At 41.2% G+C, this 72,089-nt stretch overlaps 2 protein-coding genes across 3 annotated transcripts; one reads left to right on the forward strand and one right to left on the reverse strand.

Moving 5' to 3' along the window:
* Positions 1–30,089: 30,089 nt before the first annotated feature.
* LOC104214381 (aspartate aminotransferase, cytoplasmic) lies at positions 30,090–34,903 on the forward strand. 2 transcript variants are annotated; one of them, XM_009764040.2, is made up of 12 exons: positions 30,090–30,236; positions 30,701–30,772; positions 31,517–31,578; positions 31,672–31,755; positions 32,240–32,339; positions 32,425–32,545; positions 32,788–32,951; positions 33,088–33,225; positions 33,604–33,725; positions 33,817–33,911; positions 34,094–34,214; positions 34,636–34,903. In XM_009764040.2, exons 1-12 carry the CDS (start codon positions 30,171–30,173, stop codon positions 34,718–34,720), a joined length of 1,230 nt encoding a protein of 409 aa, XP_009762342.1. In that variant the 5' UTR covers positions 30,090–30,170; the 3' UTR covers positions 34,721–34,903. The 2 variants fall into 2 exon arrangements, with proteins under 2 accessions (XP_009762342.1, XP_070016934.1); XM_070160833.1 differs by lacking the exon at positions 30,090–30,236 and adding an exon at positions 30,296–30,597.
* Positions 34,904–35,254: 351 nt separating this feature from the next.
* Positions 35,255–37,904, reverse strand: LOC104214382 (rho guanine nucleotide exchange factor 8-like). The gene is made up of 7 exons (XM_009764041.2): positions 37,178–37,904; positions 36,978–37,094; positions 36,747–36,901; positions 36,596–36,670; positions 36,256–36,522; positions 35,858–36,178; positions 35,255–35,785 (listed from the first exon to the last, which is right to left on the reverse strand). The coding sequence occupies exons 1-7, from the start codon at positions 37,449–37,451 to the stop codon at positions 35,462–35,464; spliced, it is 1,533 nt and encodes a 510-aa protein (XP_009762343.1). The 5' UTR covers positions 37,452–37,904; the 3' UTR covers positions 35,255–35,461.
* Between the last annotated feature and the right edge of the window lie 34,185 nt (positions 37,905–72,089).

The raw sequence follows: 72,089 nt of genomic DNA on the forward strand, positions 1-72,089 counted from the left end.
TATGTATTCGATAAGAGAGGAACATCTAGAGATGGTGAGGAGAGACTGCGGATGGGGCGAGGGGGTAGCGTCGCAGACGCTTTCCCCGGATGAGATTATTATGGACTCTACTGATGGATTCTTGAACGTATACTTATTCCCTTTCGCACTAGGCCCTCTTGATAGGGTCGTGCTTGATTTCTGCCTAATGTATCAGGTTACTTTGGCGTAGATACATCCGTCGTTTTGGCGAGTGGTGCTGATGATGAGATTCTTTACGGAGAAGGTCGGGCTTGAATTTCACGCTTAGTCACCTCGTCAGGCTGTACCGGCCCTTTCACCATCGAGGCTTGCTAACTCTGCGGTGTCGTTCGCCCACACCCTTTGTCATTGATGATGAGGATGATGGGGATCAAGAGTGGGTCAGTCGATTCATCTGGTTCGAACGGCTGCCATTATCCCCGTGGAGCTCATGCCATTTCCCGAGGGATGGAATTACGCACATGAGTGGATTGTCTCATGCTTTCTTAGACTCGCTTATAGCGAAAACCAGTTGAGTAACTGTGTTTCCTCCTTTTCTGCAGCAACTTCATGGACGTCGGGCGAAGTTCCCGATTTGCTCGGCTGGATTCGGAGGTTGGCGACCCATTCGACTTGCGATGAGCATAGGTGGCGAGCTGTGTCCCGGGGTAGATGGGAAGCGAAACACCAAGGTATGCGCGTACACTGCTTTTACCTTGGTCTTTGTAGGTTTGAGATGACATTTTCCTATTTCTTTTGTACTGGCTTTGCCGTCGTAGGTATTGGGAAGTTCCTTGGGGCTAGGCTGTGTTCCTTCGGAGAGGGGGAGTAGTCGTCGGCCTCCTAACCAAGGGACGATGGCAATAAATGGTATTTGCACTCGCAGTACGATGGAGCTTTTAGCGGGGCTAAACGGGTCCGTGTCTCCGAGGAGTAAAACATCGCCCAAGCCTGCTGTTCCTGAAGTCTCCAGTTCCAGAGTGGTAGTTCCTCTGAGTAATCATGCTTTGACCGGGGTCGGTTCTTCCAGGGCCGAGGAGGCTGAACCAACAGGAGTGCGCTCGGACTTTGAGGAAGTCCGCCGGTTTCACTTTGCGGTGAGTTTTGGCACAGTCTTTCCATGTCTCGTGTCTTCCCTTCCTTATCTAGTATTTCTTATGCAGGCCTCTGATAGGCTCATGTCTAAGCTGCTCCATCATAGGGCTAGGCTTTGGAAAGCCATGGATGAGGGTAAGTCCCTTAGGCTCCTCTACGAGGAGAAGGATGTTGAGTTGATGCACTAGCGATATAAGGCATTCCGGAGCTGGAATTATGAGAGCTATTTGATGGAGCAGGTAACCTCTTGTAGTATGTTTCGCCTTTTTAACCCTTAAGGTTAATCATTTTTGCCTATCTCAGTTGTAGAAAAAGACGGAGGCTCTGGAGTACCTTAGGGGTGAAGCCGTCCGAGTTAGGAATGATTGTGATGAACTAAGAGCTTAGGTGCAGGCTCAAGCTTCAGAGGAGGAGGGTGACTTGGCTAAAATTCCCACCTTCGAGGCCCAACTCCGCTTGGCTCGTGACAACGCTTCAGTTTAAGTTGATATGATCGCGAAGCTCGAGTCCGATCTCTCGAAGGTCAGGGCCAAAATAATCAATGCTCGGGCTGAAGCAGCATTGAGTCGGACCAAGGTTCATCAGGAGATGGCGATTCATTTGAAGGATTCTACTGATGCCCAAGCCGAGTTGAAGCGAGCCCTCGATCGTGAAAAGAGGATTGAGGAATATGTTCGTTGTAAATCCCGAAGAGAGGTGCTTGAAGGGATCGAAGCCAGGGGTTTCGTTCTCCTGTAAGAATTCGCTCGAGCGAGGGCGGACAAGCGTGATGCTCGTTCACTTCTTGCTGACACCACGGGGAGTGAAAATGGGGCTAGCAGGCCGTAGCCTTTTGGAGTGGAGCGTAGATTTTGCCATTTTGTATTAGATATTCGCAGAGCACATTTGTAGATGGAGAACGCATCTTTCGTGTATGTAAATAAAAATAAAACTTGAAGCTTTATCTCTTTTATATCCCTTTCTGCATTGATTTTGACCAGGTGGGCTAGTTTTGGAGTTTGGTGGGAACCCTTAGATTCATAATACGGCTTCCGGAACTCATCAAGAAGGCCCGGAGGCTCTTATACGCTTGGTAGATGCGGCCTTTAGTGCAAGCTGGAACTATAGCTCTTATGCTTTGCTCAACTATTTTGGGTTGAGTCTCCGAGTCAGGTTTTTGACTCGAGCTTACTTGACCTTTAATCTCCTGTGCCTGCACGGGTGGATGACAACAACTCTTACGTCTTGCCCTTGGGCATTTGCATTTCAACTACTTTGGGTTCAGTCTCCAAGTCAGGTTGCGACTCGAGTTTAACTGACCCTCAAAAAAAGATTTGTTCCTGCATGGGCGGACGACGATGGCTCTTATGCCTTGGGTCGAAGCGACCTTTTAAGTGTGTGGCCCTGAGGCTCTTTTGGCTGGAGACAATGGCTCTTACACTTTTGCCCTTAGGCATGTGCAGTTAACTATTTTGGATCCGGTCTCCGAATCGGGTTACGACTCGAGCTCACTTTAATCCTCAAGTTTTCAATTTTCAAGCTGGAGACAATGGCTCTTACGTTGTTGGTCGTTGCGACCTTTTAGTGTGTGTCCTTGAGGCTCGTTTGGCTGGCGACAATGGCTCTTATGCTTTTGCTCATGGGAATATGTAGGCTTTGTTTTCCTCTCGTTAAGGACTTTTTGAAATAATTTTGCCTGACCCATCGTCGGTTCGGGAAGAACCTCGATTTCAAGTCGTTAGCAGCAATGTTCGAGCACCTCAGAAGGTTTAGCTTGTAGGTTGAGTAGCTCGAAGCCTGGTGATTGGAGTTGACATGGTCGAAGCTCATTTTCCTGTTGAGGGTAGCCTATTTTAACCGGTTCTTTTCGAAGTAGATTCGAAGTAATGGCCTGTGATTTTGTTAGCGACGGTCGGGCGTCACCGAGTCGCGTTAATTTGGCTGGAGCAGCCGTTTTGACAGTAGTCATATGTGTTTGGCCGGAGCCATTTTTGATCCCGAGCGATAGTTTAAGCATCTACATCGAGAGTATGCCCTTTTAGGAGTCTTACAAATGTGACATATAGCCTAAACTTTGGGATTTGAGTTTTATGCCTGTTGTAAGGTCTTACAAAATTTCATGCCTGTTGAGGTCTTATAGTTTTTTCATGCTTGTTGAGGTCTTACAGTTTTTTTCATGTCATTGAGGTCTTACAGTTTTTTCATGCCAATGAGGTCTTATAGTTTTTATTGCTGCATAAAATAGATCTGGCTAGACCAAGTCTGCCCGCTCGGGGTCTTACGGCCTCGGGTTTTCCAGTGAATGGAAATTGACGGCAGTCTCCGAGTCATCGAGTTTGCTTAGGCCCGAAGACTGTTACTCGTGAGCTCGGAATTGCCTTGTTGGGGCCTTATGAGTCCGGAGTTCTGACCCTGAGGTCATGCGGGTGCCAAATTATTGACACGAAGTCTCCGAGTATTTCGGGACATACTTGGTGGAGGGATCCCTGCCGTGAGCATGCTGAACTTTCTTTTGGAGTACGGGAGATGCTTTTGGTGAAAGATACTCTTTGATTGCTCGACGTAAATACATATTGTTGTGTTGAATAGATCTTTGCTAAATCGAGTTTGCCCTCTTAGGGTCTTACGGCCTTGGGTTTTTAAGTGTGTGGCGACTGGCGACAGTCTCCGAGTACTCAAGGTACCTTCGATGTTGGTGACGCTTGGCGATTTCTCCGTTGCCTTATCCGAAAGTTTTATGATTTGGAGTTTCGACCCGGGGGTCATCTTAGCGTTGAATTGCTGGCGTTAGTACCTGAGTGTTTGGGATGTTTCCGGCGGAGGAATTGCTACCTTATTTTGCAAATGTGTTTTTGACAAAAGGTATTCTTTGATTGCTCGGTGCCCGATAGGATCCTGGCTATATGGACATGATTCATTGGACCGTTTGATCCGATATATCATTTCCTCGTACGGGGTTGATTGCGAAGAAAGTCCGGCAAGCTTGTTGAACCCTTCTCAGGGAGTGTGTGGACGTTGCCTCGTTAAAAACCTTATCGGTGAGACCCTCTTTAGGGCGGAAGTCTGGCCGAGGGGAAAGAGTGTGACGGGTATCGTTAAGGCCTTGGGATCTTCGGGTAGAGTTAATACTTCCGAAAGCCCTGGTCGGGTGTTTGCATACAGGTTAGTGTAAAATAACGAAGGAGGGAGGTAGTTTTACCTTACCGCAGTATGCGCAGGCGACGTTCCGAGGTCCGATATGTCCCTGCTGTTTTGGAGTGAGGACTATAGTACATCCCTCTGCTGTGTTTTAATTGGACTTGGCCAAAGACATGGTTCTCTTACCCTTGGACTCTTTCGGGAGGAGAGATACCGGTGTCGACGATAAGTTATATGATGCGAACGTTCTCCTTGCCGCGTGTTGCTTCCTGCCAACAGTCTTAATCACGTCCCTTGCGGGGGATTTCATCTTTTTGGCGAAGGGGGAACAACACTGCCTTCATGCAGTGCGTCCGCGGTCGTCTGAATAAGGCACTCATGCCTCACACCTCCTTTGATGATATAGAACTTGGCATTCCGATCTGGGCCAGCCATGCTGACTGAGAGAATGGTCTTTCTCCCTACCGTTGTGGTCACCATTTGGAATCCACCAAAGATTCGAGAGGTGGGCGTGATTTGACCAGGCGATCCGAGCCGCCCTATCGTTCTCGGCCCGATAGTGTTGATCGAGCCACCTGAATTCATGAGCACATGTTTTATTTGAAATGGATCGAATGAGGAAGAAGGTTACCAGTGCGTCAGTGTGAGGCTGGGACAAGGTCTCGGTGTCCTCTTTGCTGAATGTGAGGGCGCCCTCGGGAGTATATCCCTGGATCCGCTTTTCTTTGGTGATGAGCACTTTTACTCTCCTCTTCATGAATTCTTGGAGAGTGTCGTCGCTCCTTCACTATCATGGTAATATGTCGTGGCCCATTTGCTTCGTTCTTCCTAGCCGCCTTCCCTACTCGGGACTGAACTTAAATCGGAATAACGGAAATAGGTTCGTGTTCCGCTTCCAAAGTTAGTCGTCTTTGCCCAAGTGTGAACTGCAGACGACTCTCCAGTGGTTCCATTCCTTCTTACTGTACTTCTGGGTCAACCCAACCCGAATGGGAAGAAGAGGTTCAGTCAAACTGCGGTCCACTTTGTACGTTTGCTGAGCAGACCGCTCAGGCATTTTAGAAAAGGGAAGGGAACTTCTCACCTTGCTTGACAGTTCTCGGCGGTGATTTTTGTCGAATGTTTTGGATTTTTTCCTTCGGAGTTGGTGGCCATCTTTAGCCCCGCGGCCGTACTTGTTATATAGTTCCCACACTAGGTTGTGATTCCTCTAAGAGGGATTTGACTGAATTGGTCTGGGCCATATGACGTCCCTGGTTTTGCTGACGGTGAACACGATGTATGGTATATCGATATTGAAATTGTATTTCGATGGGCGAGGTGCCCCCGTTGACCCTGTGTCCCCATCAAAGCCACCTCTATTGAGGGGTCCCCGAGGGTTCTGTCCTCGATTTACCAATCAGTCGTTGCGAGACGGATTGCATTTCGGGGAATTCCTCCTATTATTGGGGTACGGGTGGTACCTCTCTTTATTCAATCTTGAATCCTTCGCTAAGAGTTTGCTCGGGTATACTGAGCTCGAAGGGGCTCCCAGCTTGTCGTCTCGACCCTGATCTTTGACAGGTATCGATTGTAGATGTCCGACCAGGTTACGGCGTGATACTCGATCAGATTCTCTTTCAGCTGCCTTGAGGCCACCGAGCTTCGTTCATTCAGGCCTTGAGTGAAGTCTTGCACTGTCCAGTCGTCGGAGACCGGGGGTAGTTCCATTTGTTATGTCTGGAAACGAGACACAAATTTTTGCAGCATTTCGTTCTCCCTCTGCTTATTCCTGAATACATCGGACTTCCTTGTTGCTAGCATGATGGCACTGGCGTGCGCCTTACGAAGGAGCCTGCTTGCATGGCGAACGAATCTATGGAGTTGGGAGCGAGGTTGTGGTACCATATCATGGCCCCCTTCGAGAGTGTTTCTCCAAACTTCTTCAATAAGTCGGACTCGATCTCATCGTCTTTTATGTCGTTTCCTTTCACCGTGCACATATAGGCAGTGACGTGTTCGTTGGGATCCGAGGTCCCATTGTATTTTTCGAGTTTTGGCATTCTAAACTTCTTTGGGATGGGTTTCGGAGCCACTTCCTTTGGGAACGGCCATTGCACGAGCTTCCTCGAATCTACACCCTTCAGGACCGGGGCGCACCTGAGATTCGGTCAACTTTGAAGTTATAAGTTTTGACCTTCTTATCATTGGCTACTATCATTTTCTCGCCCAACTCGATCCTTTTAGTGAGGTCCTTCCGCATTTTCACGATGGCAGGATCGGCTACTGATCCGTTGTTGATTGACCTCTCCGTTACCTGTTCGGCTAGGGGAGTAGTTTCCGGCGCTGCTGTGTTGTGAGTCTTCGGGTGGCTTTGCAACTGAGCGATAGCCAACTATTGTGCCTACAACATTTCAAAAATATCGTGAAGACTAACTTCCTGTACTTTCCGAGCCAGACATTTTGACCTGAAATCAAAAGATCTCGAACAAGAAAAATCGTGAAAAATAACTTTCGTTCGTGTAATGAAACCAGAAAGAAAATAATCACTATTATTTTTAGCCCTACGGTGGGCGCCAAACTATTTACCGTGAAAATGGTAACAACAATTAAATTTCTAAATGAGACTCTAAAAATACGTGATCTATTTTTATGCTAGTTATTAGAGTAGTTGATGCTAGGCAGATAAGATTTAACAATGAAGTATAAGCTAAAGCGGGGCAGTGATCAAACCGAGGGGCTTGCTACCCGGGCTTCAGACTTGTCGATGAAAGGCCTCGGGGTCTGTATCCGGCTCGAGCTCGAGCTATCGAGGGTAGCCGGAAAGGGGATAACAATTAAGAAATAATTAAACAAGGCTCTTAATGGCCAATATCGAACAATAAATGAAGAACAAGTATAAAAGCAAGAAATGGAAAGAGTAGCCTCGAGCAAGTAAGTTAGAGAGAAAAGAGAGAGAGATATTATTGATCTTGTGTAGAATGGTTGAAGCAACAGCAACCACTTACAAAGTGGTATGGATTCCCTTTATATAGGAGGAGAATCCGGTTATAGTACAACATATATTAATTATAGAATCATGGATATAGGACGGCTAGACATGACGCCTAGACACAGGCTTTGGGTAGGCCGGCTCTGTCAGGCTTAGCTGCGTGCCTTGGGAATTCCCCCTTTTACTCTAGCCTCGATCTTCGTCTTCTTTGAGTTGGGCCTCGACGAGCCCTGAGAGAGGGGACTCGGTCGTAACTCCACGTCCTCGGGGTCTCAGGATATCCTTCCGAAGTGACTTGATAGCAAGAAATTAGGCCCTCTGATTTCGCCGTATACAGTTAACTATAAGAAATTGAATGAGTTTTGTCCAGAGCTTGGGGGTTAAACCCGTGCCCAAGTATACCTTCTGATCGGGTAGATATTCTATCAATGTGACTTTCTCTAGCTCTTCGACTGTTGATTTTGTAGCATCGAAATCATCAGGGACTATAAAAGATATGGGAACCTCATAATCATTGTCTCCATCGGTCCCCTGTTTATCCGATTGGGTCGTGGCTGGTGTCAATAATTGCTATTAGTTTTATACTTTGTATTTGAATGTGGTTCTTTTGATGTCGCTAGTGTTGATACCGGAATCACTTCTTCGACTGCAAAGATTTCCTTAGCGGTCGGTTGCTCCCTTTATATCGTTTTAATCCCTCCTGTCATTGGGAATTTTAACACCTGGTGAAGAGTCGAGGATACTGCCCTCATATTGTGGATCCATGGCCTCCCGAATAGGGTGTTGTACCTTATATCCCACTCAATTACATAAAACTTGGTTTCATGGATGGTCCTGGCGGCGTTTACTAGTAATGTTATTTCTCCCTTAGTAGTTTCACAAGTCATGTTGAATCCGTTTAGCACTCGGGCTGCAGGCATGATTTGTCCTACTTTTGAGAAAAATACTTCTAAAAATAAGCTGATTTTAGAAGTTTGGCCAAAATAGCTATAATTATTCTTCTAGAATTCGAATCTAGGATTGTAATTATGTGTTCATATAACTCATACTAGCCACATGCAAATGAGAATATTATCACGGTATTTAGAGAGGTGATCGGCCCTATTTGATCCCTACTGTTACTATAGGTATTTGGCAGTAGCTTATTACTCAATACAAGATAGAGTATTGTTCCTCTGCTACTATATTTCATAATTTGTTATCTTAATTTGATCGATTTATTGTGGTTGATTGAAAATTCGAAGAATAAAAGTAAACTATTGAAGGTCGTTTAAAGCTTCGATTTTGAAAATTGAGTTTTTAAAGTTTGTTAATTATTTGGATTAGGTGTTGTTTCAATTGATTGGAAACATCACGAGGAGTCCAAAACTTAAATATGAAGTGATTGGCAGTAGATTTGAGCTAAATTTAAGAAGAGGCGCAAGGAAGAAGACAAAGTCAATTTTGCATAATAATGTATAATATTATATAATAATGTATATGAGCGTATAAACACCTCTTATACAATATTATACATTTTTATATACCTATACACATAATGTATATGTATATAATTCTTGTTCAAACCAATCCAAATCTCAATTAAATGACTTCAAACTTTGGTAAACAACCTCTTTGGATTATTTCTAATAAGTCCAAACAACACCGATTCGAAATTTCTCACAAAATCAAATTTAAAATCTAAACCCACTTATTGAAACTTTGTTTACCCTCAAATTCGGGTAACAATTAAACTTATATTGTGGTTTTAAGGATATATAATTTCGTCCAATACCAATTGATAAGCAAAAAAGTAAATGAATAAATTAGAGAATAAAATAAATCAAACGAGTATGCTAGCTAGGTCTCGACCTCGACTCGACATAGTCTAGAGGTGGAACAATAAGAACAATAAAAGATAAAGCAACTCAGATGAATAGTAAGTGTAATAGCAGGAAAGATATGAGTGGGTATATTGCTATCAGTGAACAATGATGATTACAAATGAATGGGATCCCTCTTTATATAATAGAGGAGTCCTAAATAAGGTACACTTCTAATTATAGTAGGAACCATATTAACATCTGATTAACTGCTGTGGATTGATTCATTCCGAGATTCACGCCACAATCCTCGACTAATTGTGAATATCTCGCCTTTTCTGTTATCAAGCTATACCGATGTCACTCGGAGTCTGTCTCTTTCCGCCCGCGATTGACGTCGACCTTGGTCTGAAAAGAGGCTTCGATTCCGGACTCGATGTCCTAGCACCTTGACGCGACATTCCCATCTCGAGCAAAGGATGAAATCAGGTAGGCCCGATTTCTACCGTATACAGATAGTCCCCTCATTTCTTAGAGTAAAATAATAAGAAACGACTTGAGCCTCAATTTTCTGGAGACCCTGATAATGATGTCATCCCCGTGACGTAAGCGATTGAGGTGACCGAAACGTCCCGTCGGTACAGTTCCCTAAACCATTAATGCTTGTCAGTGTACGGTCAACCACTAGCACCATCGAACCATCACCGTAAATCTATAAATATAGGCTCTTTGGTTGAATCAAAATTTTACTTTCACCTCCACCAAGTTTTCTAAGTTTCTTACTCTCTCCATCTCTTCTCTTTTACCACCCGTTGAGTCAAGTTTGTTAGTATCAAGAACACCACGTTTCACCTCTTTCTGCATTCTTCTACCTGAATCAATGGCGAAAACTTTCAAAACCGTCCCACAAAAGGATAAATCCTCTTCATCGTAGCTGGCCAGTGATAAAACGTTGGTGGAGCCACGCATTGAAGAGTGCATTCCTAGTTCATGCGACCTTTCCTATGATTTCAAAATTGAAAACCCTTCTTAGGTCCCTAGCCGATGTGAGCCCATGTCAAGGTATATATGCTCGATAACCGAAGGCGACCTCGAGCAGGTGAAAAAAGACTGCCACTCGGAAAGCACAGAGGTGGTGATTCCTACCCCCAAGGAGGATATTACTACTTACGTGGAAGGGTTGCTAAGTGTTTACACTTACCCTTTCACAATGGGTCCCGTTATTATAGACTTCAGCCGCCAATACCGAAAAACTCTTGGCCAGATACACCCCTCATTTTGGCGCATTGTTATCTTGCTCCGATTCTTCGTGAGTAAGGTCGAAAGGATGCCATTTACCCTCAAACATCTCATGAGACTGTATAGCCCCCATCTCTATCGGGGAAGATTAATAAGGCTCCATCCCCGAGCCACAAAGGTGTTGTTCTCGAGTACAGACGAGGACAAGGATCGGGAATGGATGGGTCGATTTGTCCAAATGAGGACCTCCGATATAATCCTGGTCGAGAAAATGCCATTCCCCGAGAAATGGAACATGAAGCGTAAGTAAACCTAATCAATATCTTATGTTGATTGCTTTGTTTCTTTTATCTTCCTTCACCCACATCTTTTCTCAACCCATATCTTTTCTTATGATGTAGCGGTCCCCTGGGTGCCTAGAGCAATCCCGAACCTCGAAAGTTGAGTTCGGAAGCTGGCTTCGACTTCCACATATGCTGAGCACTCATGGCACAATTTAGCGAGGGGTCGATGGGAGGCCAAGAATTATGGTAAGTTTATCATATACGCTTTTGATGCTTTTTGCTGAAACATTTCTTTTTATTTATACTTGACTCCCTTTTATGCAAGCCTCGGGGATGTTACTGAAATGAGGTCGGCCTCGCCTGGGGAAGAGGTGTCCCCGAAGAGGAGGGAGAAGATACTAGTTGTGAGTTGGTGGCTTGAAAAAGGGGAAGCGTCGAAGCTTCAAAAGTAGTTGAGCTGATGATGGTCGAGTAGGCTCATTCTCGAACCCAGGAGATCTCGGAAGATGGTCCAAGCAAAGTCCCCGAGTCATTGGGGGCCGAAGATGTATCCTACCGTGGCGAACAATAGGCGAGTGTGCCCGAAGGGTCCAGTTCCGAGGCCCTTCGAAAAGGAGAGAAGGTGACTTTCTTGGACAATCTATATTGACGATTCGCCACCTGGCCCTATATTTTCTGAAGGGCAATTTCGGGAGACACAGTCTATGGAGACCCTTGATGTGGGATCGACCCACGAAGGGCAAGACATATTCTGTGGTTGCCTCGCGGGGGTCGATGACGTTTCCAACCTAGATGCAACGATCATTTTTTATGAGGCTTAGCGACTCCTGAACCAGGTAAATTTCATCCCCCGTTGTTACGTTTGCTTTTATTTCCTTCTGTCTAATTTCCTTCCTTTCTCCATAGGCTGTGACACTTCATTGGGAAGTGTTCACCAAATCCCGAGCTGAGCTAAACCGGTGTGAGGCCGATCTCAAGAGTCTCATGGAGGAGAGAGACGCCCTTAAATGCCTCTATGTGCAAAAAGAAGAGGAGATTAGGGACCTTCGAGCTGAATTGGCAAGATCTCATACAGAGCATACCGATCTCATCGAGTAGGCAACGTAAATATTTTGGGTAGCTTGACATAGCAATTTTATATTGGCGACTAACACTTAGATCCTGCAGGTTCAGCAGAAGGCCGAAAAGATTGAGCAGCTTCGCTAGGAGGCTAGGGTGAAAGAGGCAGAGACTTTAGGATGGAAGTAGAACATGGACCGTCTTTCCTTGGAGAAAGACACCGCTCGGGCCCAGCTATCTTTGGTTGAGCGTCAACTCCAAAGCACAAGGGAAGAGAGCTTGTCTCGAGCCAAGAAAATTGAAGAGCTCGAGACTCGGCTAGCTGCTGAGCTTGCAAAGGCCACATCTGTAGTGGAAAAAGCAAAGGCCGGCACGGATGTGGTCGTGGATGTCTACCGAGCCGACGCTAAAGCCACTAATGCTCGAGCGAAGGAAATTTCAGATGCTGCTCAGGTTCGATTATCCCGCGTTGCCGAGCATGCTAAATGCTAGTCTCGGAGAGAAACTCTGGAGGAGGTTCATGCTCGTGGCTTTGACCTCAAGGCCGATATTGAGAATGCAAAAGTGCTAGAGGCCGAGGCCGAAGCTTTGCTCTCTGATGATGATGACTCCGGGAGTGTGAGCGGATCCGAGAGCGGAGAAGCTGAAGATGAAGCTCCCAGGAAGATTAGGCACTTAGAATTTTTTCCTTCTTTTTGGGATTTTTGTGTAAGGCCCTTATCGGTCCCTTGTACATATGTTTGTCCATATATATAAAGTATTTTCTCTTTAGAATGCCTTCTCAAATTTTGTCTTCAATCAGGTTTCGTGCCTTGTAAAATTTTAGCACATTCTTATGCTTAAAATAATATGTTCGAGACTTTGGTTTTAAATGACTTGATCGAAGCCGTTATAATACTGCTTTTATAGTCGGGTTCGAGTGAAACCTAAATTTAGAGCAAAAGGATCCTTAGGTTTGTTTTGAATGATAACGAACCTCGATCTATAGTTGAGTAGGTTCTTATTCGAATTCGAGATAGCAGAACCCTTAGGTTCGAATCAAGTGAGAATGTGTTCTCGAACTCAAAGTGTGTTGTCCCTTAGGCTCTTTGAATTGGGCCGATATGGCCTCTAAATGATGAGTATTTTTTCCCTCTTTAGGCTCAAAGATTTAGTAAAATTTTCTTATGCCTTAGCATGTATTTTTTGTATCCATTGGTTTTTTTAGGGTTTAGTGTTGATCGAAACCCCTTTGTTTTTTGTGCTTTAGCACAAGTTTGTATTTGAATAATTCGATACCTCTTAAGATTTTTCGAGGGCTGATTTTATCGAAGCCCTTTGATTATTTTTTTGCCGAGGGTAGCCTTTTTTAACCGATTTTTAAAAAATTTAAAGGCCTGTTTTTATTGCGGGGTTCGGACGTCTCCGAGCTGCGTTAGTTTGGTCGTAGACTTTGGGTGTGACTCTTGGTCTTATTTTCCTAACAACACTTCGAACTTGTTCGAAGTGTTATACCCCGAGACTGATGGCCTTGGCCTATAAATCGAGGGGTGCCTCTTTGAGGTCTTTAGATAATTCGTACATGTTGATTTTTGATGGCAGTCCCCGAGTAGGGGGTTGACTGTTCGAGTGTATTTATACTTGGACCTTGAGCCATTTACTGTTGGAGGTGTAATTGTACTTGGCCCTTGAGCCATTTTCCACAAAAATCATAAGCATGGGGCTTGTATAGTAGAAAATATTCTTTGAGGCACAAGATATTTGATAAGGAAAAATGCTTCTTTGAATAATTTATACATGCATACATGTTTTTCCATTGGGGCTCGATTAATCTACATGGACACGGTTCATTCGACCGTTTGGCTCATTACAAAGTTTCCCTATGGAGACCCTACTGACACGATGCATTTTCTCTGAAAACATAATATTCGAGGGTGATGCCCCCCCCCCCAAGTATTCAAGGTTGAATGCAAAAAAGCCTCGGATACTGTTGAATTGTCCCAAGTAGCACATATAATTGTTGCCTCGTTAAAAACCTCGCCGGAAAAACCCATTTGGGATAAAAACCGATCTAAGGGAAAAAGAGTGCAACACATGCTTTAAATCCTAAGGTCTTTGTGTTGAAGAGATTCTCGACGTTTTCGATCGAACACCTGTAATAAGTTAGTATCAAATACAAATGGAAAGGGAGAAAGTCATACCTTGGCAATAATATCTTTTGAGGAGTGATATGTTCCAATTATTTGGCAATTGTTCGCCTTCCATTATGCCAAGTTTGTAAGATCCCTTTCCGATAGCACCGAGGACCTGATATGGCCCTTACCAATTTGGGCTGAGCTTCCCTTTGTTTGGGTCTTGAGTATTGAGGGTGAATTTCCTCAGAACTAAGTCCCTATTTTGAAGTGTCGAAGATTGGCTCTTTGATTATAATATCTTTTGATTCGCTGTTTCTGGGTGGCCATTCGAACGAGGGCGGCGTCCCATTTTTCGTCAAACAATTCGAGGCTTATGCTTATAGCCTCATGATTTGATTCGTCCGTTGTGTATGGAAACCTGATGCTTGGTTCCTCGACTTTGACCGGTATCAAAGCTTCGGCGCCATATACTAAGGAGAACGACGTTTCCCCCGTACTTGATTTTGTCGTTGTCCGATATGCCCAAAAGACCTCCAGTAGAATTTCTCTCCATTTTCCCTTGGTGTCTTTCAATCTTTTCTTTAGATTCTAAATGATAGTTTTGTTCGTTGACTCGGCCTGTCCGTTTCCAATAGGATGATACGGCATCGATAAGATCCTATTTATTTTATGTTCTTCGAGAAACTTCGTTACCTTGCTGCCGGCGAACTGCTTTTTGTTGTCACATACGATTTCGGCAGGTTTCCCGAATCGACATATGATGTGATCCTAGATGAGTTCTATAACTTTTTTTTTCTGACTTTCTCGAAGGACTGTGCTTCCACCTATTTAGAGAAGTAGTTAGTCATAAACAAAATGAATTTAGCTTTACCTGGAGCCGATGGCAGAGAGCCGACGATATCCATCCCCCATTTCATAAATGGACATAGGGATAGGACCGAATGAAGTTATACTCCGAGCTGATGGATCATTGGTGCATACCTTTGGCATTTATCACATTTTCAAACAAACTCCTTAACGTCTTTTCCCGTACTATCACAATAGTATCCTGCTCTGATGATTTTGTGAACTAGTGATTCGGCACTGGATTGGTTCCCACAAGTACCTTCATAGACTTCTCGTAGAACATAATCGGTGTCCCCTGGTCCCAAACATACTGCTAATGGTCCGTGGAATGTCCTCCTGTACAATGTTCCATCTTCAGCCAATGTGAATCGAGAAAATTTTGTTCGTATGGCCCTCGATTCTTTAGGGTTCGATGAGAGCTTTCTGTTTTTCAAGTACTCGATATATTTATTCCTCCAATCCCAAGTTAATCATGTGGAGTTTATCTCAGCGCGACCTTCTTCGATCACGAATCTCGAGAGTTGAATGACAGTCCCCGAGATGATTTTGTTCTCCTCGACTGATGACCCTAAATTTGCAAGAGCGTCGGCTTTATTGTTCTGCTCACGAGGTACGTACTGCAAGGTCCATTCTTTAAAATGGTGAAAAGTCACCTGTAGCTTGTCCAAATACCTTTGCATTATATCCTCTCGAACCTCGAAGGTGTTTGTTACTTGGTTTACTACCAGCAAAGAGTTGCACTTGGCTTCAATGACTTCCGCCCCAAACTTTTAGCTAGTTCGAGACCTACAATCATGGCCTCGTACTCGGCCTCACTGTTAGTCAACTTAGAAATTTTGATGGATTGTCTAATAATGTTCCCCGTGAGCGGCTTCAAAACGATGCCTAACCTGGACCCCTTCACATTCGAAGCACCGTCTATGAAAAGGGTCCACACCCCTGATGATGTACCCGATTTTAACAAGAGTTCATTCTCGACTTTAGGTACGAGAATTAGCATGCAATTGGCCACGAAGTCTGCTAAAATTTGAGACTTGATGGCTGTTTGGGGTTAATATTCGGTATCGTACCCACTGAGTTCGATGGCCCATTTGGCCAATCGGCCCGACGGTTCGGGCTTATGCAAAACATTACGAAGTGGGTAAGTGGTTAATACACATATGTGGTGACATTGAAAATACGGTTTTAGCTTCCTAGAGGCGCTTATCAGTGCAAGTGGCTATTTCTCTAAGTGTGGATATCTAGTTTTTGCTTCTCATAGAGTTCGACTTACATAATAAATAGGGAATTGCATACCTTCCTCTTCTCAAACCAGGACACCACTTATCGCGATCTCTAAGACTGCCAAGTACAAGTAGAGTTTTTCATCTGCCTTTGGAGTATGAAGCAATGGCGGGCTCGAGAGTTATCGCTTCAATTCCTCTAACGCATGTTGGCATTCCGGGGTCCAGGCGAAATCGTTCTTCTTTTATAGTAGAGAGAAAAATTTATGACTCTGATTCAACGATCTCGAGATGAATCGGCCTCAGGCAGTTATCCGCCTTGTCAGCCTTTGCACGGCTTTAACATTATCCACGCTGGTGATGTTTTCGATAGCCTTGATTTTATCGGGGTTGATCTCGATTCCCCAATTCGACACCATGAAGCCAAGTAACTTGCCCGAACTAACCCCGAAAATGCTTTCTCGGGGTTGAGCTTCATGTTGTCTTTTCTTAGTATCTTGAATGTTTCCTGCAAATGTGTCAAATGGTCCTCTACGTAGGGACTTAACTAGTATGCCATCAATATATACTTCCATTGACTTACCTATATGTTCTTCGAATATTTTATTAGGCGTTGGTAAGTAGCTCCTGCGTTTTTCAGCCCGAAGGGCATTACATTATAACAATATGTTCCATACTTAGTGATAAATGAAGTCTTTTCTTGGTCATCCGGGTTCATTTTAATTTGATTGTACCCGGAATAGACATTGAGAAAACTAAGGATCTCGTGGTCGTCCATGGCATGGATTATGCGATCGATGTTACGTAGTGGAAAATAATCTTTGGGACATGCCTAGTTTAAATCCTTATAATCTACACACATCCTAAGTTTGTTCCCTCTTTTAGGGACTACGACTACATTGGCTAACCATTCGGGATACTTCACTTCCTGAATGGACCATATTTTGAGAAGTTTAGTTACCTAATCCTTTATTAATGTGTGCTTTACCTCGGATTAGGGCCTTCTCTTTTGTTTCACCGGTCTGAACTTTGGGTCCAGGCTTAGTCGATGTGTTGTTATCTCTGGCGGGATCCCTGTCATGTCTAAGTGGGACCAAGCAAAACAATCTATGTTATCAATAAGAAATTGAATAAGCTTTTTCCTAAGTTTAGGGGTTAACCCCGTTCCCAGGTATATATTTCGCTCGGACAGGTACTCGATCAGTATAAACTGTTCCGGCTCTTCGATCGTTGATTTGGTGGCGTCTGAATCATCGTGAACAACAAAAGTTTAAGGGGTCAAAAAATCTTCCTCTTCCTGTTCCTCTTCCTCTTCCAAAAAATCGGTATTACCTCATCGACCACGAACATTTCTTTTGCAACATGCTGCTCCCCGTACACTATTTTTACCCCGTACGACGTCGGGAATTTCATCATTTGGTGGAGAGTCGAAGGGACTGCCCTCATGTTGTGGATCCAAGGCCTCTCAAGCAGGGAGTTGTACCTCATGTCGCCCTCGATTTCGTGAAACTTGGTGTATTGGATGGTTTCAGCCACGTTTACTGGTAGGATAATTTCTCCTTTAGTTGTTTCACTGGCCATATTGAAATTGTTCAAGACCTGAGTTGCGGGCATAATCTGATCTTGTAGGCCGGGCTGCTCCACGACCCTCGATCAGATGATATTTGCTGAGCTACCTGGATCCACTAAAACACGCTTAACTTGAAATTTATTTAATAAGATAGAAATTACCATAGCGTCATTGTGAGGCTAAGAAATTCCTTCTACCTGTTCGTCGTTGAATGATATGGTGCCTTCTGGCACATAGTCTCGGGTTTGTTTCTCCCTGGTAATTGATACCTTAGTGCGTTTGAACACGGGCCCTTGTGGAATATTAACCCCTCCGATGATCATATGAATTACATGATGCGGGTCCTCTTATTCATTTTTCCTGTTGGCGTCCCTTTCCCTGAAACGATTCTTGGCTCGATCACGTAGGAATTCTCGAAGGTGGCCCTCACTGAATAAATGGGCTACCTCCTCTATCAATTTCCTACAATCCTCGATCCTGTGACCATGCGTGCCTTGATATTTACACATCATATTGGCGTTCCTTCGGGAAGGATTGGTCTGTATGGGCCTGGGCCATCTGGTATCTTTGATTCGTCCAATTGTCGATACAATGCCTAACGCATCGACACTAAAGTTATACTCAGATAATCGAGCTGCCTCTATGGGGTCAGCGTACTTATCAAAACCGTTTTTGCTCATGAGTCCCCGCGAATTCTGTCCTCGATCGTTTCTCTGATCATTTCGAGCAATATTGCATCCTGGACCACCGTTCCTGCGATCTGAGGTGTACGGTTGATATCAGTCTTTGTTCGATCTTGGCTCTCTGTCGATGTCCCTCTGATTTTTGGCGGCTGACCTATTTGGGTGCATTGAACCGGAAGGAGCTCCTAATTGGTCATCCTCGACTCTGATCTTCAATTGGTACCGATTGTGTACAATTGCCCAAGTTACAGCCCGATACTCGATCAAATTTTTCTTTAGCTGATGTGATACTATTGAACTTTGTTCATTCAATCCCTTAGTGAAAGCTTGAATGGCCTAATTATCTGTGACCGGTGGCAACTCTATGCTTTCCATTTGAAATCGGGATACAAACTCCCTCAACATTTCATTATCCCTCTGTCTTACTTTGAAAAAGTTTGATTTACTTGTCGCAACCTTTATGGCTTCGGCATGTGCCTTTATGAAAGAGTCTGCTAACATGACAAACAAGTCAATGGAATTTGTTAGTAGATTGTGGTACTAAATGTTTGCTCCCTTTGATAGCGTTTCCCCGAACTTCTTCAATAAAACATATTCGAGTTCATCATCTTCCAGATCGTTACCCTTGATGGCGCATGTGTAGGAGGTGACATACTCGTTGGGATCGGTGGTCCCATTGTATTTAGGTATTTCCGGCATACGAAACTTCATTGGAATGGGTTTCGGAGCTGCACTCGAAGGGAACGACTTTTGTAAAAATTTCTTTGAATCTATCCCTTTCAAGATTGGTGCTACTCCTGGTATCTGATCAACTCGGGAGTTGTATGCTTCCACCTTTTATCATTATCCTGACTCAATTATTTTGGTGAGCTCCTTGAGCATTTTTATTATTGTAGGATCGGTCCCCGATTCGTTACCATTCGACCTCTCTGGCACTGGTTCGGTACGACGAGTGATTTCTGGCTCGACCCCACTCGGAGTTCTATGTTGATTTTGTAGCTGAGCAATAGCGTCCTACTGAGCATGTAGTATCTCGAATATCACTTAGAGACTAACTCCTCTGTCTCCTCTGCCATGTATACTTTGGCCACCAGATCGGCCTTCTCTGCATACACTCTATTCGGGGTCCGCGCCTAGGTCCGTATTTAGAGCAACGTACGAAATGACATCAACTAGATTGGCAACCGGTGCTCCCCTGAGATTAGCCTGTGGCTCCTCGGCTCCTAGAGCAATTACATTGTCGTTTTCCCTGTGAAACTCGAGACCATCGTCACCATGTGTGGGTGAGTTTTGTGAGTTTGACATGTTTTAACTTGAGAGCAAAGATGCTTGACAAGAATAAGAGTAAAATAATGTGTGTTATCAGAATCAGCACCGAACAATCACTATTATCCTTAGCTCTACGGTGGGAGCCAAACTGTTTACCCTCAAATTCGGATAATAATTAAACTTATATTGTGGTTTTAAGGATATGTGATTTCGTCCAATACCAATTGATAAGCAAGAAAGTAAATGAATAAATTAGAGAATAAAATAAATCAAACCAGTATGCTAGCCTGGTCTCGACCTCGACTCGAGATAGTCTCGAGGTGGAACAATAAGAACAGTAAAAGATAAAGCAACTCTGATAAACAGTAAGCAAAATAGCAGGAAAGTAACGAGTGTATATATTCTTATCAGTGAACAATGATGATTACAAATGAATGGGATCTCTCCTTATATAATAGAGGAGTCCTAAACAAGGTATACTTCTAATTATAGTAGGAAACCATATTAACATCTGATTAATCGTCGTGGATTGATTTGTTCCGAGATTCATGCCACGATCCTCAACCAATCGCGGATATCTTGCCTTTTTCATTATCAAGCTATACTGATGTCACTCGAAGTCTTTCTCTTTCTAGCCGCGATTGACATCGACCTTGGTCCGAAAAGAGGCTTCGATTCCGGACTTGACGTCCTAGCTCCTTGACGTGACATTCCCATCTCGAGCAAAAGATGAAATCGGGTAGCCCCGATTTCTACCGTATAAAAACTTGTTCAATAATGGAAGATTACCTAAAAAATCTAAGTTTCACCATCCAAATGGATTTGATTTGTTGAATTAACGTTTGAGTATCATCTAATAATTCGAAGGTTGAGTTAGAAGCTTGGGCTTTTAAAAAAACTGAATAGCAATTTTGAGAACCTATGTAGAGTTGAATATTAAATTTTGGCCTATTATTTTTGCCTTTTGGATAACAACTTTGCAATGTTGTATATACGTTACCTAATTGCAATATGTGGACAATATCTATGTGTAATTCTCTCTCAGTTATTTTTGGAGGAAAAAAATAATCTCAATCAAATAGGGAAGAAGAAATATAAGTATGTATTAATGTTCTTTTTGTTTCTCATATATAAAAAAAAGGAAAACAAAAATTAAAACTTGTATTGGAGAGCAAGAAAGAAAAGTCTACAGGTGGCACAGTCCGTTGTTTTAAGGGAAAACCATTAAAAATATTCCTTTACTATGCGAAAAGGATCACTTATGCCCTCCGTTATACTTTCGGTCCACCATTGCCTCTGCCATTACGAAACTAGTGCGAAAATACCTTTCCTCCATTTGGATCCTCCACCATGGCCACCATTATTTTACATGGCATAATATTTCGCTGAGGTGGTCGCCAAGTGGTATGCCACCTTACCATCCCCAACCTTAACACTAAATCGAGTGACTTAGCGTTACCAATATTATTCATGAGTACTCGATTTGATCTCAAAAAAAAGCAATGGAATTTTTAAGAAATCAAAGGCAAACAATCAGAATAAAAAAAATCTATTTGGCAATTATAGAATGAGTTTGAAACAATTAAGACAAGAAAAGAATATGAAACATCGTTCAAAGTCCAACTTTTTTGCGCTCTTCTGTAACCAAAGAAATGACAATAGCTCTAAGGGTGTGTTTGGTATGAAAGAAAATATTTTCCGAAAAATATTTTTCAATTTTCTCATGTTTAGTTGGCTTAAATATTTTGGAAAACATTTTCCTTATGAACTTATTTTCCTTATCAAGAGAAGGGAAAATATTTTCCAAAACTCCTTCTCAACCATCCCCACCCTCACCAACCCACTCCATTCCTTCTCTCCAAAAAAAAAGGCTTTTTGTTTTTTAAATTTCAGTTTTTCCGTTACCACTCACCCAACTACCCCTCCATCCCCCACCCCCGCGCGCAAAAAAAAAATTTTTTTACCTTAATTTTTTTTTTGCAATTTTAAATTTCTGTTTTTTCGTTTTTCTGCACCACCCACCCCCAACCCCCCCACTCGCACAAAAAAATTGTTTTTTTTTACTTTTTTTTGTAATTTCAAATTTCTGTTTTTTTTGTTTTTTCGCCCCCGCCCTCGCCTGCTCCCTCCTCTCCCCCTCACCCCCAGGGTTTAGAAATTATAAAGTTTACGGGTTCGAAATTCTGCGGTTTTAAAAGTTTATGAAATTTGTGAGTTCGGAAGGTTGTTGGTTTGGAAGTTTATGGCTTCATATTTATTATTTCTAAACTATTTATGAATACTCTTGAGAAGTCATTTTCCTTAATTTTCGTACCAAACACCGAAAAATGAATAAGATTATTACTTGTTTTCCAAGAAAATATTTTCTTGGAAAATATTTTTCGTTATACCAAACACACCCTAAAAGTTTTTACTTGACGAATTCGATTATTCACATCCATTACCCCAACAGAACTATTCAGCCCTCAGAGTTTAACCAAATAGGAAAAAGGAAAAAGAAAATGAAAAAAAACCGATGTGCTTATTGAGCTTTAGAAAATTGCCACTTCTGGCAGATAATTCAAACGTCAATCTTCTTGTAAGAAAAATTACTTGACAGACAGAAAATAAAATTTATAGACGGATCTACAATCCAATAATCCATATTAAACAACTCCGGAAAAAGTTATCTTTGCACAAAAAATGGATAATTACACATGTAAACCCACAATGTATTATCAATGCCCAGAAATAGTTCAAAAAGAAAACATCGCATTACCCATTCTTGAGAAATTTAAATTAGTCAATCAGTCACATACTAAAGCAACCCATTTACTTTATTTACCAGTACACATATATGAAATAGACACGTTATAGGAGTCAAAGGAAAGGAAAAAAAAAGATGAGGCCTTTATGCCAAGATAAATGGTCTCAACGGTGATGGCAACAAATTGATACTTGAATTAGAATACGCCAATACGCTCAACTTATCTGCATCTAGATGTGATGATTGTGGTGCTTGAGTGAAGGGAGAAGTGGTGATGGAAGAAGAAGTAGGACGATGGGATAAAATTGGGCTGGGGGCAGCGAGGTGGCACCTTGGCATCCATCTCAGCAAAATGTCAGGCCGTGTGGCCATGGTGGAGGATCCAAACGGAGAAAGGGTATTTTCGCACAAGTTTTATAATGGCAGGGGTAATGGTGGACCGAAAGTATAACGCATGGTATAAGTGATCCTTTTCACATAGTAGAGGGGTATTTTTGACTCTTTTCCCTTATTTTAAACCGCCCACTGTGTTATACTTACAGGTGATGTGTTCCACGCAGCACCAAAGTATCCAACAATATTCTATAAATTCCTCAAGAAAGATCACACTTCCATACATCTTTGAAGTTCTTCCCTAAAGAAATCTCATTCATTTTTTCAAAATGGCAAATTCCTCCGATTCTGTTTTTGCCCATGTTGTTTATAGCCAAACAATATTCTATAAAAAAACACATACGAGAGAATTAGTATTCTAAGAGAGAAGTGAAGAAGATAACAAATAACGTAAGTAAAAAAAACTTTCAGGCAAAATTCCATTTAAAAAACACGTTCTCTTCTCCCACCAACTCACGAGCCACAAACCGGCAATATCAACGAATAGTTTGCTCCTTGCCACGAGTGTAAAAATACTAGCATGATAGAGCTTTGGAGAGTAAAAGTGAAGAAGATGTTGAAAGGTAAAAGTGGCAGAAACTAAATCTGACAAGTAGCGGAGACATGCTACTGCCCTCCATACTATCGAGCCTATTTTCCCAAGATACACATTGAAATAACGACAAAATTCCAGAATTACCAGATCAATTAGGGGTTGGAAGCCACGAGTAAAGGGATAGGCGTAGACAAACAAATAACTTTCACGATAAGTGGTTATATAGTCATCTACACCAACGGCCACGATTGGAAAGTTAGGTTTCCAATAGCACTCTTTACAAAAAAGAGGAAGAAGACCAGACTTAATAAAAGATGGCTAATAGTCAACATGATTGCGACCTACTATTGAGGTAATCTCTTTGTTCCATACCTCACAATTAGAGATAAAACAGAACTCATGTGGAACAATTTCAGAAACTAGGGGATCGGGCAATGGTTAGTTGGAATCTCTAGTTTTAGAAGAAGATCTGGGAGTAGTAGAGGCTTTGGCTTTGGAAGAGGAGGCAGACTTTGAAGAACTCTTCTTAGAAGAAGAGGTGTTTTTATTCGCTATTGAACCTAGGCTATGAAGCCTACCACCCCTACTTTTACTCCTAACCGAAGTTAATGTGGAAGGAAAGTCATATACTATTATAGTATAACAAGGATCAGAGTGTGTAGAAGGATTTGAAGATTTAGAAGCCATTGTTAAGGAGAAGAAAGAAAGATGTACGCATAGGGGAAATCACTAAGAAGGTTTGAGGAAGAAGAAAAATATGTAAGAAAGTAGAAGAAGTTTTAGATGGCTGATGATTCAGTATTTATAAGGAAAAAACGTCATCATGAACCGTCACATCAAACTGACAAAGCTGTATGATCCTAAAAAATCGCTGCAAACCGTAGAGCCGATCATAATAAAATACGTATCTCGAGCATTAAATGGAGAGACATAGGTCTCTTCATTTCTGATGCGCATCATAATGATCTCGGAAAGAAGCGGCAAAATATTCCCATCATAAATAAACTCTCCATTTTCCGAATATTCAGTTGAGAATATTCAGAAAGCGGGGGGCTATAGTATTAGTGAAAATTAAACTCACCATATGGACCAATATTATGATGACATATGGCATGAGAGTCGAAGCAATAAAAATAATGATGTGTAGAGAAGATATGAGTAATACCCACGAGATCGTTTACGAAGGTATTGTACCTTTAGCTAAAAAAGAGAAAATAGCTACGGGGCAGATAATTAAGGACATTGAAAGCCATAAAGATGGAAAGATCATTAATAGCCATGAATATGGAAAGAAATCATTTGAATACCTGATTATACACGCTTGGCTATTATCACTTAACCTTTACAAAACACCGACGTAATAGGTAATAAATACTAGTAACGGGTAGGAATTAAATAGGGAAAGCGGTTATACCCATATAAAAATTCTCTTTCCATATCTTGTATCCCGTTGAGAAAACTCCAAAGTAATACTATCATTGTCAATATTCTTGTTATTCTCTGCTATTAAAACATCTTGTTCTTTCCTATTGGAAGAAGGCAGCAATCATTAATAAGATTTCTATTTTCTTATTCTCTCAGTCTTATTTTCCTTTTATTATTATTCTTTTATATTAGGAAAAGTAAAATTGGTTGTTAGAAATCCGAATTATTCTTTTATTTGATTTGATCATAAAAATTATTTTTGGTTAAACACTGTCTAATTACAGTGTGTGGACTATATCTGTGTGTAATTCTCTCTCAATTATTTTAGGAGGGAAAAGAAAGAAAGAATTGATCTCAAACAAACCGGGAAGAAGAAATACAAGTGTGTATTTATGTTTCTCATAATTAATTAAAAAAAAGGAAACAAAAATTAAAACTTGTATTAGAGAGCAAGAAAGAAAAGTCTACAGGTGGCGCAGTCCCTTGTTTTAAACCGCCCACTGTGTTATACTTATAGGTGGTGTGTTCCGCGCAGCACCAAAGTAGCCAAACAATATTCTATAAATTAAATATTGTTATAAATATATTATATTATGGATGTTCATTTAGTACTCCGTTGTAAATAAGCTTCCTGAAAAAGCTTATCCATATGGGACTCCGCCGTAAATATGTTTATCTATTTAAGTACTCTATTGGAAATAAGCTTTCTGAAGAAGCTTATCACTTCGATACCCGATTATGGATAAACATTACCCCCGGTAGAAGATTATCCATACCGGGTATAATAAGTTATCCTTTCAGTACCCAGTTATGAATAAATATTACTCCGGTAGAAGATTATCCATACCGGGTATAATAAGCTTATCCTTTCAGTACCCAGTTATGGATAAATATTATTCCCAGTAAACGATTATCCATACCGGGTATAATAAGCTTATCCTTTCAGTACCCAGTTATGGATAAACATTACTCCCGGTAGAAGATTATCTATACCGGGTATAATAAGCTTATCTTTTCAGTACTCCATTATGTATAAACATTGCTCTCAGTAGAAGATTATCCATATTTGGTATAGTAGCAGCTTACACATCAGCTTCCTTTCTTCTATAAATAGAAGAGATTTCAGTTCATTATATACATCAGTTTCTCTCTATACTTGTCTTTACTTTATAGTCTTTATTTTATAACTCGTTATCAGCACAAGACTCTGCCATCTCGAGCAAATATTTTGAGAGTATCTGAGGTAAGAACTTTCTTTTCCTAAATAATGTCAAATCTTTCTAAACTTGAATTTGTAGCCCTGGATATATCGGGCAAAAGCTACATGTCTTGGGTGCTTGATGCTGAAATTCATCTTGATGCGATGGGTCTGGCAGACACCATCAAAGACAAAAATCAGGCATCAAACCAAGACCGTGCCAAAGCAATGATATTCCTACGCCATCACCTTGATGAGGGCCTGAAAATGGAATATCTTACTGTTAAAGATCCAGTCATACTGTGGAATAATTTGAAAGATAGATATGACCACCTGAAGATGGTCGTTCTTCCACAGGCACGATATGATTGGACTCATCTAAGGCTACAAGATTTTAAATCTATCAGTGAGTATAATTCTGCTATGTTCAGAATTATTTCCCAATTGAAGTTATGTGGTGATAATATTACTGATCATGATATGTTGGAGAAAACTTTCACCACTTTTCATGCCTCGAATATGCTCCTGCAGCAGCAATATCGAGAGATGAGATTTAAAAAGTATTCTGAACTTATCTCACATCTTCTTATAGCCGAGCAACATATTGGGCTATTAATGAAAAATCATGAAAGCCAGCCTACTGGTTCTTGTCCATTCCCTGAAGTGAATGAGACGAACTTCCACGAGGCTAAACGTGGAAAAGGTCGTGGCCCCAGTCGTGGTCATGGTCGTGGTCGTGGTCGGGAAAGAAACTCTAATCATGGTAATAATAATGCACCAAAGAACACTCCTCACCACCAGCAGTGGAAAAGGAAGGAACAAAAGCATGAAGCGGTGCAAGTACCAAATGCAGAAAATGCATGCTATAGATGTGGAGAAAAAGGGCGCTGGTCACGTACCTGTCGTACGCCAAAGCACCTGGTTGAGCTTTATCAAGCCTCTCTAAAGAAGACAGAGAAAAATGCTGAAGCAAATTTTATTTCTAAAGATAATTTAGACTTCATGCATTTGGATGTAATTGATTACCTTGCACTCCCAGAAGGAGAAACAAGTCATGTAATCGGTGGTGAATCTGTAGAAATATAAATATTTTAATTTTTGTTATTTGTAATAGATAGTATGGTTATGTAATTGTTGTACATAAAGAAAAATTATGATTTGATAATGATGTTTACTATAATATATCTTGTTTATGTCATTTTGAAGAATATGGATAACATTATTAGATCAACTTAAACTCTAGCAGAGTTTGCAAGAAATATACAACCACAAGAAGTGGTTATATTTCGTATATCTCATTGTAATTATATTTTGTTAACTACCAGAAGTGGTATATGCCTATGATCACCAGAAGTGATAATTTAGGCTTTCTATGGTTACAATTGAAGATAAGCTACATAAATATTCTCTATATTAAATGCACGCCTCGATTTGCTCCTGAAGTAGTAAATATTTTAAAAGAAGTTGAGGCATCACAATTTGATGTGATTAATGCGCATTCAGATAATTATGTTCGATTTCCTGAAGGATGAGAACTTTTGATAATATTAATCCATTCCCTGAAGTGAATGTGACAATACTAATAAGTCGGGTAAATATGAACGCGCTCTTGATGTGAATACATTACAATTCACCTCCAGAAGAGTTAATATAATTGAGAGAATATATACTCAATATTTCGTATTTTAAATTTGCTCCTGAAGAAGTAACACAATTGAAATTGCCTCCTGAAGTGGAAAAATATTATGAAGAGGAGTTTTCGTGTGCTTAAACAATTGTTTTACATTGTTTATTTGATTGTGATTTTCTCTCATGACACCAGCAGTGTCTGAGCAATATTTGATAGTACAAAATGTATCAACAACTCCTGAAGAGCTAAATGTTTGCCTAAAGAATACATGACACCAGTAGTGCCAGATAAATATTAGATTGTGGATAATAAATGAAGGCTCTCGAAGAGCTTATATACAAATATGTCATTCATATTATATGATTATGGTCAAAACATATGTTGTAGTAAACCTGAAGTTTACTAATACAAATGGCTATCATATTGAGACTACAAATGATTGGAAGATTGATAATCTTCATGTTTCCACAATCATAGGGGTAAAATAATATGTATGTGAGAAGTTACCCGCCTTATTCTTTAATTTGTACTATATCATGTATCACAGTAAACCAGAAGTTTACTAAGGGATAACACATGACATGATAAACTTGAAGTTTTCATTTGCCATTTTTAAATGAGCTATTTGAGAATTCAGATAAGCATATACTAAAGAACTAGATGATTCTTCAGGAATCCTCATGTGTTGCTTGTTCTCATAATGAATTGATTATACCAGCTAAAATTGGGACTAAGACCCCTGATTCTAAAATATATAAAAGGTGAATATGGGCCCATTCACCTATCATGTGAACCACTTATAGGTGCATATATGAGATGGTTACATGTGTAATTATTGTCAACCTGCAGTTTGGCATTTGGAATTGCTTTTCTCGATTAAGAGCATAATTTTCAGATTATGAAATCAAGACAGTTCATCTTGATAATGCTGGTTTATATCCAAGCTGGTTTAGCATTGAATACCTCCTATTAATGGCTAAACCATTGCTTATGAGAACAAAGCTTCATGTGTTGGTCTAAGATTTTCTAAATTGCATATAGCAGCACTTGTATGCATCAGATCAACAATATATGATAAGTCCTCCCTTCACAATTGGTTTAGGATCAGAAACCAAATATTTTTACTATCTTTTGTTGCGTGGTATATGATTAATTTCTCTACCATAATACACAAAGATATGTTTCCCAAAGATGATTGGGGATATATGTTAGTTTTTCTAACATTTGGGGGATGGAATAAACAGTTGAAAAATATGCTATATGAATCGAATTATCATGATCCTCACTTAGAAGATAATTCAAGTCGAATGCCAGAAGCATTTGCTGATCCAAAATTAAATATCATATTTCAGCTGCAAATGCTCCTATTAAAATTAAAGTCCCTGAAGGATAGAGTTTACTGTACGCATGAAGCGTGGTAGACCAATCGGTTCCAAAGGTAACAATCCTTGAAAAATAGTAGGAGCTAATGATCAAAATGATCATAATGAGGAGGAAATAAGCTCTAGAAGAGCCCACGACATAACATTTCATGAAACTCCCGAAAAAGTTCAGGTACCTGAAAATAAAGAAAGTGATGAGATCTCCACAAGTTATGTCGCTTCGGAACTGACACAAAATGATCGTCGACGATATATTTAATACAATATAGTGCACAATATTGTAAAAGATTGTGAGGATCGGACTAGCAGTCCAGACACTTGAAGATGTCATACCATTTAGATACAAGTCTTAACCTATATGACTTATTTGGCTAAATCTATATGAAGATCCTTGAAGGATTGAAAATGCCCGAAGCATATAATTCAAAGTCTTGAGAAATGTACTCGATCAAATTATAAAGATCTTTGTACGGTTTAAAGCAATCTGTGCGCGTGTGGTATAATCGCCTCAGTAAATATTTGCTGAAAGAAAGTTACATAAATTATGTTATTTGTCCATGTATTTTTATAAAGAAAATGTCATCAAAATTTGTTACACTTGCTGTTTATGTTGGTGACATAAATCTTATTGGAACTCCGGAAGAGCTCCAAGAGGGTCTTAAAAATACTTTTACATGGACAAAGTGTACCCATTAAGTACACCAATGAATATTCAATCACTTGAAGTGAATAAGGATCCGTTCCAACCTCTAGAAGAGGATGAGGAGCTCCTTGGTCCTGAAATACTCTATCTCGGTGTAGATGGTGCACTTATTTATCTTGCTAATGCTAACAAAAGTGGTGCAGATCGTATTGGTAATGCAGATGCAGGTTATTTATCCGATACCCATAAAGCTCGATTTCAAACCGGCAAGCAGGGAGTGCATATGATTGAGATCAGTGATTCATTCGAGAAACATGTGGGTTGGAATGTGATAAAAGACCCACAATATTATACGGAGACAATGTTTCATGCATAGCACTATTAAAGGGAGGATTTATAAAAGGAGATAGAACGAAGAACATTTCACCAGAATTATTCTACATACATGATCTTCAGGAAAATTGTGACATTGATGTGCATCAAATTAGTTCAAGTGACAATCCAACAGATTGTCTTTACCAACATCAATTTTTGAGAATATGGTATACAAGATTGGAATGCGGAGTACCCAGTTATGGATAAACATTACCCCCGGTAGAAGATTATCCATACCGTGTATAATAAGCTTATCCTTTCAGTACTCCGTTATGGATAAACATTGCTCTCAATAGAAGATTATCCATATCTGATATAGTAGCAGCTTACACAACAGCTTTCTTTCTTCTATAAATAGAAGACATTTCAGTTCATTATGTACATCAATTTGAATTCGAATAATATATCAGTTTCTCTCTATACTTGTCTTACTTTATAGTCTTTATTTTATAACAAATATTTATTTATTTATTTATTAGTAGGAATAGTCTTTTTGGCAAAGGGCGTCACTCCATAAATAAGATCGCACTTCCATTACATCTTTGAAGTTCTTCTCATTCATTTTATCAAAATGGCAAATTCCTCCAATTCTGTTTTTGCGCATGTTGTTCGTGCTCCTGAAGATCCCATCTTAGGAGTACGTCCCTTTCCACTCTTTCTATTTTACATTTCCACTGAATATGTTTCTTCTGTGGCTCCTTTAATAATCTTCCGTAAATATACTATTAGTGGATTTGATAAGCTACTTCTCTCTCCCTCTCTCTTTTATTTTCTTATTTTGGGTTAGATTAAAATGAACATTAATTAATGATCAGATGATTTGGTTAAAGATGATATCTAGGAGATCGGCATAAATAAGTTGATTGGAATGATCGCTATAGGGTTTCCTATTGTATGCATTGGATCATGGATGTGTGCGCTAATTATTTAATAGTACTTCTTTCTTTTTACTGTGATCTGGCAATTCCTTATTTTATTCCTGGTGTAGTTGATGAAAGGTGTAGATTTGATTCTTTAACTTGCTCTATTGAGAAGGTAATTTGTGCTTCTCAAGTGTTTATTAATGTTGTTTTCTTCTGTTGTGTTACTTCATTAAAACAGGTCACAGTTGCTTATAACAAAGATACCAGCCCAGTGAAGTTGAATTTGGGTGTTGGCGCATATCGCACTGAGGTCTGCCACTTCTACTTTGTCTCGTTGTTCTTTATTATTATTATTTTTTTATTATAGCCAAAAAAAGTTGCCCCTTGAATGGATTTGGTCCTGCTATGTGTTGAATCCTTGGTTAAGTTTTTCTTTAATAGGCTCCTTCACAAGGATAGAAAATTGTAGACACTGATGCATACACATTAGTAATATTTTTTCCCCTGATGCATAATGAAGTGAAACCACTTGTGCTTCTAAAAAATCATACTTTGGGGCAAGGTGAAGTACACATTTTTATAAGTGGTTGTTTTTTTCTTCAATCTTGAGTTGAATGTTAGTGTTAAGTAGGAGCCGCAAACGGGCGGGTCGGGTCGGATATGGTTCAGATCGAAAATGGGTAATGAAAAAACAGGTAAATTATCTGACTCGACCCATATTTAATACGGATAAAAACAGGTTAACCGGCGGATAATATGGGTAACCATATTATTCATGTCTTCTTGCATATGATCAATTATGGGAGAATTCTTAGCCTCAAATGGGAACCCCCAATTTGAGGCTTTACAAATTTAAAAGTTAGACCCATTGGTTAACCATTTTCTAAATGGATAATATGGTTCTTATCCATATTTGACCCATTTTTAAAAAGTTCATTATCCAACCCATTTTTTAGTGGATAATGTGGTGTTTAACTGATTTCTTTTAACCATTTTGACACCCCTAGTGTTAAGCTTGAAAACGACTAATGCATAGTCTGATGACAACTTGCAGGAAGGAAAGCCCCTTGTTCTTAATGTGGTGAGACGGGCTGAACAAATGCTCGTCAATGACACGTAACTTGCCAAATTAGAAACTAGCTTACAGATTTTCTTTTGAGATATGATCACCTGATACCAAGATTGGAATCTAAGGCTGCTATGATGCAGGTCTCGGGTGAAGGAGTATCTCTCAATTACTGGACTAGCGGATTTTAACAAACTGAGTGCAAAGCTTATATTTGGTGCTGACAGGTTTGGAGATTTTTTGGTGCAGTTGCTCTTGATAAATGCTTGAGTCAATTTTTTTTTAAAAAAATGCTCACTATCCATGTCGCTCTATTTAAACCTATCTTGCCAAACCACTTGTATAAATGAAAATGAGCCGTCGATATTCTTCCTTCCATCTAGTTTGATATTTGAATTAGAGATTGTTGCTAAAAGGGAATGCTTTATCTCTACAGCGTAGAGTAACTGAATACCTGTTAAACATGTTCCTCCGTATTTCATCTTATTATGATGCCTTGCATCAGAAGAAAATTGTTCTAGAGTTAACTTTCTCTCCTCTTTGTTGTACTGATTATCTGTGTGTGGTGAACGTGATATCAGGAAATATGTGTCTTCTGTCACTATTACTCCTTGTTAAGTCATATGTAATTGACTTGTTATGATATCAGCAGATTTACTTATGTTTAGATGTAGTTTAAATGCTTTTTGTGCTGTTTTGTTGCTTATACAGCCCTGCCATTCAAGATAACAGGGTGACTACTGTTCAGTGCTTGTCGGGCACAGGTTCTTTGAGGGTTGGGGCTGAATTTCTGGCTAAGCATTATCATGAAGTTAGTATTCCTTGCTCTCTTTCCCTTTATATGTCTAAATCAAATGGACACTTGTATAAGCTTCTACTGTTTGTTTTGTTGCCAGCATACCATATATATACCACAGCCAACATGGGGAAACCATCCGAAGGTTTTCACTTTAGCCGGGCTTTCAGTAAAATATTACCGTTACTACGACCCAGCAACACGAGGCCTGGATTTCCAAGGTACTACTGTAATCAATGTTCTTAAAGTTCTACAGTTGTAAGTAAGAGCCGATTTCTCTTTTTTATGGACAAGTGAACTTTCTCCTGGTCGTGTCTAGAAAGATCTATATTTTATGTGTAGCTAGCACAGGATCTTTATTTATTTAATTTTGTATTCTCTTGGTAAAGATATAAGCATAGTTTATCTGTGGCTTTTCCTGTATTTGGGTGTTGCATATCAAATTTAATCATGAACCCTGTAGGACTTTTGGATGATCTTGCTGCTGCACCCGCTGGAGCAATAGTTCTTCTCCATGCATGTGCTCATAACCCAACTGGCGTTGATCCAACAAATGACCAGTGGGAGAAAATCAGGCAGTTGATGAGGTCCAAGGGCCTGTTGCCTTTCTTTGACAGTGCTTACCAGGTAAAGCTTATGATGGGATTTTGAATTCAAGTGATACTTCGTTAAGAATGATTACCAAATAATTTGAAGCGCCAAACTATGTATTAATGGGCTGCCCAACGGACCCTTACTATAATGAATATTTTTGATATTGCAGGGTTTTGCCAGTGGCAACCTAGATGCAGATGCACAATCTGTTCGCATGTTTGTGGCTGATGGTGGTGAATGTCTTGCAGCTCAGAGTTATGCCAAAAACATGGGACTGTATGGGGAGCGTGTTGGTGCCCTTAGCATTGTAAGTCCTTTTGTCGGTTGTAATTGCTTTCCCTTTTTAGTAAGCGATAAAATTGGTGGCTGAAGAACTATCCATGGCTATATCATGCTATCTATGTCTAAAGATGATTTTCCTTGAAAGCATAATTCAGGTTATATTCCCTAGAAGGCTAAAAAGAAGTTGTTCTGATGGTACAATGAACACAGTCTCTAGAGATATTGAAAGCCAAATTTTTGAATATGGCTTCCCCTTTGATTGTAATTGGAAAACAAAGAGAAGGACAGAGTGGAATTAGTACCGGATTGTATGTTTAGGAAAAAGTGTCATTTTGTTTGAGTTTTATCAGACAGACACTAAAAGCTGACTAACAGTACAATAAAATTTTGTGTTGTGTTATAGGTTTGCAAAGACGCAGATGTTGCAAGCAGAGTCGAAAGCCAGCTAAAGCTGGTTATCAGGCCAATGTACTCTAATCCACCAATTCATGGTGCGTCTATTGTTGCTACTATACTCAAGGACAGGTTTGTGCAACTATTTACAAGATTCTGTTTTGCTGTTAGTAGATGCTATACCTTCTACATTTTGATGTGGTTTCTCATCTAATGGTGATAGACAAATGTACGATGAATGGACAATTGAGCTGAAAGCAATGGCCGACAGGATTATTAGCATGCGCCAACAACTCTTTGATGCCTTGCAAGCTCGAGGTATTTGATCTTCATATTTGTTCTTTCTGGGGAAGCATACTGTATTCTGTATGATGGGTTTGACTGCTACTGCAATAGGAGCTTTTTCCTGAAAAGTACCATGGTGAAACAACCACGGCAACTAAATCTTTTGACTTCATTGTTCAGTTTAGTGCTAATGTAAGTTTTATTCTGTTATGCAGGTACGACAGGTGATTGGAGTCATATCATCAAGCAAATTGGAATGTTTACTTTCACAGGATTAAATACTGAGCAAGTTTCATTCATGACTAGAGAGCATCACATTTACATGACATCTGATGGGTAAGGACATCTGACTATTGATATTTTTTTTATTTGTTTAGTTTGTTACTTTGGGTTGCTTTTTTCTCAGTAGAAACTTAAATAATTGGAACTTAGAAGTCCTTCGTTGATTATTTCGGCTTGAATTCTTTAATAAGGAGAATTTCAGATTTATAGCTTCAGTTTGGAGAGGAAGCATAAACAAGTCTGTCATCCATACTTAAAATTTACAGAAAAAAGTGCAGTTCTGTTTTCCCCCCTCCCAGATTAGACTAATTCCCAAAAGAACTTACCTTCAATCTATGGAACATTTAGTATTCTGGTATCAGTTGAAACATCTCTTTGTTGAAGTTAAGATTTTGGTTAAAAAGATCTTCATCTCTAGTAACATTTTCTACATTCCATTTTTAGAAGGAATGATTTTCTCCTTTCTCATTTGCAGGAGAATTAGCATGGCAGGCCTTAGTTCTCGCACAATTCCTCATCTTGCCGATGCCATACATGCTGCTGTTACCAAAGCGGCCTAAATGAGTTCAGTTGCATTCAAGAGCAGTCTAATTGAGAAACTGAGTCTGTTTTTCCTTGATCGCTTCATTATCCTTTGATGTTAAATAAAAACTTGTATGACTATATGGACATAGTATTTGGATGTCAGATTTTGAAATCCCATTATTAAGGGATTTGATGAATGCAAATCACCTTCCGTCAAATTATTAAGTTAGCCTGAATGTTATGAATTCTTAATTTCTTGGGAATTTTGCTAATGTGCAGTAACATTTTAAGTATCATGAATGAATTAGCAATATTGCATCAACAGATGTTCTTCATGTATTGCACATCAACAGAAACTGACATGAATTTGAAAAGGAAAATAGGAAAAAAAAAAACACCCTAGGTTGCTCAATGGAAGTAGTCACTTCTCCTGAGTGCTTAGCATCAAAGTTTATACTTAAAACCCTGCAGTGACTTATGCTTGGAGATGGACATGGGGTACTTCGTGAGGAACACTATCCAAAAGCAAAAAGCCAAGAATGCTATAAAAAAGAAAAAAAAAAACATAAAATGAATAACATCTTGAAATAACCTATTGGCTTCAGAAGAAGAGCAGTAACATTCTTGCATACACTGGTAAGAGAAATTAGACACTTATATGGTTCTCTACTGTATGAATCAGACTTTGATCTCTTTCATGTTTAATGCCGAGCAGTAGGGAGTTGTTAGGCCACTTTCAATGTAAGAAAAAACGTTAGCTCATGGATTTTTCATTATCATCTTGGGCAAAAAGTCTCCTGATTCTTAGTTATGTTTCCCTCTCCTTGCTCCATATTCCAGCCCATGAAGTCAGACAAGGTCATTGAGGTTGGTGTTTCTGCTGCAGAACTTAACATCTCTGACTCTCCCCTGGGAGTTGACATTCCACTTAGTGGTTGCTGAGGTGAAGATTCAGCTGAAGGGTTCCACTTTGCTATTGCAAGTGATGGATCTTGTGTGACAGAATCTGCGTATAGGACATCCTCAATACGCGACATAACTGTGTTGGCTAGGCTTTCTAGCACCCTTGAGTAGCTCTCCAGAACAGCATGTCCCACATCCTGCAGGTGAAACAGTTGATAATTTGTTCAATCAATATATCACAGAGCCAGCCCGCAGGATAGTGTTCTTACTCTGTTATATTGGATTTTACTGATCTCAAGGGAAGATTGAGGAATTCCAGGAAATCTGTGTTTTAGCAGGAGTAAGATGGTCTCTGCTCTCTCTTCAAAGAGCTCCCTCTTCTCCAAACTCACAGCTGGAACCCAGGAAGATTTTCCATCTTTTTGGTGCATCTTCCTCTTCCAAATCACAATAGATGCTTCAATTCTGTTTTTAAGGTCAAGAACTTTGTGTTCTGATGACATGTCCATGGTTGAAAGGAATTGGTCTGGATCAAAGAATTCGACCGTGATGTTCTTGTAGATTGAATCACCAAGACTTGATCTACCATTCTAGCAGTAGAGTAGAGCAGAAGTCAGAAAGAATGAGTATGTTAAATCTATCTAACTTGTATGTGATTCTCACCTACCTTGGGGAGAGATTCAATGTAGTTTTCAGGGACTTCCATTTCTGCTAGTATTTGAGCGTTAATCGCCATGGATGCTTTGAGTACTTGGTTCACACAATCCTTCTGATATTGTAGCCATCTCCGGGAAGCATCTGAGAGTCCCTCAGGTGGAACCTTGATTGTAGGTAGCCACCATTTATCAGTCCTCTGGACACCTTTCTCAGATTCTTCAGCATCTTTCGAGACATACCAGAATTCTTTTGCATCTTTGAAGTTATCTAAGCAATCCTGTATGTGTTGATTCAGTTATTGCAATTTAAGTAAGTAATATCATAACTAGAGTGCACTGCAGGTTTCTCACAATGAGCATTGCATCAAGCTTCTTCAGAGCAGGGATGTTCATGACCAGATCTCTTCTTTGTTGAGTAACCATTATCTGTCAAAACATGGATTACATTTCTTACTTTAAATCTTGAAGCAGAAATGTAAGGAGGACAAGACTGAAATAGAACCTCCATGTTTGTTCCATCTTTTGCTTTTTGTTGCGCGGGGACAAACTCAACAATGTAATCTGTCACGGATAATAGCCAGTCGATTTCTTTTCTCCACCTCTCTTTTCTCTTTTGAGACATAGGCTCCAATTTCGATTGTTCTCCAAAAACAGAAGCTATACACACAGATAGAACAAAGCAAGGTGAAGAATACAAGGAAAGAACATAAATGGAAGACCAGGGCATCATTACCAGCTAGATTGGTAATGGCGTTTGATAAAGCCAGAGCTGATGAAACACCTTTTCCTCCTCCTGACATATCCTCCCCTAAAAGCAGCTTTGCAAACCTTTCTTTCATCAATTCCATGTCTGAATCCATAACATTTACATCAAATTAATGTGTCATGACACATTAATACGGTTCAAATGAAAAACAATATCAAGAATAATACCTGAAGGTTCTTTATCTTTTCGGGTATTTCCTGTCTTACCTGCATCCTGGGTTAAGCTTGAAACAGGTTCAATATCCATCTGATGATTTTCTAAAGGTACAGACGGTGTTCCGCCTTGGCTAATAAATTGGACGTTGCCAATGTTGTCATCCATGTCCTCTTCATCGCTACCACTCTCCCCCCCAATGCTATGTGCCAATCTACTTGGAATCTCAAATATCTTCCTAAAATTGAAAGACCTCGACTTCTGAATCTTATTTTCTTCGTTAACCATTTTGTGCCAATTCCCCAATCAGAGGCGGAACCAGGAATCTAAGAATCCACACCTAAGATCTGAACCTGCAACCTTAACCAACTTTTAACAACCATTCATGTTACAGTATAAGCTTCCCCTATATCAAGAGGATTCAACCGTTTATAAATATATAACAAATTCTTTTCACTCTATTTGTACAATATAATTTTTTGTTGAAGGGGATTAATTAATAAAATCCCTGCCCCTAACTATGAAAACTAGTTGTATACCCCAACAATGTTGCAAGAAAACGTAGTAATATTCGTGAACTGCATGAAGCTAGACCTTTTGTACATATGTTCTTTCTCCTCCAGGAATGTGAGAAACGGAAAATGAAGAAAACCCCTCCTCTTGTTTTTTTTGGTATAAATGAGAAGCCAATAATGGTGATGAATGAGTGAAGGGTTTCTTATTTTCCTGGTGAAAGGGGTTTGTGAAAACAAGGGAAAGAATAATAAATAACACATGTTGTTCATAGTCTGTTTTAGTAGAATATATGTGGTTGAATTTTCACCTATAGCAAAAAGCCCGGGAAAGCATACAATGGAAAACTAACTGTCGTCTTAAAATGGTCTCTCAACGCAATACTCTAGTCAACACTTGGTCAAACACATTTATTTATCTTTCCTATTCATTAAAGTTATAATAATGTATACAGCCGAAATCAGGGAATTCGACTCTGGAGCTACTATGGCGCTCCACGCCCAACCTCGAAAAGCTCGAAGCAGAACGTGAAGTGTGACCCCGAGGTGCGTCCCTCGAGGGAGCACATCGAAGGTTCACTATGGTCGATCTGGGAGCAGTACAAATCGTTGATCGTCATGGAAAGACGGAAAAACTCCCAAGTACACGTGGTTAGAGATGACCAGGTCTGCAAGAATAGTACAAATATGTACTAAGCCATTATACAACTGTACCAATAGCATTTCCTCATTATTATTAGACATGTACTATGTTGGGACCCCCCCTCCTATATAAAAAGGGGATCCTTGTCATTTTGTAAGGGAGATGAATATTGAATGCAATAGAACATTCTCTACTTTTCTTGCCTAAACGTGCTCAACGATTACTCTACAGCTTTATTGCTCCTCATTCATTGTGTTCATTCCTCGTTCATTCCTTGTTCATTTATTGTTCTTCATTTGTTGTTCATCATCAATTGTTAAAGGCTGCCCTCGAGGTCCTATATCGCTGAGCTCGAGGCTCTCGATCCCGTAACCACACTGGTTTGCTTATCATTTCTTTCTCATTTATAATTAGCATTTTTCACATAACAACTAGTGTCAAGATAAATCACGTATTTTTAGAATCACAAATCAAATATAATTGTTATTACCAAATTTCAAGGTAAACAGTTTGGCGCCCACCGTGAGACTAAAAATAATAGTGATTGTTTTGGTGCTAGTTTTCTGATAACACACGTTATTCTTCACACTTTTTCTTGTCAAAGATTTTCTGATTTCATGCCAAAATATGTTTGGCACACAAAATGCACTCGCTCATGACAGCGAAGGACTTGGAGAAAACAACGGCATGGGGCTCAATGTACCACATGTAAACCTTGAGGGAGTGCCAAAGGTGGATCCAGTTGATATCAGCTCCCACAACGTTCTAAACATGGGAGTAGGCGCAGACCCCATAAAGAATGGACGCAGGGAAGCCCATGCTGGAGGCCAAGAAGCACGAGGAATGGAAGAAGGAGGAGTCGGTCTCCAAGTGATATTCGAGATGCTGCAAGCTCAGCAAGTCGCCATCGCTCAACTTCAAAGTCAGAACAGAACCCCTAACACCGCCGAACTAGTAAATATGCAGCACGAACCAGTGTTAAAAAGACCCGATGAAAGCAGCTCAGGGACTGACCCCACAATCATGAAAATGCTCGAGGAATTGACTAAAAGAATAGAGTAGGGAGAAAAGAAGATAGAGGATAACGATAAAAAGGTGGAGACTTATAACTCAAGGGTTGATCAGATCCTAGGCGCACCCCGATTCTGAAGGGTGTAGATTCAAAGAAGTTCGTACAGAAACCATTCCCATCAAGTGCAACTCCGAAGCCCATCCTGAAGAAATTCAGAATGCCCGATGTCCCGAAGTATAACGGGACCAAGGACCCCAATGAGCACATTACCGCTTATACTTGTGCTGTAAAATGGAATGACTTAAAGGATGACAAGATTGAATCCGTTTTACTAAAGAAATTTGGAGAAACACTATCGAAGAGAGCCATGATATGGTATCACAACCTACCCCAGAACTCGATGGATTCGTTTGCCATGTTGGTAGATTCTTTTGTGAAGGCACATGTCGGTGCCATCAATGTTGCTACAAGGAAGTCCGACGTCTTCAATATCAAACAAAGGGAGAACGAGATGCTGAAGGAATTTGTATCTCACTTCCATATGGAGCGAATGGAATTACCACCGGTTTCCGATAATTGGGCAGTGCAGGCCTTCACTCAGGGCTTGAACGAATGAAGCTCAATAGCTTCGAAACAGCTAAAGCAAAATTTGATCAAATACCTTGCCGTGACCTGGGCGGATGTACACAACAAGTATCAATCGAAGATCAGGGTCGAAGATGACCAATTGGGAGCCCCTCTGGCTCAGTATATCCAAACGGGCTCCTAGCAAAGTAACCAAGGTCTACAGAAAAGGAGTCGAGATCAGGCAAGGAAAGATATCAGCCATACTTCAAAGATCGAAGAGACACCTCGAGGCGGAATATACCCCTAAATGATCGGGGCCAAAATTCCTAGGGACTTATGAGCAAGACCGGGTTTGACAAGCATTCGAGGCCAACGGAGGCACCTTGATTGTTAGAATACAACTTCAACATTGATGTCTCAGGCATCGTATCGGCCATGGGTAGAATTAGAGATACCAGATGGTCAAAGCCTGCACAGTTAGATCCTTCCCAAAGGAACCCCAACTTGATGTGAGAATACCATGGCATTTACTGTCATATGACCGAGGATAGTAGACAGCTCCGAGAGGAGGTGGCCCAGCTGATCAACGAAGGGCACCTTTGAGAATTCCTCAGCAATAGAGCCAAGAACCACTTTCAAGAAAGAGAGGCGAACAGAAAGAATGGACCGAAAGAACTTCAGCATAATCATTGTGCCAAAGTGTCCATTGCAACGGAAAGGCAAACTCAGAGCTATATACCCGAGGACGCCCTTACATTTAGAGAAGAAGACATAGAGGCCTTGTCCCAACCACATAATGATGCACTGGTAATTTCTTTTCTTTTGAATAACGTTCAAATTAAACACGTGCTCGTGGATCCAGGTAGCTCGGCCAACATAATCAGGTCGAAGGTGGTGGAGCATCTTAGACTGCTCGATCAGATCATACCCACCTCTTGAATCCTCAATGGATTTAACATGGCAAGTGAGACAACAAAGGGAGAGATCATCCTCCCAGTCAACGTGTCCGGTACAGTTCAAGACACCAAGTTTCATGTCATCGAAGGTGACATGATGTACAACGCCTTACTTGGGAGGCCGTGGATCCACAACATGAGAGAGGTACCATCAACTCTTCATCAGATGATGAAGTTCCCAACGAAAGATGGTATAAAAATGGTGTACGGAGAACAACATGCAGCAAATGAGATGTTCACGGTAAACGACATAACACCAACATCGACTCTCCCCGTCCAGGATGAGTCAGGAAACAGGCTGACCCCCGAGGAACAAGTGATCTGTGAGCATTCGAACGAAGATGACAAAGAAGACTTCCTCACTCCTCGGACCTTCGTTGCCCCCGAAGAGTCAGATGCAACAAAATCAACGGTCGAAGAACTCGAACAAGCCTTCTTGATCGAGCATCTTCCAGATCGAAAGGTATACCTGGGAATAGGATTAACCCCCGAACTTAGGAAAAAAACTCATCCAATTTCTTATTAACAACGTTGATTGCTTTGCTTGGTCCTATTTAGACATGACAGGGATCCCGTCGGAAATAACCACCCATCGACTAAGTGTCGATCCTAGGTTCAAACCAGTGAAGCAAAAAAAGAGACCTCAGTCCGAGGTAAAACATACATTCATCAAAGAAGAGGTAACATAACTCCTCAAAATAGGATCAATTAAGGAGGTAAAATACCCCGAATGGTTGGCTAATATAGTAGTGGTTACCAAAAAAGGAAATAAATTAAGAATGTGCGTAGATTATTAAGACTTGAATAAAGCATGACCCAAAGACTCATTCCTATTGCCCAACATCGATCGCTTGATCGATGCCACGGCCGACCACGAGATCCTCACTTTTCTTGACGCCTACTCCGGGTATAATCAAATTCAAATGAACCCATAGGATAGGGAAAAGACTTCTTTCATCATGAAGTATGGCACATACTGTTATAATATAATGCCTTCGGGCTAAACAAACGTAGGAGCTACGTACCAATGCCTAGTTAATAAGATGTTTGAACATCAAATAGGCCAATCTATGGAAGTTTACATTAATGACATGCTAGTTAAGTCCCTGTGCGCAGAGGACCATTTGACTTCTTTGCAAGAAACATTCGATATCCTTAGAAGCTATAACATGAAGCTCAACCCCGAGAAATATGCCTTCGGAGTAGGATTGGGCAAATTTTAGGCTTCATGGTGTAGAATAGGGGGATCGAGATCAACCCCAATAAAATCAAGTCCATTGAAGAAATCACAGTGGTGAACAATGTGAAGGCTGACCTCACTGGTCTGATCTCAAGGAATGTGGACCAGAGTCCATTCTTTGAAGCGATGCAATATGACTTGAAGTTTGTCTACGTATCTTTGCATCCTATCTTCTCGAACCTCGAAGCTCCCATTTACTTGGTTTACTACTAGAAGGGAGTCGCATTTTGCTTCGACGAATTTTGCTCCTAGGCTCTTGGTCAGTTCGAGACCTGCAATCATAGCCCCATACTCGGCCTCGTTATTCCTGGGGTCATTTGTCGAAGAAGATGACATACTCCCGGGGGTTGTTGTACAATTATCCAGGTCAGTGATTGAAGAAGGCCACGCCGAGGTCAACTCAACAAGTTTAACATGGGATTGGAGGAATAAATACATTGACTATTTGAGAAACGAGAAGCTGCCTACAGACCCAAAAGAATCTAGGGCCCTCTAAGCCAAAGTAGCTCGATTTTCACTCGACAATTAAGCCCAAGGGCTACCCCAGTTCGAGTAAGTTCTCACTCGGGGACTATTTACAAAGCCTTAGGGCTATCTTTATTTCGAGTTCGAACGAACACTCACTCGACTATTAAGCCCAAGGGCTACCCGAGTTCGAGCAAGTTCTCACTCGGGGATTATTTTTAAAGCCTCAAGGCTATCTATATCTCGAGTTCGAGCAAACACTCACTCGACTATTAAGCCCAAGGGCTACCCGAGTTCGAGCAAACGCTCACTCGACTATTAAGACCAAGGGCTACCTGAGTTCGAGTAAGTTCTCACTCGGGGACTATTTACAAAGCCTTAGGGATATCTTTATTTCGAGTTCGAGCGAACGCTCACTCGACTATTAAGCCCAAGGACTTTCCGAGTTCGAGCAAACTCTCACTCGGGGACTATTTGTAAAAGCATAAGGGCTATCTTTATTTTCAGATGATCGAGCAAACGCTCACTCGGTTGTTAAACTCAAAGGCTACCTGAGTTCGAGAAAATTCTCACTCGAGGGCTATCAACGAAGCCTAAAAAGGCTAGCTTCATTTCAAAAATCGAGACCCAGCTCTCACTCAACTCGAACTCAGAAGTCCCGGTGACCTAAGTTCGCATCAAATCAATCCAAGCTTAGTCCGAGTGATAACAAAGTACTTTAAGAAGCATCATATTAATCAGCTAAAAACCTAAGGGTTTATTATGTTCCGGGTCTAGTATTCGAACTAATCGTTAGAGTCATACACTTGGATTTTTCACAAACGAAGGCAGAATAAAGTTCAACACAAATCAAAGGCAAAATAAAGAAATTCATATATTAATAAAAGGTGTTTACAAAGCCCACGAGAGGCCCTTACACAGAAATAAAGAAGCAAAAAACAACAGCCAAAGACCTAATCTACTTTCGACGGCATATCCTCAAGAGCAACATCTTCGAGAACCTGTTTCTCGGGGACTCCATTTCGATCTTTAGAGAGGCGTCTTCGAGAACCTCCTCCGAAACAGCAATAGATGAAGAAAAGGCTATAGCCTATCAAAGGGCAAAAGCTTTTAACAAGCGAAGAAAATTGTGGCCTAGTGAAAGACTTGGCAAGTATCGGTCTCGTCAGCACTACTATTGTGAATCCACTTCTTGAGACATTGTACCGGTGTGGGATGCAAAAGTTAGTAGATAGTTCCACCTCGCTCCATGGAAAGCAAAAGGAATGAAGCGCCACACTAGGTTGAAGTTAAGAGAGATGAGTAGCGGTATAGGGACCACATATCTTCTGATACAGAAAGAATTTAGTGCCATTATTTCATTGTTTAGGGCCAACAAAAAAAACAACAACAACTCAATATAATCCCACTCAGTGGGGAAAAGTTTTGAAAAAGAGCCAAGGCATAACTGACAAAGTTGCTGCCGTATGACCTTGTGGTCACAGGTTTGAACCATAAAAATAGGAGTTTAGAAGAGGATATAGAGAAGGGAAAGGGCTAAAGGCTATTGAAGAAAGAATGAGTGAAGTTTTGGTTCAAGCAATCCCTTATTAAGAGAGACAATAACGTAACCGACGACGCAGTCAATGCTGTTGGGGAAACGGATCGACGACGCAATCAACACTTTTGGGAAAATGGACCGGCGGTATATTCAATGCTTCTGGGGAGATGAACCGATGAGACATTTCAATTACTTCGAACGCTTATGTCACGAGCATGACATCATTACGAGAGGCTCGAGAAAATCGAGGTCAAAGATATTTGGACAAGCTACAGGTAACCTTTCATTGCTTCAAGGAATGGACTATAGACCATGTACCTCGGGAGAAAAACAGTGAGGCAGATGCACTTGCAAACTTGGGGTCATCAGTCGAGGAAGATGATATTATCCTGGGGACTGTCGTCCAATTATCGAGATCTGTGGTCGAGGAGGGTCATGTCGAGATAAATTCTACAAGTTTGACTTAGGATTGGAGGAATACGTACATCGAATATTTGAAAAATGGAAAGCTCCCATCGGATCATAAAGAGTTGAGGGCTCTACGAACCAAGGCTGCTAGGTTCATAGTGGATGAAGATGGAACATTATACAGAAGGACGTTCGATGGACCATTGGAGGTATGTTTAGGGTCGGGTGACACCAATTATGTTCTATGAGAGATCCATAAAGGCACTTGTGGAAACCATTCCAGCGCCGAGTCTATGATTCACAAAATTATTAGAGTAGGGTATTACTGGGATAGCATGGAAAACGACACTAAGGAGTTTGTTAGAAAATGTAATAAATGTCACAGGTTTGCACCGATGATTCATCAGCCGGGAGAGCAACTTCACTCAGTCCTGTCCCCATGGCCTTTCATGAAATAGGGAATGGACATCATCGACCCTCTACCAACGGCCCCAGGTAAAGCTAAATTCATTTTGTTTATGACTGACTACTTTTCTAAATGGGTGGAAGCACAGGCCTTCGAGAAGGTCAGAGAAAAAGAAGTTATTGACTTCATCTGGGACCACATCGTGTGTCGATTCGGGATACCTGCCGAAATCGTATGCGACAATGACAAGCAATTCATCGGCAACAAAGTAACAAAGTTCCTCAAAGCACACATAGTAAAAATGATTTTATCAATGCCGTATCACCGAGCGACGGACAGGCCGAATCGACAAAAAAAATTGTCATTCAAAACATGAAGAAAGGGTTGAACGACGCTAAAGGAAAATGGAGAGAAGTTCTACCCAAAGCTCTTTGGGCATATCGAACGACATCGAAGTCCAGCACGGGGGCAACCCTGTTCTCTTTATTATATGGCTCCGAGGCCTTGATTCCAATCGAGGTCGGGGAACCCAGCGCCAAATTTAGACATACATCGGAGGAATCAAATCATGAGGCTATGAATACTAGCCTCGAGCTATTAGATGAAAAACGAGAAGCTGCACTTGTTCGGATGGCTGCACAGAAGCAAAAAATCAAATGATACTATAATACAAGAACCAACCTTCGACACTTCGGAATCGAGGACTTGGTTTTAAGGGAAGTCACCCTCAATACTTGAGAGCCAAATGAAGGGAAACTAGGCCTGAATTGGGAAGGACCATATCGAGTCATCGAAAAAGGATCTTACAAACTTGGCACGATGGAAGGCGAACAATTGCCAAACAATTGGAATGTATCACTGCTCAAACGATATTATTGCTGAGATATGACCTTTTCCTCTTTTCCATTTGTATTTAATACTAACTCATTGCAGATGTTCGATCGAAGACGTCGAGAGCACCCTTCTATACGAAGACTTTAGGTCTTGAAGTACGCGTTGCACTCTTTTTTCCTTAGATTGAGTTTTATCCCAAATGGGTTTTTCTGGCGAGGTTTTTAACGAGGCAACAACTATGTGTTACCTAAGGAGAATTCAACAGTATCTAAGGCTTCTTTTCAATCAACCTCGAATACTGGGGGAGGGGGGGCATCACCCTCGGAGGCTATACTTTCGAGAAAAATACTTCAAGCCAAAGAGGGTCTCGATAGGAGAACTTTGTAATGGACCAAATGGTCAGATGATCCGTGTCCATATAGAATAGCCGAGTCTCCGATGGCAAAACATGTACGCATGTATGAATTATTCAAAGAAGCATTCTTTCAATATCAAACACTTTGTGTCTCGAAGGAATTTGCTACTATAGGAGCTCCGTACTTGTGATTCTCTGTGAGAAACGGCTCAAGGACCAAAACACAAATACACCTCGAATACTCGGGGACTGACATCGACAGTCAACACATTCGGGTTGTCTAAACTCGAATTCGTAAAACCTCAAAGAGGCATCCCTCGATGTAAAGGCCAAGGCCATCATACTTGGGGACTAACATTTCGAACAAGTTCGAATATCGGAAAACAAGTCCAAGAGACACACTCGAAGGCTACAACCATATTAAAGGCTACAACCAAATAACGCGGCCCGGAGATGTTCAAATTCCGCAATAAAAATAGGCCTTCCAATTCTTAGAAAACCGGTTAAATAAAGGCTACCCTCGGAAAAATAACCAAAGGGCTTCGATAAAATCATCCCTCAAAAAACCTTAAGAGGTATCGAATTATTCAAATACAAAATTGTACTAAGGCACTAAAAACAAAGGGTTCTGATCGACACTAAACCCTCAAAAAACCCAATGGGTAGAAAATGCATGGCAAGGCATAAAGAAATTTTTACTAAATCTTTTAAGCTGAATAGGTAAAATAATAGCCATCTTTCAAAGGCCATATCTACCCAACCTAAAAGAACCTAAGGGCCAAAACATTTAGAGTTCGAGACCTTGTTCTCACTTAACTCGGATCTAAGGGTCTCACCGTCCCGAACTCGCATCAAATCGACTTAAGCATAGCTCAAGGATTCATCAAAAACCTTAAGAGGTACTCTATTATAAGTTCAAAGATTGCCCATTGATTACTAAAAAACCTAAAGGTTTATTTTACTCTGAGTCTGAGCTGGTGCTCACTCGATTATTGAAGTTATAACATCAAATAAATACACAAAACGAAAACGAACTGGACTTACAATAAATCGGATTTGGAGCTGAAAGAAAAGGAGTTCTTTATATACATAACAAGTATTTACAATGCCCACAAGGGGCCTTACACAAAAAACGAAAAACAAAATCCTAAGGGCCTAGTCTACTTTGGGAGCCGCATCTTAGGGAGCCACATCTTCAAGAACCTCCTTCTCGGGGACTCCATCCTCATCTCCTCTGCTCTCGGAGCCACTAGCGGAGTCTTCATCATTGGAGAGTAAAGCGGCAGCCTTGTCCTCCAAAGTTTTTCCCTTTTCAATATCAGTTGAGAGGTCGAAGCCACGAGCGTGCACTTCCTCGAGAGTTTCTCTCCGAGATTGTTGCCTGGCATGATCGACAACACATGACAATTTGACTTCAGCAGTGATAGAGATCTCCTATGCCCGAATGTTGGCAACCTCGGCATCAGCTTGATAAGAGGCCACAAATGCCTCCGCCTCAGATTTAGCCTTTACAAGTTCGGCAGATGATTTAGCTTCAAGCTCCTCAATATTTCGGCTTCGGGCCAAGCTTTCCCCCTTTGCATTTTGAAGCTGGCATTCAACCGAAGTCAGCTGGGCCAAAACATGTCTTTCTCTAAGGCGAGATGATCTATGTGCTACTTCCACCCCAGGGTCTCGGCCTCTTTCGCCTTGACCTCCTCTCGAAGCTGCTCTACAAATTCTCCCTTTTGTGGGGTCCACAAAGTCGAAGTGTTAGTCACTATGTCAAATAAACACATAACAAACTCCCAAGAAGTTTCATTACCTGCTCAATGAGCTTAGTTTGTTCTCGATGAGCCTTCGTTAAATCGACTCGAAGGTCCCTAATCTTCTCCTCTTTTTGAACGTAGAGGCGTTTGAGGTTGTCCCTCTCTTCCATGAGTTTCTTGATTTCGGCCTCGCATCGGGCAAGCTCGGCTCGAGATTTAGAAAATGCTTGTTGGTGGAGCGTCACAACCTTCACACAAAGAAAAGAAGTCAGATTCAGAAAAACGAGAATAAAGCATGAACATAATTATGAAGGCAGAAATTTACTTGTTTTAGAAGATGCTGAGCCTCGTCAAAAATAAAAGAAGCATTCAGGTTGGGGCCATCTTCGACCCCCGCAAAACATTCCCGAAAAATATCATTCCCTTCGTGGGTCGTCCCCACATCAAGAGTCTTCATGGCCCGGGCATCTCGGAACTGCCCTTCAGAAAACACAGGGCCAAGCGAGGATTCATCTATGTTAATTATCCCAAGTGATTCACTCGAGACATTCTTCTCTTTGGAGTGCCTCAGAATTAGGCTCTTCGGGCTCGCCTGTCAGATGTTCTCCAAGGCGATGAGTGCTTTTACCACCCGATGGCTCGGGGGACTCTACTCGAGCTCCCCTCTGAGTTTTATTTGGTTCGAGATTGAACCGCATCAGCCACCGTCAGTTTGGAGGCCTTCGAAGCTTCAGTGCTCCCCCTCTTCCGAGCTAACAACGGGCATTTGGAATCTTCTCCCTCTTTCTCGTCATCCCGAAGTTGTTGGATCGCTTATGCAGATAGGGCTGCAGGATCGGACCTAGGCTTTAGAGCCTTATTTTTCTTGGGCTTCGGGGAACTTGTTGGTTAATCCCTTTTCCTTTTCTTTTATTTAGTTGGCTTCGGGATTTCCTCTTCACTGGGCGGAGGCGACCTCATAATAATGAGGCCTGTGTAAGGGGAAATTAATTATTTTACAGAGAAACATCAACGTATGAACAAGGAAACTCACCATGATTTTTAGCTTCCCATCGACCCTTGGCCAAATCATGCCAACATCGTTCTGCATGTGAAGAAGTGAAGGCCAGTTGTCGAACCCAACCTGTGAGGTACAGAATTGCACCAGGAAACCAAGGGGAAGCTGCACCATCAAAAAGGAATTAGATCGAGGAAGAATAGGGAAGGAAAAGTAATAAATATAATCGGTAGGTTTGTACTTACGTTTCATGTTCCAACCCTCTAGGAATGGCATCCTTTCGGCAGGATTTAAGTCAGAGGTCTTAATTTGAACAAACCGGCTCATCCATCCTCGGTCCTTGTCCTTATCGATACAAGAGAATATCGCCTTCGAGGATCGACAATGGAGATTTATCAAACCACCTCGATAGAGGTGAGGGTTGTATAGCCTGATCAGGTGGTCGAGTGTAAACGACATCCCTTTGACCTTGCCCGAGAAGTACCTAAGCAAAGTGATGATGCGACAGAAATAGGGGTAGATCTGGCCAAGGGACACCCGATATTGGTGATAGAAATCGAGAAGGACTGGATCTACAGGACTCAGTACTGGATCTACAGGACCCAGTACTGGATCTACAGAACCTAGTGTGAAAGTATAAGTGTACACACTTAAGTATCCTTCCACATGAGTTGTGATATCCTTTTTGGGGGAAGGAATCACCACCTCTTTATCCTTCTAATTACAATCCTTTTGCACCAGCTCGAGATCGTCTTCAGTTATCGAGCAGATTTATTGGACATAGGCTTACATCAGCCTGGAATTGATGGAGGCTTATCGATTTTGAAATCGGAAGATAGCTCGCATAGCCCAGGAATGCATTCCTCGATGCGAGGTGACGTCGTCGTTCTACCACAGACTGGCCGCGATGATGAGGAGGCTTTTTCTTTCTGAAGAACGATTTTAGATGTCTTAGCCATTACTGTTGAGAAACTCAAAAGAACAGAAGAAGTTGATGGTGTAACAAGAACGAATTGAAGAAAGGATGGACTTAGAGAAGATGAAGAAGCTAGTGAGGTTTTGGGAAAGGTTTGAGAAGTAAAGATTGTAAAAGTTGTGGAATTGACCTATTTATAGTGGTCGCTTCAACGGTTTGGGGAAGCCAATGGCCGACCATCAGCCGCCTTCAATTAATGATCTTGGGAACTATGTAGATGTGACTTTTCAATCACTTCTGTCGCTGAAGTCACGAGATTGACATCATGATCGAGGCATCATAGGATCGCTGATCAAATCATTTCTTATCATCTTACTCAAAAAATGCGGGGACTATCTGTATACAGTCGAAATTAGGTATGCTCGATTTTGTGGGCTCGAGGGCCACTTCGAGAGCAAGATCAAAATAGACCAGGTGCGTGCTTGATGCCAAAGTACAAGCTTCGAAGATTGAAGGGCTCGATGAACACCGAGGCCAAGTATGACCAACCTTGAGATAATACCGTTATGGTTCCATATCATAAAGAGCGAGATTCCCACAGTGGCCCTAAGATCACTGCGTAAATTCTGGAACGGATTTGTACTAGGCGGTTAAACAACTGTATAATAAGATTCCTTACTACAATTGGAAGTGTACCTTATTTAGGATTCCCCTACTATATAAAGGGGACCTCAATCATTTGTAATGCATCAAACATTTACAAGAGAATATACATTCTTCACTTTCTTGCTTATTGCTCATCAGAATTATCTTTTAGCATTATTGTTCTTATTACCCTACCTCGAGGCCACCTTAGCTTGTTTACTGATTTGATTCAACTTATTTCTTTAGTTCATACGTTTGATTCTTTAATTATCAGTTGGTATTGGACTGAATCACATATCTTTAAGACCTCAATACAAATTTAATTGTTACTTGGATTTTTGGGTAAACACTGTAGTCAAATTGCGGCGGCCACTGCTATCCTCCGCAATTTGTATCGAATTATAGGGCTTTCTTTAACGAACAAAATCACTACTCCCTCAGATCTACAATAAGTGACCAATTTGTTTTTTTATTTTGGTCTAAAATAAGTGTCCGTTTATATAATCAAGAAAAAATTTAATATGTTTTTCCAAAATTACCCTTATGTACGTTCCCTAAAAAGTCATTTACTCCTCACATTAGAGAAGAGAATTAAGTGCTACTATAACTATGGTGCAACATTTATTGAAGGGTAGTTTAGTCACACTAACTATTTTCGTCTAGAATTTAGTATTTCCTTAATGGGTGTGCCAAAAAAAAATTGGTCACTTATTGTGGACCGGAAGGAGTAACAATTTGCAGGGGTTTTCTCCGCTACATTAAAAACAAAAAGAGTGACAGCCTTCTATGTCACGACCCGGAAATCCCACCTTCGGGATCGTGATGACGCCTAACATTTTACATGCTAGGCAAGCCAACGTTAGAGAATTCACAAAATCAACTTCAGCTAATTTAACGACAGAAATTAATTAAGCTCAACAGAAGCTAAACAGAGTTTGCGGAATATTATAAAACCCAAGATAACCGAAACATTTAGGTTCTGGAGACACAACTCACGAGCAACTATATTTACCTTGAAAATGGTAATTACAATTAAATTTGATTGTGTGGTTCTAAAAATATGTGATCTATTTTTATGCTAGTTTTTTAGGCAATAGATGCTAAGTGAGAGATTAGGAAACGAGATAAGAGCTTGCAGACAGTATAGTGACCAAACCAGAGGGCTAGAAATCAGGGCCTCAAGTGGCGTATACGGGCCTCGAGGTCGAGTCAGATGCTCGGCTAGGAGCAATCGAGGGGGGATTAACGGTTATGATAGCTTTGATGGAAGCCTTTTATCATCAATAATGAGCAATAAATGAAGAACAATAAATAGAACACAATGAATATAAGTAATAAATGCAAGTAATGAGATTAAGAGAATATGTTAGAGAGCAGAGAGAATGTTCTTGTGTATTTAATATTGAACATCAGGTCCCTTACAAAATGACAAGGATCCCTTTTACATATCAGGGGGAATCCCAACATAGTACAAATGCATTTATAACAAAGATATGGGTCTAATACAACCATTTAAAGCCTTGATTCGGGTTTGAACTAGCCCACTAGGCTTTGCCAGCTCTAGCTACGTGCTTTGGGAACTTCCCACTTTTTCGTCATAACCATCGAACTATACTGCCTCGAGGCTGGATGTCGACAACTCTTCGGGTGTTAATCTCGACCATAATATTGAGCCTATGTAAACGTGCTTGTGAAGCTTCATAATGACCGAAAATTGAACCCTCCGATTTTACCGTATACAGATAGTCCCCGCATTTCATAAAGAGAAACGATAAGAAACGACTTTGATATCCATCCCCTCGAACTTATCGCAATGATGTCATACTTGTGACATAAGCCTTTGTGATAACTAAGGCATCCTGTCGATTCACCTTTCCAGAATCATTCAATGTATCGCCGATTCATATTCTCTAAAGTGATAATATTGTTGCCGGTCCAGTTCCCAAAACATATTGCTTGTACCTGTCGGTTACGCTGCCACCCTTTCTATAAATGGAAGCCTTCTTGAACCAAAACTTTATTAAAAAATTCTTCAACTGCCTTCTACCCCTTTCTCCTCTTCATCTTCATTCACTGCTATCTTCCTTGTTCGAGGCCCGTGGCCTTAAGGTCGTATGGTGTTCTCATCAGTTACGCCATGGCCCTTTTCCAGAGCATTCCCCTACTGAGTAGGATCGTACTAATTTTTTTTTGTTGTTGTTGTTGTTGTTGTTGGCCTAAGGTAATGAGAGATAAATCTCAAATTATCTTCACATTAAAAGATATGCGGACTACTAACTTCTACTCATCTTTTACTGCTTCTTCTGCTTTTTCTCCATCTTTTTCTTCTTCTTCTTCCTCATTATTTTCCGTCTCTTCTTTAATCTTGAAGATACCGTTGGAAAGATCAAGAGGAGGCGCCGAGGGAATGGTTCTCGAAGACACTTCCCCGAGGATGTAACCCCGAAAGCAGATTAGGCTTGTAGTTGTTATGTATATTTTTTCTTTTTTCTTTTGCTTCTCTGTTTCTATGTAAGGACCCTTCGTGGGCTTTTGTAATCATGTGTAAGGACCCTTCGTGGGCTTTTTGTAATCATCGTTTATTAATGAAAAGGTGTTTCTTTAATTTTGTACCTAAATTATGCCAGAGTTCCTTTTACTCGAGTTTATGAAGAATCTGAGTGCATGACTCAACCGATTAGTCTGAATACCGAATCGGGTGTAGGTGCTTCCCCGATCCTCGATTTGTCAATAAGATATCCAGTGCAACCCTTTGTCATTCCTCAGGCTGAGGCCGAATTGAATCGATACGAGTTGAGGCCATCGGGACCCCCGACTTCGAATTGAATGAGAGTAGGGCTTCGAACTTTCAGAACGAAACTTAGCATTTCAGACCCCGTCGATAGTCCTCGAGGGGGGATAATTCACTTGGGCTTCTGTGACTAAAAATAGCCCTTAGGCTTTAACAGATAGTCCTTGGGCAAAGGTTCGTCCGAGCACGGGAGATGTTAAAACTTGTCTTGAACTGAGAGTGAAGATAGCCTCAAGGCGTTATAGATAGACCCTAGATGAGGGTACACCCAGATTTGGATAACCCCTAGGTTAAAGTAACCGAAAGAGCATTTAATTTGAGTGAAAGTTGACTCTGGATCAGGTAGCTTAGAGGCCGGAGAATCGAGTAAATAGCCCGTGCTTGCTATAGCATAAATCCTCGGGGTAGGGTACCACCTGGAGTTCAAGCCCATATGAATAGGTTTTTAGAGCTTGTCTTCTTTTTGATAGAGGTCCTCGAGATCGGGTACCATCTCGAGGTTTGTAATGATAGTAATGTCTCCTTGGAGCATATATTCTTATTGGTGGAGGTCCTCGAGATCGAGTACCATCTCGATGCTCATAATGATATTAATGGCTCCTTAGATCATATTCTTCTTGGTGGAGGTCCTCGAGATCGGGAACCATATCAAGGCTCGTAATGATATTAATGGCTCCTTAGAGCATACATTCTTCTTGGTGGAGGTCCTCGAGATCGGGTACCATCTCGAGGCTCGTAATGATATTAATGGCTCCTTAGAGCATACATTCTTCTTGGTGGAGGTCCTCGAGATCGGGTAATATCTCGAGGCTCATAATGATATTAATGGCTCCTTAGAGCATACATTCTTCTCGGTGGAGGTCTTCGAGATCGGGTACCATCTTGAGGCTCATAATGATATTAATGGCTCCTTAGAGCATACATTCTTCTCGGTGGAGGTCGTCGAGATCGGGTACCATCTCGAGGTGCGTAATGATGCGGGGATCTTTGATCCCCCAAGCGTCACTCGGCAGCGTTAATTGCATGACATGGTTATGAAACGACCAAGGCAATCTCGCTGGTACATCTTTCCCAAGCGAAAAATGGCTTAATCAGCAATTTTTATTGGCCTTTGAGGCTGGCGGACAATCACCGCTTTCTTCATCTATGGGATTGTCTACCCCCTTTAAGGATTTCACTATTCTGAGTAGTTATCCTCCTTTGTAGAGTTCTTCTTTCCTGCGTTAGGCCCTTCACCACTTCAACTTTGAAGGCCTTGCTCAAATTCATGCTCCAATTCCCTAGTTTTACCACAGTCATGACTGCTACGCCAGGGTCCGCTCGGCAAGGAGAAGGGAGTTCCGCCTCTGGTTCATGCCTGGTTGGTGGTATGCTGTTGGCGCCATGCAAGCTAACCTCTAGACATTTTGTTTTGAGGGGGACTTTCCGTCAGAAAAACATCCCGATGTTCGGGGTCACTGTGAGTATGCCTCAATGTTTATTTCTTTAATAGGAGAGGGGCACCTTGAGTTGGTGAGGAAAGATTGTGGATGGGGGTAAAGGTAGTACTGCGGGTACCTTCCTCGGAAGAGTGTATCATGGATCATGCCGAGGGGTTCCTGAACGTATACACGTACCCCTTTACGCTGGGCCCCCTTAATAGGGTCATGCTTGATTTCAGTCGAAAGTACCAAGTTACCTTGGCACATGTTCATCCATCATTTTGGAGGATAATATTGATGATGAGGTTCTTTGCGGAATAAGCAGAGCTTGAATTCACTCTTAGCCATCTTATCTGGCTGTATCGGCCTTTTTACAATTGGGGTCTGCTGACCCTACGATGCCGATCCACCACGCCTTTCGTTGTTGATGATGAAGAAGACGAGGATTGGGGATGGATGAGCCAATTTGTCCGAGTACGAACTGTCGATATTATCCCTGTGGAGTTCTGCCATTTCCCGAGGAATGGAATTTTACACATAAGTGATATACTTGTGCCTTTGTAGTTTTGCTTATGGCGTAGGCGGGTTTCGTAAATGCACCTTCCTTTCCTTTTCTACAGCAATTTCATGGGCACCATGCGAGGTCCCCAACCTGACTGATTGGGCTCGGAAACTAGCGACTCACTCGACTTATAATGAACGCATGTGGAAAGCTTTGTCTAAGGGTAGATGGGAGGCCAAACACCACGGTATGTGCTATGTGATTTGCTCCTTTTTTGAAAGGCACTTTCGTTTTATGCGTACTAACCCCGTCATCATAGGCATCAGGGATTCCTTTGAGGTGAGACCGTGCCCTCTCAGAGAGGGAGAAGGATCGCCAGATTCTAGGCTATGAAATGATAATAATAAGCAAAAAGGGCCTTCGCAGGGTGACGGTGCTTATAGCAAGATGAGTTCAGGCCGGGGGTTCGGAGAGGATGTGTCGGCTGAGCCTGCTACGCCCGAGATCTCTGGCTTTAGAAAACCGGTTCCACCTTCATTGTCATCTTCTTTTCTCCTCGAAGGCACCTTAAGGTATAAGGGTTTCTGCCACCGACTTCTTTCCCCATCGAAGGTACTTCGAGGGATGTTCGAAGCCAGGGGGCGCATACACTGAGCAATCGTTCCCCAATCGGTAGTGGTTCTACCGAGGTAGATGGAGCCACACTAGTAGATGTGCGCTCAAATTTTGAGGAAGCTCAGCGGCTCTATTCTAAGGTGAGCTTTGGCCGCCCGTGTTGACTTTATAGTTTTGTAATTTTTACTCTCTTATCGAGTTTCTCTTTCATAGGATTTTGACAAGCTCTAGTCCGAGCTGCTCCATCATGAGACCAGATTACGAGAAGCCGTGGATGTAGAGAAATCCCTCAGGCTTCTCTTCGATGAACGGGAAGGCGAGTTGGCACACTTGCGGTATGAGGCGAGTCGAAGTCTGAACTACGAAAGCTACCTCGAGGAGCAGGTAATGTTTGTTTCGAGAGAGTGCGTGTTTCTTCTTCTACCTTCTGAGGCTAATGTCTAGTTTATTTCAGTTGCAGAAAAAGACGGAAGACCTAGAATGCCTTAGGAGCGAATTTGGTCAAGCCAAGTGCGAGCGTGACGAGTTAAAGGATCGGGTGGACACCCATGTGTCGACTAAGAAAGACGCTTTGGCCAAGGCTTCTGCCCTCGAGGTGTAACTTTGCAACGCTCATAAAAATAGCTTGGTCCGAACGGACATGGTTTCAAGGCTCGAGTCTGAGCTCCTGAAGATGAAGGCCGAAGTCGTGGATGCTCGAGCTGAAGCCAAAGTAATCCGAACTAAGGCTGATAAGAAGGTGGCTGTCTATTTAAAGGACGTTGTTGATGCTCGTGCTGAGCTAAGGGGGGCCCTTGACTAGGAGAGTAGGAATAAAGAGTACGTAAGGTGTAAATCTCGGAGGGAAACCCTCGAGGGAATACATGCCAGGGGCTTCGATCTCTCAGAAGAGATAAAGTAGGCGGAGGTGGAAGAATATGGTGCTAAGCTCCTTCTGTCTGATGCCGAAGATGGTGAGAAGGAGGCTAGAAGACCATAGTCCCCGAGGGGAACATAGATTAGGCCCTTCCTTTCTTGTTTTGTGCATAGTGCTTTCAAAGAACATTCTAAATGGAGCTTGTATCTTTTTGCATATATGTATAAAAGGAGCCTTGCGGTTCCATTTTTCATACACTTCTCTTTGCTTCAATGTTCGTCAGTCGCTAGCCAAATAAATTGGCCTTCAAGTTAAAAACAATCCTCAAATTCATAGTATGGCCCTGGGGCTCATTGGGCTGGCCCATAGGCTCTTACGCGCTTGGTCGGTACGACCTTTTATTATAAGCCAGCATTTGAGCCCTTACGCTTTTGCTCTTAGGCATATTTAGTTAATTGTTTTGGGTTTAGTCTCCAAGTCAGGTTTCGACTCGAGCTTATTTGACCCTTAAGTTCATGAATTTAAAGCTGGCCCTTAGGCTCTTACACATTTGGTCGGTGCGACCTTTTATATGGGCTGGGGGTAGTAGCTCTTACGCATTGGGTCGGTACGACCTCTAGTAGGGGCTGGCGACAGTGGTTCTTACGCGTTGGGTCGGTACAACCTCTAGTATGGGCTAGCGACAGTGGCTTTTATGCATTGGGTTAGTACCTCTAGTAGGCTTTATTTTTCCCTCGTTAAGGACTTTTTGAAATTGTGTTTGCCCAACTCTTCGACGATTTGATAGGAACCTCGATTGTGAGTCGTTATATGGCGATGATCGAGCACCTTGGGAGGTTCGGCTCGGTGGCTGAGTATCTCAAAGCCTATAGTTTGGAGCTGACATGGTCGAAGCTCTTTTGACTATATCGAGGGTAGCCTATTTAACCGGTTCTTTTTGAAGTATTTTCGAAGTAATTGAAGGCCTGTGATTTTATAGCGATAGTCGGGCGTCCCCGAGTCGCGTTAGTTTGGCTGGTACAGCCTTGTGACCATAGTCATTGTGTTTGGGCGGAGCCTTTCAGTCCCCGAGTGAAGTAGTTTCGACGTCTATATCGAGGGTATGCCTTTTTAGGGGTCTTACAAGTTCGATATATAGCCTTAACTTTCAGATCGGGCTTATGACTTTTGTAAGGTCTTACAAATTTTTTCATGCCTTACTTGAGGTCTTACAGTTTTGGTCACTTGGTACAAGTATGGTTCATGCCTTGCTTGAGGTCTTACAAATATTGTTCCTTCGTACAAGTATGGTTCATGCCTTTCTTGAGGTCTTACAAATATTATTACTTCGTACAACAAGTATGGTTCATGCCTTGCTTGAGGTCTTACAATTTCAGTCACTTGGTACAGGTGTGGTTCATGTTATTGATACCCAATTTTTTCCTATATATTTTTCAATATGCAAAATAATTTCAAATAGCATATATATGCATATATAAGCATGCCTAAATATTTTATTATTTTCCATAATTTTCAAAGGTTTAAATTGACTTATTGTCCCCTTTTATCAATATAATCCGAATAATTATGTCCAAAATTATTATTTCTGATGATTCATTTATGGGATATTTATATTTATGCCAAAATATGGCTAAGATAATTTTTATATATTTTTACAATTTTATTTAGTATTTTTTTAAAGCTAATTGCATATAATTGCAATATTAGCCTTTTTAAGATTCAATTGTGTTTTATATTCATAAAATTAAGTCCTATATTTTTAAATTGTTATAAATTATTTCAGTGCTTTTCAATTTATTTTTAAAAATTTATTTACTATTTTTATAATTTAAAAAGGGGGAAATTGGCTATTTATAACAGCCCATTTGTATTTAATTTTTAGCCTAAATTTAATCCCAAATCAAACCCAATTTCCCCGGCCCAATTTCAATTAAACCCGACCCCAATCCAATTTCAACCAACCCAAACCCGGATTCCCTACCTACCCTTTTAATCTAGGTCGTTGATCATTTAGATCAACGACCACCATTCACCCTCCCAAAATTAAACCCAAATGACCCCTTACCCTAACTCACTTCTCACCACCCGCCGCCCCTGAATCCCTCTCCTCTCAATTCTCTCTACAACCACACATGAAACCTAGCCGCCGCCACCCAATTCCACCCTAATCCACCTTAATCCCTACCTAATCCATGGTCTCCCATGGTCGTTCGAGATGTATACCAGCCTCCTACACCCTCTGGTGGCCCGTTTGTGTGATTTCATGGACAGATCCCGAAGAGATCTGGTTAAGTCCTTGCTCAACTTATGTTCATGGCCTTTCTATGGCCATCCATGGCCTTTCAAGTCAGATCCTTGACTTTTCCGGCTAGATCAGTAACTTTTCAAAGTCTTCCTCACTTTTCTGGGTTCTCTGAAACCCTAACCTTTAAGATCTTTCAATTTTCTTTAGATCTATATTATATCTGTGCATATTATGAACTTCTTAAGTGTTTTCTCGAAGGTTCTTCGATTTTCTTTCAAAATGACTCCTCATTTTTCAACGATTAGGGTTTTCTCTTAAATTTTTAAAGATTTCTTCTCTAATTTTAATGTTGTTTATGATTTTACTACGTTCAAACAACTTGTTTATTCTAACCTTCTACTTGATTCAGCATGTTGGAAACCCTAGGTCTTTTTTGGTCTTATCCGGTTTCTGAAACTGTCCTTGTTTGTTTGAGTGTATACTTGTTCGATTAAGTTCTTTGTCCCTATTTGACTTATTTGATTCCGAGTTTTTACCATCTCTTAAACTCGACTATTGTTGAAACTCTAATTTCTCAAAAAGTTTTCCTCACTTGTTACTGTGAGACCTTTACTTGTTTTTGACTCTCTTATTCACTTTGGCTCTACGTGTGAGCCATGACTATTCGATCTTGTCTACTACTGGATCCTAGCTTATTCCTGCTACTACTGTATGTTTATATTGTTTCTTTTGCAAATATGTCTGGCCTTGCATGTCTGATATCTATGTTCATTCTATTTATATGTTGAAGTGCAGAATCATGTTTCTTTCTTGATTGATCCTGATTTCCTCAAATGTTACGACTGATTGCAAAAGTTTTCTTATGAACCCTAATTTTTTACTCATTTGTTTAAAATTAATTGATTCCTTTCCTTTATTGTGATGTTTTACCTTGAATCCTTTCCCAAAATTAAGCATATTTTTGTACTTAGACTCAATCATTTACTTAAACTTTTATTGCCCCCTTATATGGCAATAATCAATCTGTCCCAAACTGATTTCTTTCCTTAATTAACCCTGTTAGTATCCGTCAAGCAGTGATTCCTTAATTAAAAGGAATCACTTGTGTTAATTGATTCTGATTGTGATTATTTCCATGTCTGTATCAAGACTTTAATTATTACTTATTCTTCATTCGTTTCCAAAACTATAAATACACTACCCCTCTTCTTTCAAAGACACAAATAATTTGAGTTCAGAACACACACTTATACTCAAAAACTATCTCCTTCATTACTACTACTTGTGCTATTGCTTTGTCTAGCCGGCTGAAAGCTAAGGCTAGACTGTGGAATCTTGCTTGCTTTACCTTTCTGCACTTTGCTTCTCTACTGGTATGTCCTAGTTAATTTTTTAAGCCTTAACAACAACATGCTTCTTTAGTTGCTTCAGTTTCTTTCACTCTTGCCTTCTTTTGCTCATGTTTCTGCAGTCAAGTTACATTATTAGCATGCTGTAATATGTTCCCTTTTCCCTTAGATTAATAATTCCCCTATGTATGTTTTAAAACATACTCTGTCTTATGAACCCCCAAACCCCCATATCCCCTATATGTGTTTGTGTTCCTTTAACTGGTTTGTGGCCATGCCAGCATCAGCTATTGCTGTGCATGACCAAACCAGACCCATGCTGGGTTCATGTGCTTACAGGCAAATGTATCCCCAAAATCCCTTGACCTTTTTGAATGACTACTGATTCTGTGTAGTTTTGAGTTAAATCACCCCAGTCACTAACTGCTTTCAAAATGGACAGTCAGTCCAACATTTAAAAATAAATCACTTTTTCAAACTATGTTCTGCACTTCCACTATATTCTTAGAATCTAGGTTTTGTCCCTATTGTGTGAGCCTTTCCTTGGGACTATTGAGTTCTCTCTGCACTTGGACACATAAGGGCTGGCCCTTCCACACTGCATTCATGATATTTGGTTATGTAAATCTGGGTGTGAGCACTGCTCAGGATCCCTTGAGGTCCTTAGGGAACTCTGACACACCCAGGTATGAGAAAAGGCTTTGAAATTCTAGCGTTGAATTTGTTCCTTACATAACTCAGCGAGGAAGTCAAGATCAGGCTTCCTTTGGTTGTAATTTCTTATTTCTGTACTTCTTTTGTAATTCAATCATTTGGTCTGTAATAATTTATAAATAATTATGGGATGATTAGTGAAAAAGGGTGGGTAGTTGTATCTTGTGGGTAAATTGGGGAGATATCATGCCTATAGGGTCTATTTTGATTTCAAATATGGTATGTTAGATAGCATGCCTATAGGATCTGCTTTGGTTTAAAATAAATTCTGCATGCTTTACTTTTCACAATTAGAAACCATGTCTATAGGGTCTAAATGGCTTTAACAGTAGAGATCATGCCTATAGGGTTAAAAATCCACTTTATAATTAGATATCATGCCTATAAGATGTAAAGTAATTGAAGTCCAATTTTTCATTACAACATGTATCCAGATTCGTTTCCCTTAGAGATCATGCCTATAAGTCCAAAGTCAGTTTTTAATAATTAGATACCATGCCTATATGATTTAAAATCAGCTGTAATGGAGACCATGCCTATAAGGTCTAAAACCAGTTTAGTTAAAAATCAGTTTGACTCGTGCCTGTCTAAATCAGATTAAATAACCTACTCTTTTCGTGTTAATCAATATCATTAGAAAGCATGCCTATAGGATCCAAATAGAATGTTTAAAATTAACCACTGCTCTACTGCTTTCTTAATCAATATAGATATCATGCTCATAGGACATCACTATTATGCCTAGGCAAGCCTTAGGTAACTGTTTAAATAAAATTAGAATTGCCTTTGTTAATTACCAACTGCTACAACCAGCATGCAGGCCTAATTCGGACTTCTTTTTTGAGTTATGTAATGAATTTGGTTCTGAATCAAACTCTGCTTTAGGATTTTAAAATTCAGACCTTAACTGTGTTTAAGTCATGCTATTTATATGCACTATTTGCGGAGGTATATATATGAACCCTCTAATTATTTATATGTTCCCCTCAAAATGCAGTCCTACGTGTTTTGTATGTCGCTTTAGCCTTTTTACCTTTAAACCTAAGAGTCAGCCTAAAATCCTCCCTCTTACAGGAATAGTAGTCCTAAATTCCTCCAGGATTGGTGGGACGGGTAACAGCATTCAATGGAGGTCGAGACCAATCCGCGCTTTAATACCTTAACAGTGTGGGAAGGGTAGATATAGATATGATGACCGGTGTGCTAATACCACATGTATCCCTTCTTCTGAGGAGTGTCATACCGGGTATTGCATTGAGGTGATCCATATTATAAACAAACCTAGGACTCCTTTCATCTTTTACAGGCATGTCTAGCTTATAACTTTTTTTCCAAAACCCTGCCTTTTAATAATTGTTTGCACTTGTGTATTTAAACGTAAATCCCCTATTACTTGAGCCATTTATTTGATTACTTGCTAATTGCACAAATTCACAAAAAACTATCTGGCCGGGAACCACACTAGTGGATCCTGAGGGGTGCCTAACACCTTCCCCTTAGGATAATTTCAAGCCCTTACCCAATCTCTGGTTATCAAACCTAGTTGTAAATAAACTCTATAGGTGTTCTAATGCGCCTTAAATCATTAGGTGTCGACTCTTCAAATACCCAATTCCAAAATGGAAATGAGTCATTACACCCCATGAATGTTGAAACACGAAAACTCCTCTCTAACTGGAAGGGGGAAAAAGGGGGCGCGACAGCATGGCGACTCTGCTGTGGATATTTATGCTTTTACCATTTCAGACTGTTCTTGTGAACTTTTACCTCCCTTATGTGCAATTATTTGTTTAAATTTCTTTAAGCATTTAATTTCTTTTTCAAATATGAAACTGACATGTCTTCCTTGTTTCTTTGCTTTATTGCCTCTTTAAATTATAAAACTGATGTATTTATCGCTTTCTTAACGTGCAAATACATGTCAACATGTTTTTAATTATTGCATAATCATGCTCAAGATCATACTCCACTCGTGCCAAACAAATACTATAGCAACGCTTATAATGAGTGGTTTTGCTCTTCCTATATCATTACCCTCTAAATTGTGACGACCCGGTCGGTCGTCATAAGAATTAATGCCCTGATCCCCTATTAATTGCTTTCTCGAGTTTATTTCTGCTATTTTGATTTGCCGGGATGTTCGGTTTTGAGTTTTGGGGAGTTCTAGGACACTTAGTCCAAGAATGAGAGCAAGTGTTGGAAGTTGACTGTAGTCGGAACATTGTGAAGACGACCTCGGAATTGAAATCCGACGGTTCCGTTAGCTCCGTTAGGTGATTTAGGTCCTTAGATGGCGAGAGTCGAATTTTTGAAGTTTCTGGTCCGATAGTGAGATTTTGATCTAAGGGTAGGAATGTAATTCCAAAAATTGGAGTAGCTCCGTAGCGTTGATGTGATGTGCTTGCAAAATTTCAGGTCCTTCGAACGAGATTTGATAGACTTTTTGATCGAAAGCATAAGTTAAGAGTTCTTGGAGTTCTTAGGCTTGAATCCTATGTTAAATTGGTGATTTGATGTTGTTGTGAGCATTCCGAAGTTTTGAACAAGTTTGAACGATATCATGGGATGTGTTGGTACAATTGGTTTGAAGTTTCGGAGACTCGGGTGAGTTCTGGTAGGTTTCGGGATGTTTTAGGCCAAAAATCACAACTGTTGCAGGTCCAGAAGAGTTGCAGGCATCGGAACCCACAAGTGCGGTCCGCACAAAGTCCAGTGCGTCCGGTGTGGGGGTTGTGCGGCCGCACAAAATGCAGTGCGGTCCGCGATGAGGAAAATTTCACTGGTCCTACTTCGGAAACTCATATCTTTTGATCTACAAGAAATTTTGGGATGATTCGAAACAAAAGTTATAGCCCTTCATATCTAGTTTCCACAATGGTAAAGAAATCACAATTTGGACATCTGTAGAGAAAGTCATAGCCAAAATACTAAAACCTGTCACTGCAATCAAAACCTGTGCGGACAACAGTCATTTTTGTGCGGACCGCACTGGTTTTGTGCTGACAACACTCGTTTTTGTGTGGTCCGCAGTGGGGGAAATCCAGGGGGTGCCCTATAAATACGAAGTTTTGGGTTTTATTTCATATTTTGACCTAGAGAGCTCGGATTTTCGCGATCTTTTTGAAGGTTTTTCAAGAAATTCATCGGGGTAAGTGATTCTAACTCAGATTTGGCTAGAGTACATGAATCCATCATTGAATTCATCATTTAATTCGTGATTTGGGATGGAATTTGGGAAGAAAACTTGTGAAATCTTTCAAAAATATAAAATGATGATTTGAAGGACCAAATAGTATCAGAATTGGATAATTTTTGTATGTTTAGGCTCGTGAGGGTATGAGGATTCTGAAAATGTAAATTTTACCCGATTCCGAGATGTGGGCTCGAGGGGCGTTTTGGTCATTTTACCTAATTTCGCGTATTAGCTTAGAATTTCTTCGTACTATCAGTTACTTGAAGTGTTATTTACATTATGCAATTGAATTGAATAGATTTGGGCCATTTGGAGTCGAGTACTCGTGGCAAAGACATGGTGTTGGGTTGATTTTGAGCCGGTTCGAGGTAAGTGGCTTGTCTAAGCTTGTGTGGGGGACCTTCCTCTTAGGATATGATATATTTGGTAATTGAAATGCCTTGTACATGAGGTGATGAGTGCGTACTTGAGCTAATTTTTGAAAATCCGGTTTTACTTTAAGTATTTTAATTGAGTTCCTTTTTCCTGCTTTACTCTACTTCCGAATTTAGCCTGTTGTAGTTTAGAAAAACATGTTTAGTTGATTTAATTGCCTATTTGCTTAAAATGCCTTAATTGCATTACGTGAAGCATGTTAGGCTAGAATTTAACTGTTTACTTGGTACGAAATTTTGCATTTAATTGAGTATTCTTGTGTTACTTCTATGTGTTTTTAATTTGGGACTACGGGACGGCATCCCGGGAGATCCCTTGTACGTATTTTTGATCTAGACTGAGGTGCGAGATACCAAGAGATCCCTGACACGTATATTGAGGATACCAAGAGATCCTCGAGATACTAAGAGATCCCTAGCATATATTGAGGATACCAAGAAATCCTCGGGATACCAAAAGATCTTCGGTATACCAAGAGATCCCTAACATATATTGAGGATACCAAGAGATCCTCGGAATACCAAGAGATCCCTAGCATATATTGAGGATACCAAGAGATCCTCGGGATACCAAGAGATCCCTAGCATACATTGAGGATACCGAGAGATCCTTGAGATACCAAGAGATCCCCGGTATATATTGAGGGTACTAAGAGATCCTCGGGATACTGAGAGATCCCCGATTATCATCCTTGTTATGAGTGGTACTTCCTAGTGTTTGCCATTATTTCTATTTCTGTTATTGTACTCCTTACTATCTTGTGTAGATTCTTACTGTAGTTTTTCAACTGTATTGCTTATCTTATACTGTCATGTCTCATATTCTCTATATTTATTTAATCTCAGTAGGGCCCTGACCTTCCTTGTCACTACCCAACCGAGGTTAGGCTTGGCACTTACTGAGTATCGCTGTGGTGTACTCATGCCTCTTCTGCACTTGTTTTTCATGTGCAGATCCAGGTACCGCTGATCAGGCCTACTATCCTTGAGGGAGGCGACCTCTCTAGAGACTTCGAGGTACATGTTCCGCGTCCGCAAACCAAGAAGTCCCATTCTATTCCTACTTTTAGTATTTAGCCCTTCTGTACCTTCCTGTTCTTATTAGACATTCTGGAGTTAGAGCTATGTAGTACTGATCTTAGCTTGTGATTCATGGGTTTCCGAGTTTTGGATTTATGTTTGGTATTAAGAGTTAAACGTGGTGTAAGCCGAGCGGCACATTTAAACATTATTGCTATTTTATTTCTTTTTAAAATTGTTTACTTCCGCAAAATTTTTGGTTTTTCTTTCGCAAATTAGACTTACCTAGTCATAGAGACTAGGTGCCATCATGATGGTTCACGGAGGGCGAACCGGGGTTGTAACAAGTTGGTATTAGAGCTCTAGGTTCATAGGAGTCATGGATCACAAGCCAGTTTCTTAGAGTCTCGCTGATCGGTATGGAGACGTCTATACTTATATACGAGAGGCTATGTAACCGTTAGTAAAAATTCCACTTCATTTTATTTCCTTGTCGTGCGAGATTTTTGACATCACGAATTCTAAACTTCTATCTTCTATTCTCTCACCGATGTGAGGACATGCGCTACCTGAAATGATCAGGCACTCGCGCCCTTACGAGAGTCGCCAAAAGTCGGGGCCGGGGTAGAGGCCTAGGACGCGCACACACACGTGATGAAGTAAGATCACCCACGCGAGCTACCACCGAGGAGCCACCAGCAGTTCCAACAAGAGCCCAGGCACCGGATGCGCCTACTGCTACTATTGCTCTAGCCTTTCAGGAGATATTTGCACAGTTCTGAGCATGTTTGGTATGTTAGTTCCGGCAGGGTTAATTCAGGATGTACCAATTACTTCACAGATCGGGGAAGGGACCCAGGCTTCCACCACCCCCACTCCAGAGCAACGAGTTCCTATTGTTCAAGTTTTAGGTGTCATGGCAACACAACTTGTGGTCCCAGTTCAGCGGGTGGTGAGGGCCTCTCGCCGAGTAGAGGACAGGTAGGTCCAGGAGAGAAAGGACAGACGATGTCAGGAGAAAGAGTATAGGTAAGTAAGGTGACCTCGTAGACTGGAGAAACCCACTGGTCCTTATTTTGAAAAAAGAGTATGGCATGGTAGAGATTTTGTGGGTCAAGCAGCTCAATTTGCGTCTCAGATTTCACATAGTGTTTCAGGGGTTCAGGGTTTTTGGGGTACCCATACAACACAACTCCTACTACCACATCCTCCCAGAGCTTGTTTTTAGTGTGGTAACACATGCCACGTAGTGAGGTATTGCCCTAGACTTGGGAGGAGTGCACCTCCATAGACTTCTCAGTCGCAACGTGCCCCGTAGAGTTCTCAGGCTATGGTTACAGCTCCAGTTGCTACCCCACCTACTCAGCCAACTAGAGGTAGAGGTCGGGGAGGTAGAGGTCGCCCCAGAGGGGGAGGCCAGGCCAGATACTATGCCCTTCCTGCCCATACCGAGGTTGTTGCCTCCGATTCTGTCATCACAGGTATGTATTGGTTTGTCACAGAGATGCATCGTTTTTATTCGATCCATGCTCTACTTACTCTTATGTGTCTTCTTATTTTGCTCCACATTTGGGTGTATCTCGGGATTCTTTGAGTTCCCCTATTTATGTTTCTACTCCTGTGGGAGATTCTTTTATTGTGGACCGCGTTTATCTGTCGTGTTTGGTTGCTTTTAGTGATTTTGAGACCAGAGCTGATTTATTGTTACTCAGCATGGTTTATTTCGATATTATCTGGGGCATGGGCTGGTTGTCGCCCCATTATGCTATTCTTGATTGTCACGCCAAAACTGTGATGCTGGCTATGCCAGATGTACCGCGTGTTGAGTGGAGGGGTACTTTATATTACACTCCCAGTAGAGTTATTTCTTTTCTTAAAGCTCAACGTATGGTTAAGAAGGGGTGTGACGTGTATTTAGCTTATGTGAGAGATGTCAGTATTGATACCCTTCCAGTTGTTTCAGTTCCAGTAGTACGGGATTTTCCCAATGTGTTTCCAGCTAATCTTCCAGGCATGCCACCTAATAGGGATTTTGATTTTGGCATTGATCTGTTTCCGGGCACTAAGCCTATTTTTATTTTTCCATATCGTATGGCTCTTCCTGAGTTGAAGGAGTTGAAGGATCAGTTACAGGAATTGCTTGATAAAGGTTTTATTCGGCCCAGTGTATCACCTTGGGGTGCTCCTTTCTTGTTTGTGGAGAAAAGGATGGTTCTATGCGTATGTGTATCGATTATCGCCAGTTGAACAAGGTTACAGTGAAGAACCGTTATCCTTTGCCTCGTATTGATGATCTGTTTGACCAGCTTCAGGGTGCACAGGTGTTTTCTAAGATTGATTTGCGCTCAGGTTACCATCAGTTGAAGTTTCAGGAGCCAGATATCCTGAAGACTGCTTTCAAGACTCAGTATGGTCATTACGAGTTCCTTGTTATGTCATTTGGGATGACCAATCCCCAGCAGCCTTTATGTATTTGATACACAGTGTGTTCCGGCCGTAACTTGACTCATTTGTCATTGTCTTTATTAATGATATTCTGGTGTATTCCCGGAGTCGGGAAGATCATGAGCAGCACCTGATGACTGTTCTTCAGAGTTGAGAGAGAAGAAGTTATATGCTAAATTCTCAAAATGTTAGTTTTGGTTGGATTCAGTGGCATTCTTAGGCCACGTGGTATCGAATGAGGGTATTTAGGTGGATCCGAAGAAGATAGAGGCCGTGCAGAGTTGGCCTAGACCATCCTCAGCTACCAAGATCCGTAGTTTCCTTTATTTGGCAGGTTACTACCGTCATTTTGTGGAGTGGTTTTCATCGATTGCAGCCCCTATGACCAGGTTGACCCAAAAGGGTGCTCCATTTCAGTGGACGGAGGAGTGTGAGGCGAGCTTTCAGAAGCTCAAGACAGCTTTGACCACAACCCCAGTTTTGATATTGCCTACAGGTTCGGGGTCTTATGCGGTCTATTGTGATGCCTCGAGGGTTGGCCTCAGGGAGGTGTTGATGTAGGGAGGTAGGGTGATTGCCTACACATCCAAACAGTTGAAGATACATGGGAAGAACTACCCTGTTCATAACCTTGAGTTAGCTGCCATTGTTCACGCCTTGAAGATTTGGCGCCATTATTTATACGGTGTTCCTTGTGAGATTTATACTGACCATCGGATCTTGCAACATTTGTTCAAGCAAAAAGATATAAATTTGCACCATAGGAGGTGGTTGGAGTTGCTAAAGGACTATGATATCTCTATTTTGTATTACCCGGGCAAAGCCAATGTGGTGGCCGACGCTTTGAGTCGCCGGGCAGAGAGTTTGGGGAGTTTGGCTTATTTACCAGCATCGGAGAGGCCTATGGCGATGGGTGTTCAGGCCTTAGCCAGCTAGTTTGTAAGATTGGATCTTTCAGAGCCCAGTTGGGTTCTAGCTTGCGTGGTTTCTCGGTCATCTTTATTTGATCATATTAGGGAGTGGCAGTATGATGACCCTCATTTACTTGTCCTCAAGAACAAGGTTCAGCATGGTGATGCTAGGGATGTGACTATTGGTGATGATAGGGTATTGAGAATGCAGGGTCAGATTTGTGTACCCAATGTCGATGGGCTTCGAGAGTTGATTCTAGAGGAGGCCCATAGCTCACGGTATTCCATTCATCCGGGTGCCGCAAAGATGTATCAGGATTTGAGAAAGCACTATTGGTGGAGGCAGATGAAGAAAGATATAGTTGGATTCGTAGCTCGGTGTCTCAACTGTCAGCAGGTGAAGTATGAGCACTAGAGACCGGGTGGGTTACTTTAGCAGATAGAGATTCCGGAATGGAAGTGGGAGCGGATCACCATGGACTTTGTAGTTGGGCTCCCACAGATTTTGAGAAAGTTTGATGCTATTTAGGTGATTGTGGATCGACTGACCAAGTCCGCTCATTTTATTCCTGTGTGTACTACTTATTCTTCGGAACAGCTGACGGAGATCTATATCCGGGAGATTGTTCGTCTGTATGGTATTCCAGTGTCCATCATTTCAGATAGAGGCACTCAGTTCACATCACAGTTTTGGAGAGCCGTTCAGCATGAGTTGGGTACTCGGGTGGAGTTGAGTACAACATTTCACCCTCAGACGGACGGATAGTCCGATCACACTATTCAGATTCTTGAGGATATGCTTTGTGCGTGTGTGATTGAGTTTGGAGGGTCTTAGGATCAGTTCTTGCCATTGGCGGAGTTTGCTTACAACAATAGCTACCAGTCCAGACAAAAGGATTACGCGGACCAGAAGGTTCATGATGTTTCCTATATGGTTGGAGAGCGAGTTCTGCTTTGGGTTTCACCTATGAAAGGCATTATGAGGTTCGGGAAGAAAGGGAACTTGAGTCCGAGGTTTATTGGCCCTTTTGAGATATTGAGGTGTGTTGGGGAGGTTGCTTATGAGATGGACTTACCTTCCAGCTTGGCAGGAGTTCATCCAGTATTTCATGTTTCGATGCTCCGGAGGTATCACAGCGATCCGTCGCACGTGTTGGATTTCAGTTCAGTCCAGTTGGACAAGGATCTATCTTATATTGAGGAGCTAGTGGCGATATTGGATAGGTAGGTCAGAAAACTGAGGTCAAAGAACACTGCATCGGTGAAGGTTCAATGGCGGGGCTAGCCGGTCGACGAGACGACCTGGGAGACCGAGCAGGATATGCGCAGCCGTTACCCTCATCTTTTCACTACTTCATGTATGTCTCTATGCTCGTTCGAGGACGAACAAATGTTTAAGTGTAGGAGGATGTGACGACCCGACCGGTCGTCGTAAGAATTAACGCCCCGATCCCCTGTTAATTGCTTTCCCGAGTTTATTTCTGCTATTTCGATTTGCCGGGATGTTCGGTTTTGAGTTTCGGGGAGTTTTGGGACACTTAGTCGTAGAATGAAAGCTTAAGTGTTGGAAGGTTGACCGTAGTCAGAACAGTGTGAAGACGACCTCGGAATAGAAATCTGATAGTTTCGTTAGCTCCATTGGGTGATTTCGGGCTTAGGGGCATGATCGGATTGTGTTTTGGAGGTCCGTAGCTAATTTAGGCTTGAAATGCCGAGAGTCGAATTTTTGAAGTTTCCGGTCTGATAGTGAGATTTTGATCTAAGGGTCGGAATGTAATTCCGAAAATTGGAGTATCTCCGTAGTGTTGAATGAGACATTCTTACAAAATTTCAGGTCGTTCGGACGAGATTTGATAGACTTTTTGATCGAAAGCATAAGTTAAGAGTTCTTGGAGTTCTTAGGCTTGAATCCTATGTTAAATTGCTGATTTGATGTTGTTGTGAGTGTTCCGAAGTTTTGAACAAGTTTGAACGATGTCATGGGATGTGTTGGTACAATCGGTTTGAAGTTCCAGGGACTCAGGTGAGTTCCGGGGTAGGTTTCGAGATGTTTTAGGCCGAAAATCAAAGCTATTACAGGTCCAGAAGAGTTGCAGGCCTCGGAACCCACCAGTGTGGTCCGCACAAAATCCAGTGTGGCTGCGGTGGGGGCTGTGCGGCCGCACAAAATGTAGTGCGGTCTGCGGTGAGGAAAATTTCACTGGTCCTACTTCGGAAGCTCATATCGTTTGATTTACAAGGCACTTAGGGATAATTCAAAAACTAAAGTTGTAGTCCCTCGTGTCTAGTTTGCATAATGGTAAAGAAATCACAATTTGGACATCTGTAGAGAAAGTTATGGCCAAAATACTAACGCCTGTCACTGCAGTAAAAACCTGTGCAGACAACAATTGTTTTTGAGCGGACCGCACTGGTTTTGTGCGGACAACACTGGTTTTTGTGCGGTCCGCAGTGGGGGAATCCAGGGGTGCCCTATAAATACGAGGTTTTGGGTTTTCTTTCATATTTTGTCCTACAGAGCTCGGATTTTGGCGATTTTTCGAAGGGTTTTCAAGAAATTCATCGGGGTAAGTGATTCTAACTCTGATTTGGCTAGAGTACATGAATCCATCATTGAATTCGTCATTTAATTTGTGATTTGGGATGGAATTTGGGAAGAAAACTTGTGAAATCATTCAAAAATGTAAAATGATGATTTGAAGGACCAAATGGTATCGGAATTGGATAATTTTGGTATGGTTAGACTCGTGAGGGTATGAGGATTCTAAAATGTAAATTTTTCACGATTCCGAGATGTGGGCCCGAGGGGCATTTTGGTCATTTTACCTAAATTCGCGTATTAGCTTAGAATTTCTTCGTAGTATTAGTTACTTGAAGTGTTATTTACATTATACAATTGAGTTGAATAGATTTGGGCCATTTGGAGTTGAGTACTCATGGCAAAGACGTGGTATTGGGTTGATTTTGAGTCGGTTCGAGGTAAGTGGCTTGTCTAACCTTGTGGGGGGGACCTTCCCCTTAGGATATGATATATTTGGTAATTGAAATGCCTTGTACGTGAGGTGACGAGTGTGTACTTGAGCTAATTGTTGAAAATCCATTTTACTTTAAGTATTTTAATTGAGTTCCTTTTTCCTACTTTACTCTACTTCCGAATTTAGCCTGTTGTAGTTTAGAAAAGCATGT

This window comes from Nicotiana sylvestris, chromosome 11 (genome assembly GCF_000393655.2).
Source record: "Nicotiana sylvestris chromosome 11, ASM39365v2, whole genome shotgun sequence".
Lineage (NCBI taxonomy): Eukaryota > Viridiplantae > Streptophyta > Magnoliopsida > Solanales > Solanaceae > Nicotiana > Nicotiana sylvestris.

Coding starts and splice junctions, on each gene's coding strand:
- LOC104214381 (XM_009764040.2), top strand. CDS start 30,171: ATGGCAAATTCCTCCAATTCTGTTTTTGCGCATGTTGTTCGTGCTCCT. Junction 30,237..30,700: donor CTGAAGATCCCATCTTAGGA/GTACGTCCCTTT, acceptor TCATTAAAACAG/GTCACAGTTGCTTATAACAA. Junction 34,215..34,635: donor ATTTACATGACATCTGATGG/GTAAGGACATCT, acceptor TCTCATTTGCAG/GAGAATTAGCATGGCAGGCC.
- LOC104214382 (XM_009764041.2), bottom strand. CDS start 37,451: ATGGTTAACGAAGAAAATAAGATTCAGAAGTCGAGGTCTTTCAATTTT. Junction 37,095..37,177: donor AAAAGATAAAGAACCTTCAG/GTATTATTCTTG, acceptor TTATGGATTCAG/ACATGGAATTGATGAAAGAA. Junction 36,671..36,746: donor AAGATGGAACAAACATGGAG/GTTCTATTTCAG, acceptor ATGTTTTGACAG/ATAATGGTTACTCAACAAAG.